This window comes from Tasmannia lanceolata, unplaced genomic scaffold (assembly GCF_043159265.1).
Source record: "Tasmannia lanceolata isolate RefF3 unplaced genomic scaffold, GAP_Taslan_0.1 ptg000035l, whole genome shotgun sequence".
Lineage (NCBI taxonomy): Eukaryota > Viridiplantae > Streptophyta > Magnoliopsida > Canellales > Winteraceae > Tasmannia > Tasmannia lanceolata.
In genome coordinates this window covers 2,972,313-3,044,401 of record NW_027518712.1, presented here as the reverse complement: position 1 = coordinate 3,044,401, position 72,089 = coordinate 2,972,313, and the positions used below count along the sequence as shown (strand labels likewise).

The following is a 72,089-nucleotide window of genomic DNA, read 5'->3' as shown; positions in this document are numbered from 1 at the left end:
ATCCAATAATCACATGTTAACTAAGACACGTACGCACCATCAATATGGTGTCTCTCCTCTTTAAAAAACTAGCATGCACTCTATGTATGGTGCACCTCCTTCTTGTATCACATACTGAGGATCCACTCCAAACCACGTGTACGATTAAATCCAGAACTCGAATTGTCCAACAATCCATAATAGTCTAGCGAGTTGTGAGTGGGATCATCGCAGGGACTCAATGCTCGATCCTGCAGGTCCTACAAAGGGCAGTGTGGGTCCTACAAAGGGCCCACTGTGATCTCATGCAATGTAGTCCAACTATGATTGCATTAGGCAAGTGGCCCCAACCAGGACATTATCCTGAAGAAGATCATTGCATCAAAATACCCAAATCGACCTAATGTGTATGTCCTTCCTCCAATCCTTCATTTACTGAGTTGAGTCCTATGGAGGGTGGACATCAATTACCCCCTGAGCCGACTCAATGGTGTACCTTTTGATCTATCAGTGTGAGCCTGCAAATGCATTTACACATTCCTTTTGAAAACAATCAATGCTTTTCAAAAAAAATTTGATAAACTATTTATCAAACTGACTGGCCAGTCATTATTTAAAGAACCTAGCTGAGATCGAAGCTGTAAATGATTTTCATATTCGAGAGAGGCAATAGACAAACCATTTTGACCGGGCCCTAAACCTCCTTATGTAATTAGAAAACCTTCCAAATAAATGATCTAGGGTCCCAAAATTCATCCTAGGGTAGGTTAGGGTCCCAGGGGAGTCCCCCTAAAATTTCATTGAAATCCGTAGAGGTTTGTCCATCGAGATGAACATAGTAGATATGTAGTATAACATAGTGTAGGAATAAGGGGAGCGATTTATCTAGTTCAGGGGTGGCCCGGGTAGTGTACTTTACAGTAGTTGGTGGTCCATGGGTAACTAAAGGGCATTGAGCTAATTTCTTTAATTCTCATTAAAATAATTTCTGAAGATCACTCATTTTTACCACAAACAACTTAAAATGCACATACAGGGAGTGTCCGAAGAAAACTAATGGGGTGGGAAAATTAACAAAAATTTCTATATAAAGGCTCAAAGGCCTCATTTCTAAGATTTTGAAGGGCTCATTTGAGAAACCCTAGCAGAGTTTTTCTCTTAAAAGAGAAAAATCCCCAAAATTCATCAAAACCCTAGCTTTTCCCTCTCTTTTCCAATCATTTTCCGGCAGATTCTCCGGCCGGATTCTCTTCTCCGATGAACCCTAGCTTAACCTCTTACACATTCAATCACTATAGATCTCTTTCATCTTTAACTTTTTAGTGGATCTTGCTGTTTTGCTTGGCTTGAAACCCTAAATCCTTTTTTTTATGGGTAAGTTAGGGTTAGGCAGACCCCTACCAGATATATAGATATGCAAAAGGCGTACAAATCATGGGGGCTTGAAAGCTAACAGTGAAGGAACAAGCTCCCAACACATATACAACCAAAGCAAGGAAAGCAAAAGCATTAAGACAATCTAGGGCATAAAGTTCCAGAGGAATCAGATACAACAATATCAAAGATATCTGGAGGGAGATCAGAGGAGAGGAAAGTTCAACTTTGAAGGGACAGTTGGTCTTGGACAAATAATCTGCGGCTGAGTTAACTTCTCTCCAAGAATGGGAGATTTTCCAGTTTTGAAATTCCCCAAGAAGGCTTTTTAGTTTTGCAAGGTTTGGGATTTGCTTCCAATGACATTTGTATTCCCCTTTAACTGTGTTAACTGAGTGTAAGGAGTCTGATTCGATCCAAATGTTTGGAAGATCTAGCTTTCTGGCCATTGCAGTACCATGTAAGATTGCTTGAAGTTCCAAATCTTGAATTGAACTTGTTAGAAGTTGTATTGCATAGCCTAAGGGCATAGTGGTCTTTGTATGTTCTCTTTATATATAAATACTAAAGTAAGGGGGAGTAAAACCCTAACTTCTTCCTTTTCTCTCTAATCTCTTCTCCTCTCAACATGGTATCAGATCGGCCATGGATCTCACAGTACTGTTCTCACAGTACTGCTCACCCTATTTCCTCTGTTATTTCATATGATTCTCTCACCCCAATGTTTCGGAGTTTTGTTTCCTCTTTGTCCTCTGTTTCTTTGCCACAGTCTTTACCAGCTGCACTTGATCATTCAGGATGGCGTGTGGCCATGGATCTTGAGATGGAGGCCCTCCAGGCCAATAAGACATGGGAGTTAGTTCCTCTTCCTCCTGGGGCTTGACCAGTTGGTTGTCGCTGGGTTTATGCCGTCAAACACTTACCTAACGGTACTATTGAGCGCCTTAAGGCGCGGTTGGTGGCAAAAGGCTATACTCAGACCTTTGGTGTTGATTATTTAGATACTTTTTCGCCGGTCGCTAAGATTTCGTCTGTTCGTGTTCTTCTATCTCTTGCAGTTACACATGACTGGCATCTGCATCAGTTAGATGTCAAGAATGCCTTTTTACATGGTGAGCTTACTGAGGAGGTGTATATGGAGCAACCTCCTGGGTATGTTTCTCAGGGGGCGATGTCCTCCTCGGTATGTCGGTTGCGGAAGTCTATATACGGTCTCAAGCAGTCTCCTAGAGCCTGGTTTGGACGATTCAGTGATGCTATCATGCACTATGGCATGAAGCAATGTGCAGTTGATCACTCCGTCTTCAGTTCTCATTCCACTACTAGTTGTATGCGATTGATAGTATATGTCGATGACATCATCATTACAGGCAGTGATTCAGAGGGGATACGCAGGTTGAAAACCTTCTTGCAGAACGAGTTTTCAACCAAAGATTTGGGTCGTCTCAGATACTTTCTTGGCATTGAGGTTGCATATTCTACTAGAGGTCTCTCCCTCTCACAGAGGAAATATGTACTAGATCTTCTTGAGGAGACAGGTCACCTTGGAGTGAAACCTGCGTCTGCTCCCATGGACCCAAATGGGAAACTTCTTCCAGAAGAAGGAGATTTATTAGATGACCCTGGCAGATATAGGAGGCTGATGGGTAAGCTCATATATCTTACAGTCACTCGTCCAGATATATCATTTGCTGTTGGCTCAGTCAGCCAACATATGAGCTCACCCCGTACTTCTCACTAGGCAACAGTGATTCAGATTCTTCGCTACTTGAAAGAAGCACCAGGGAAATGACTCGTATTCAAGAAGCATGGTCATACCCGGGTAGAAGGCTTCTGTGATTCAGACTGGGCAGGATCTCCAGCAGATAGGAGATCTACCACTGGATATTGCACTTTTGTTGGTGGCAATCTAGTGTCGTGGAAAAGTAAGAAGCAGGACATAGTCTCCAAGTCGAGTGCTGAATCAGAGTATCGTGCTATGTCTCATACCAGCAGGGAGCTTATTTGGTTACGTTCTCTCTTTTCAGAGATTGGTTTTTCTTCATCTGCTCCAGCTCAGCTGTATTGTGACAAGCAAGCTGCAATTCATATAGCTACCAATCCGGTCTTTCATGAGAGAACCAAGCATATAGAGGTTGATTGCCACTTCATTCGCCAAAGGATACAAAGAGGCGAGATTCATGTTTCTTTCACGAGATCTGCTGATCAGTTAGCAGATGTGTTCACAAAGCCCTTAAGCTATACAAAATTGAGTGACATATGTAACAAGCTTGGAATGTACAATATATACATTCCAGCTTGAGGGGGAGTGTTAGAAGGTGTATTGCATAGCCTAAGGGCATAGTGGTCTTTGTATGTTCTCTTTATATATAAATACTAAAGTAAGGGGGAGTAAAACCCTAACTTCTTCCTTTTCTCTCTAATCTCTTCTCCTCTCAACATAACTCTGACATTTGTTGATGGAGAAGGCAGCAAGGATGCTGCTGTAATAATCTCTGAGAAGACCTCCTATGGCAGCTTCATTCTGGCTTAGTGAGGCATCTGCATTCAACTTGACAAATCCTTTATCCAGAGGGATCCAGCTGCAGGTTTTAATGCTCTTCAGTATTTTGAATTGGGGAGATTCAGCTGGTTCGAGAGAAAATTATCTTTTGCACTGTCATCCCCATCCAATTTGAGGGTCAGAATTTTTTATCTGAGAGTGTGCAGAATATCCCAGAGAATACTTTACATGTGACGCTTGCGGTTTTCGAATTATCTCCTGTTTCTTTTAGCCCAGATTGAGTATATGGCAGTGCAGAATGCAATGCGGATTGCAATACCATATCTGTGACTGGTTTTAGAATTGTTCCTGATCCATTCTTCTTCTTCAAGAAGGGTTTTCTTTGGTTTTCTTCTAGTGGAGAACCTCCATAGGAGAGATTTCCAAATCCAGGAGGTGAAAGAACAGTTAAAGAACAGGTGATCTGTGTCTTCCCTTCCCGAAGACCAGAGGGGACAGGTAGTTTCCCCGGTGATTCCAAGGGAGAGGAGCTTGCATTTGGTACTAAGTTTAGAGTGAAGAGCTTGCCAGGCTGTGAGACTATGTCTAGGGGTGTGACCTTTGAACCAGATCGAGGTGTGCCAATGGACTTTGGGATGATGGGTTCTAATGCTTTGCCAGGCACTGGATAGAGTGAATAGGCCATTGGGGTTGGGTTTCCAGATAGGTTGGTTGGAATTACCAAGAGAGATAAGGGCTGAATTGAGGATTGTTTGAAGGTTTTGGATAGTGTGCTGGATTATAGGGTCCCATTTACCATTGCTAAGAAGGTTTTCTACAGAAATGGATTGGAGGAGGGAGTGCAGGTACGTACCTTGAGGGTATAGGTGGGAGATGAGGCCATCAGGGTGCCAAGGTTGCTTCCAGAAATCAATCCCCTTACCATCATCGATGATATAGCAGATGAGACGGTTGGTTTCCTCTCTGATTTTGAATATGCTTCTTACCCACCATGAGGGTCTAGTTGGCATTTTCATGGTCCAAAAATTTTTCCTCTTCAGATATTTTTGACTGAACCATTGAGACCATAAGGATTGCCTACCATTGATTATATTCCAAAGATTTTTCATTTGGCAGGCTGAGTTGATATCATGAAGCCTTCTCAAGTCCAGGCCTCCTGCTTTCGGGTGCAGATTATGGTCCAGGAAATGGAGTGAATAGTTCTCCGTTGATTGTGGCCAGCCCAGATGAATTTCCTGATGATCTGCTCAATTTTATCAAGGATGGTGGCTGGGAGGTTGAAGGAGGCAGACCAATAAAGTTGGAATGAGGTAAGCACAGACTTTGACAGTTCCACCCTCCCTGCTCTGGATAGGAATCTCAATGCCCAGCCAGAAATACGTTTCTGAAGTTTACTGATAAGCATGTTGCAACCAGATATTTTCAGTCTAGTGGAGATGAGGGGGAGGCCAAGGTATTTAATGGGGAGATGGCCTTCAGGTATGGAAAGAATGGAGGATATTGTGGGGCTAATCTGCTTTGCTTTCTCAGTGAAAACAATTTCACTTTTGTTGATGTTTACTTCCAAACCAGAACATCTGTTGAATCTTTGGATGCATCTATTTATACCAAAAGCAGATTGGGGAGAGGCTTCAGCAAACACCATCATATCATCTGCAAAAAACATATGTGCAATTTTTTCATCCCCGTGGGTGAAGGGGGAAGAGATATCACCTTGGGATATGGCTTCATTCATGGAGACAGAGAACATTTCCATACATATGCAGAAGAGCAGAGGGGAGAGAGGATCCCCTTGTCTAATTCCATTTGAGGAGGAGAAGCCTATCGGGGATCCATTAATGAGCAGGGAAAAGAGAGGTTTCTGTATACATTCTTTAACCCAGGAGCACCATTTGACATTAAAACCAATTTTTTCCATGAAAAGGATGAGGGAGTCATGCCTGATCATGTCAATAGCTTTCTTCAAGTCAAGTTTAAGGCACACTGCTGAAAGACTAGTTTGGAGGTGGAACTTATGAATCAGGTTGTGGGCAAGGAGAATGTTTTCTTGGATGATTCTCCCCTTTATGAAGGCTGATTGGTTTGGACTGATAATTTTGTTCATGATGGTTCGAAGCCTATTCGCCATGATTTTGGTTATGGTTTTGTAAAGAAAATTGCAAAGGGAGATGGGCCTAAACTTTTCAGGTGAGGAGGCATCCTTAGACTTAGGAACCAAGGATAAGAAGGTGGTGTTGATTTCAGCCAGAAGTGTTTCAGTTCGAAAGAAGTGGAGAATTGCATTAGCGAAGTCTTTGTGGATTAGATACCAAAAGGTTTGGAAAAAAAGACCATTAAATCCAACAGGCCGAGGGGCTTTGTTTCCATTACTGCTCATAACCACATCTTTGATTTCTTCTAAAGATATCTCTCTAGTTAGGTTTTCAGCTTCAGAGGGGAATAGTTTGAGCGTAGGCTCAGCGATATCATCAGGGTGGGTGCTATTTCTCTGTTGGTTTAGAAGGGATTGAAAGAAATTAAGAAAGGTAGAAGAGATCTCCTCAGGATCTGTTGTGAAGTCGCCAGAGTTGGTTTTGAGGGCATGGATATTGTTGATGTTTCTTCTGGAAGCCAGGGCAGAGTATAAGAAAGCTGAGTTGGTGTCTCCATGGTTCAGCCATTCAATTCTGGTTTTCTGCTTGAGCAAGGATTCCTCATATTTCGAGATTTTGATGAACTGTTCCTTTGCCTCGATTTCTTCTTTTCGGAGTTGCAGGTTTGTAGGATCTGAGACAATTTTGTTTTGAATGTCATCAAGGACTGATCTTGCTTCAGGCATCTGTATGTCCATTCTCCCAAATACATTAGAGTTCCAGATTTTCAGGTATCTTTTGACTTCTCTAAGTTTGAAAGCCAGCTTATACATTGGGTTTCCCTGAACAGGGCACTGCCAGGCTCTTTCCACAACTTCAATTAAAGGAACTGTCCTCCAACCACATGTTGTGAAAACAGAATGGTTTGAGGCCTCGAGGGATTGGGGAGTGGTCTGATAGGCCAGGAAGAAGGTGAGTTGCGAAGGAACTTGGAAATTGGCAGAGCCAGTCATCGTCGACAAGGGCTCTGTCAAGCCTTCTGAGTTTGAGGTTGTTACAATTAGATTTATTGGACCAAGAAAGAGTTTGTCCCAAGGTTTTGAGATCAGCAAGGAAGCAGTCATGAATGCAAGAGTTGAACTCATCCATTTCATCTTGGACTGGATCTGCCCCACCATATCTCTCATTGTGATACCGGGTAATGTTAAAATCTCCTACAGCAATCCAGGGGAGTCCTACAGCAATCCAGGGGAGGGGAGGGGCCAGGCTAATTGCTCTGAGGTCATTCCAAAGAATGCGCCTTTAAGTTCCTGAATTGTGCCCATAAACTGCTGAAATTGTTAACCTGAGGTTAGAGTGGAGATACTGGATCTCACCATGAATGAATTGGAAAGAGGAGCTGATGGGGTGGAAGGTGAGAATTTGGGGGTTCCAAAGGACCCAAATACGACCTTTGAATGTCTGATTATAATTGGTGAAGTAACCCCATCCATTGCATATATCAGAAGTGTATTCCCCAAGTCTATCCATTGTGGCCTTAGTTTCAGAGAGACAGACGAGGGAAATTTGGTTTTTCACAACTAGGTGATGGATTTCATCCCTCCGGAGCTTCGTGCAGAGCCCCCTAACATTCCAATAGGTTAGCCTTATCATTGAGAACATTTGAGGTTTGGGTTGGAGCATCAAGAGATGCAGTATTGACATTCAGTGGACCTTCTTCTTCAGTGGGTTTCTTGCTGGCTTCAAGACCTGGGGACCAATTTTTCCTAAGATTGGTAAACTAAGATGGGGAAGAGGGATCTGCTTCCTCTTCAGATCCTGACTTGGATAAGTCGGGTTCATTTTCTTCCATGACTGTTTCAGCTTCTGCCTCGACTTCTTTTTCATCAATGATGGGTTCTTCTTCTAACAAATGCTCTGCTATCAGAATTGAATAAGGGTTGTGAGTGGAGAGGGGTAAGGAGCCACAGGTATCAGCTGGGGGAGCAAAGGACTTCTCTGAACTGATTTCATGGTATCAGCTTGGGGAGCCACAGGTATTGACATTCAGAAACCCTAAATCCTAACCTTAACTTCATCTTCAACCTCTGACCTTAATGTCTGCAAAGAGAGAACCTTCGATCTGTAATCTTCTCTTCTAGAGACCTAAATTCCTTTTTTGTTAAGCTTCGAAACCCTAGCTTGAGGAAAATTTTAGAAAAATTCGAGGCATTCAGCAGCAAAACGAAGGAGTTCCTTAGATATGCTTCAAATTGCATGTTCCTTGATGTTCCCTCATAGATCGGATTATAGTTCAAAAGTTGAAAATTCAAAAGAGAATCTAAATTGCTAAGGTAAGTAGTTGATTCCTTTGTTTCTAAGTGAATTCCTTTGGTGATTTTCCTTGAGATAAGTAAGAAATGCGTAACATTTGAATTTTGATTCTATTTGAGAATAAATTGATTCAAAATTTAGGAGATTTGTGATTGTATTTTGGTCTTGTTTTGAAAGATAATACTCTAATTAATCAGGTTTTTATGTTCTGCTCATTCTTGTTCAAGTGTTTACAAATAAAAGAAGGGCGCTGATATTCCCCTCAACCATCTCAAAGCATTGAACAAACAAATGAAGATCAATGAAGGCCAAAGCTTGTGGATTAACAACTTGCAAAGGAGCTTAAACCAAATGGTAGCATCATCCTTGGAAGGTGTCAAGCAAAGAAGTCATTTTAGATCCAAAAGTGTTGAGATTTCTACCAATTGAAAGTCTTCAAATTCTCCTTTAACAGAAAAAATCTAATTTAAAAATTCGGTGGGATGAGAGAGTTTTGGTCCATTTTATAAAGAGTGTGCGAAACGTCACCCAAAATTAAAACCACCATAACTCTCTCATTTTAGGTCCAAAAGTGGTGAAATTTCTACCAATCGGAGGTCTACCTACCTTGCTTGTTCGCTAGGCAAACCGCGACGGATTTTTCTGAAATTTTAGAAGGACCTAAATGGGACCCTAACCCACCTTGAGGCACAATTTGGGACTCAAACACTTGTTCACTAGGATTTCTAATCAACCAATGCTATATATATATATATATATATATATATATATATATATATATATATATATATATATATATATATATATGAGGAATAAGATTGTGCGCTCGACCGCACTAAGCTTAGGTGCGGTCGAGGGCCCAAAACTCATGTGGGCCCACATTGTTAGGATGATCGAAAGCATTTATTTGCAAGGCCCTTAACAAATTGATTAGCATTTATGGACTAATGTGTTGCTTTGAGGTGTTGTGTTGTATACAAAAATTTCATGTCATAATCGCCATTACACAACTCATCTCAATACATGGCTTGTGTCCAGCCAAATTTTTGTAAATAGCCTTTTAAATCTTTTTTTGAATAAACAACTTTAAAATCTTATTTCAAAAAGCTCTTCCTCTAGAGTTAGGAGTTTGTTCTAGAGTTAGGTGGTTGTCCTTATGCTAAAGTAAGGAGACAATAAAATTTTGTCAGTGTGGACTAATGATAGGGTTGCAAGACTCGCATCATATCCTTAGGCACCCCCCTTGTAGGCTATTCCCTCCCCCCCCCCCCCCCCGCGCGCCTTGACGGCTGGCTAACGTATTCCCACCATTTGACCGGTCTCTCTCTCTCTCTCTCTCGACACACACACACCAGGAACAGTTGGTGGGCCCAACAGAAACCGTTGGTGGAATGGTGGGCCCATCTTTGAACAACGTAGGCCCCGCCCATACCACACCATAGGATAATCCAAACCATCCATTGGATGGGCCATCAACGTAAATAGGTTGCGTCCCAAAATATTTTTCCATAGGCGGATCCTAGCCCTCCGATCTAAATAGAAACTACATCTTATGCAACCTCTATAGATTGTAGGGTTGTGATCATTCTACGGAAATGATTTTTGGGGCACAACCTATTTACATTGTGGCCCATCAATTGGACGGTACACTTCATTTTCAAAAATATGGGTGGGGCCTAAATTGGTACGAACCACACCATAGGATGATCCAAACCATGGACGGCTTGGATCATCCTATGTTGTGGACGGTACGCTTCAATTTGAAAAATATCGGTGGGGCCTACGATTGGGCCTTAATGTTAGTGTACGACCAACTCCATAGGATTATCCAAACCATGGACGGCTTGGATCATCCTATGTTTTGGATGGGCCTTAATGTTACTGTACGACCACAGGATGATCCAAACCATTCATTTGATGCCCTTTTGGGGCACAACCCATTTACGTTATGGCCCATCAAATGGACGGCTCGGATAATCCAATGGTCTGGACAGTACACTTCATTTTCAAAAATATGGGTGGGGCCTAAATTGGGCCTTAATGTTACTGTACGAACCACACCATAGGAGGATCCAAACCATGGACGGCTTGGATCATCCTATGTTGTGGACGGTACACTTCAATTTGAAACAATATCCGTGGGGCCTACGATTGGGCCTTAATGTTGCTGTACGACCAACTCCATAAGATTATCCAAACCATGGACGGCTTGGATCGTCCTATGTTGTGGACGGGCCTTAATGTTACTTTACGACCAACTCCATAGAATGATCCAAACCATTCATTTGATGGGCCACAAAGTAAATAGGTTGTGCCCCAAAAATCATTTCCATAGGATGATCACAACCCTACAATCTATAGAGGTTGCATAAGATGTAGTTTCTACTTAGATCGGAGGGCTAGGATCAGCCTACGGAAATGATATTTTGGGACGCAACCTATTTACGTTTATGGCCCATCAAATGGACGGTTTGGATTATCCTACGGTGGTATGGGCGGGGCCTACGTTGTTTAAAGATGGGCCCACCATTCCACCAGCGGTTTCTGTTGGGCCCACCAACTGTTCCTTTTCTGTGTGTGTGTGGAGAGAGAGAGAGAGAGAGAGAGAGAGAGAGAGAGAGAGACCGGTCAAATGGTGGGAAAGTGACATATCCTAACGTTTAACGTTAGCCAGCCGTCAAGAGGGGGGGGAATAGCCTACAGGGGGGGAATATTAGCGCCCTAAAAGAAAGCTTAAGTGAGGACATGTTGATGTTTGACTGAATAATTATTTCAACATGATTTTCTTGTTGGATATTTTAATTATATAAAGCCTTAAAGGCCTTTTAACTTTTGAATCAAATTTCAACGTATAAAATGGTTTTACCTTTTTATTCATTTTGGAATATGTTTCTTCATTTCATTACTTTTGTAACATTTTGAATTCAATGCATTTAATGATTTTTTATTCCTTGCTTCATTCTTTATACGTTTTCACTTTGATTATTTTACTAATGGGAAGAGCCGTTGGGGAATGGGGATATATACACCTCTATAGTGTATACAAGGACGATCCTCTTCCTCTTGTTGGAACAACTCTCACGAAAAAGTCTCTTCTATTCATACTGTTTACTCTTTCAAAAATGTTTTGCTACATGTTTCAAGTTTTTTAAGCTTTGCAATTTTTTGGTTTATTTGGGCAAATTGTTCGGCATAAACCTTGTTCGCTAGGTCTGAGCCGGTGCGTGCACACCGTCAACGACAAAGAAAGTGGTGTTGTATCCTCCTGGAGATAGGTCGCAAGAGAACCCGATTGCATACCAAGTGTGGTGGGGACGATAATCTATCTTAAGGGTAGCGTTATTCCGTAACGTGCCTCTACCACTAAATTCTTCTCAATTTCTCACATATATGCTTTGATCTTTGGTTACGGATTTGCGGTTTACATTCGGGATCATCAAAGGTAACCCTTTCTTTATTTCATTTCAATTAAATATATCACTAGTTTTGTTGAACTAATCTATTTGACCCAAGATTATCTCCAACAATCTTAAGATAGATTATTTGATTAGTTCAACATGGCCGGTGAAGATTACACTTGTCCCGAGAAGTTTGACGGATTGAACTTCAAGCATTGGCAACAACACTTATTCTTTTGGCTTTCAACTCTTAAAATTGCCTATGTCTTGACCACACCCAAGCCTACTCCCGAAGAGCATGAGCCCGCTCAATCCGAGGTTACTCAAAAATGGGAAAATGTTGACTTTTTGTGTCGTGGTTACATACTTAGTGCTATGACCAATTCATTATATGACGTGTATTGTGGAATGAAGACCGCAAAAAGAAATGTGAAAAGCTTTAGATAAAAAGTATAAGACCGAGGATGCCGGAGTGAAAAAATATGTAGTTGGAAACTATCTTAGATTTGAGATGATAGATGGAAAATCCGTCTTAGGACAAGTTCACGAATTCCAACTCCTTTTAAATGAAATCCTAGAGGAAGGAATCAAAATGGATGACCGTTTCCATTCGGCGGCCATTATTGATAAACTTCCACCTTCATGGAAGGAATTTGGGAAAAGTCTTAAATATCGGAAAGAGGAATTATCTTTAGAAGATCTCCTAGTGACACTCCGAATTGAAGAAGAATATAGGAATCATGATCAAAATGACAAAGAATCGGAACTCCTTTCTAAGGTCAATCTTGTTGAGACTAGTGAGAAGAAAACAAATAAAAACTTTGGGTCTCATCAAAATAAGAAGAAGATGGATAACCGAAACCACTTCAAAAGTAACAAAAAGATAGACAAAAATAAGAAGGAAGTAGGTTGTTTCAATTGCGGAAAACTTGGACACTATGCTAGACAATGTCGACATAGAAAAGGGAAAGACACTTCCCAAAATGTCGGAAACTCTCAAGCGAAACCCGCTCCTCAAGCCAATATGGTGGAATCCGGAACTGTTATTCACGGAACCGAAGTGAAGAAGCTTATAACCGTAGACTCTTAAGTGAACATGGAGTTCAATGTGAGTGATTGGTGGGTAGACACTAGAGCCACTATTCATGTCTGTTGTGACAGAAGAGCGTTCGTCACCTATCATCAAGTAGATGAAAGCAAAATGCTTTTCATGGGTAACTCCTCAACGGCTAAGGTCATGGGGAAAGGGAAGGTTGATCTCAAACTCACTTCGGGCAAGGTTCTCACACTGCACCAAGTTCTCTATGTTTCAGAAGTCAGGAAGAACTTAATTTCTGGCAACTTGTTGAACAAGCACGGTTTCAAGCTCGTCTTTGAATCTAATAAGTTTATTCTCACCAAGGGTGTGATGTTTGTGGGAAAGGGTTATGCTTGTGGAGGTTTATTCAAGCTCGATGTATCCATGAATGAAATCAATAAAATTTCTGATTTTTCTGCTTATATTATTGAATCATATGATATGTGGCATGGTAGATTAGGACATGTAAATTCACAATCTATAAAAAGAATGGTGAACTTAAGTATGATTCCAAATGTTTCTATTGAACAAAAACCAAAGTGTCAAATATGTGTTCAATCAAAATTTAGCAAAAAACCATTTAAATCAATAGAAAGAAATTCAGAAATTCTAAGACTAGTACATAGTGATGTTTGCGACCTAAAGAACACTATTACTTGAGGAGGAAATAAATATTTTATTACCTTCATAGATGATAAATCAAAATTTGCAATGGTATATCTTCTTAAATCTAAAGATAAAGCTTTTGAAAAATTTATAATCTATAAAACTGAAGTGGAAAATCAGTTAGAAAAAATGATTAAAATACTTAGATCAGATCGAGGTGGTGAATATACCTCAAATGATTTTTTTGAATATTGTAGAAAATATGGAATTATTCATGAGGTGATGGCACCTTATTCTCCACAACAAAATGGAGTTGCAGAAAGAAAAAATAGAACTCTAATTGACATGGTAAATGCCATGCTAATTAGTTCAGGGCTACCACTTAACATGTGGGGGGGAGCCTTGTTATCGTCTTGTCATATACTAAACAAAATACCCTATAAAAATGAAAATGGAACTCCATTCGAGTTATGGAAAGGTAGAAAACCAAGTCTTAAATACCTTAAAGTGTGGGGATGTTTAGCTAAAGTAAGCTTACCTCCCCCTAAGAAAACGAAGTTAGGATCTAAAACAGTGGGTTATGTATTCATAGGGTATGCACAAAATAGTGCACCTTATAGATTTCTGGTGGTAAAATCTGAACATAATTCCATAGATGTAAACACTATATTAGAATCCAGAGATGCAGAATTTTTTGAGGAGGTGTTTCCTCTTAAACAAACTAGTGTGAGTCAACCTCTAATACCTGAAACAGAAGTTGCATCTAGTAGTCGTGGTATTCCTTATATAGAAAACCAAGAACCTAAAGGAAGAAAAAGATGTAGAGAAGAAGGTAACCTAGAGATAGAACGTAGAAGAAGTCTAAGAGCAAAGAAAGCTACTAACTTTGGCTCTGACTTTTATACCTTGATGATCCATCTACTTTTAAGGAAGTTATGTCTTCTTTGGATGCAAACTTTTGGAAAGAAGCTATAAATAGTGAAATAGAATTCATTATGTCAAATAACACATGGGAGTTAACGGATTTACCTCATGGGTGCAAACCAATAGGTTGTAAATGGATTTTTAAAAAGAAACTTAGAACCGATGGATCTATAGAAAAATTTAAGGCTAGATTAGTAGCCAATGATTTTAAACAGAAGGAAGGGTTATATTTTTTTAACACCTATTCTCCTGTAACTAGGATTGCAACAATAAGAATGTTGATAGCTATAGTAGCTATCTATAACTTAGAAATCCATCAAATGGATGTTAAAACCACTTTCCTAAATGGAGAATTAGAAGAAGAAATTTACATGGAACAACCTGAGGGATTTGCAGTCCCTGGTCAAGAACATAAAGTGTCTAAACTTATAAAATCTCTTTATGGTTTAAAACAAGCACCAAAACAATGGTATGAAAAATTTGATAAAGTAGTGTTATCAAATGGTTTTACCATAAATGATTCTGATAAATGTGTATACAGTAGATTTGAAGATAATTCTGGAGTTTTGATTTGCTTGTATGTCGATGATATGTTAATCATCGGTACGAGTCTAGATGTTATAAATGACACCAAGAATCTTTTGTCAAAGAACTTTGACATGAAAGATCTTGGATTGGCAGATGTAATCTTAGGGATTAAGATAATTAGAAATTCATAAGGGATTATTTTAACACAATCTCATTATGTTGAAAAGATCCTTAGAAAATTTAACAAATTTGATAGTACTCCCTTGAGTGTACCATATGATCCTAGTTCAAAACTTAAGAAAAATAAAAGAAAAAGTATATCCCGATTAGAATACTCCAGAATTATAGGTAGTTTAATGTATCTAATGAATTGCACTAGACCAGATATAGCTTACGCAGTTGGTAGGCTAAGTAGATACACTAGTAACCCTAGTCAAGAACATTGGGATGCACTTATCAGAATTTTAAGATATTTGAAAGGCACAATGGAGTTTGGACTCCACTATGGTGTTATCCCGCTGTATTAGAAGGATATAGCGATGCAAATTGGATTTCAGATTCAGAAGAAACTAAATCCACAAGTGGATATGTTTTCACTTTGGGTGGTGGTGATGTCGCTTGGAAATCTACCAAGCAAACCTGTAGAGCACGTTCCACCATGGAATCTGAATTTATTGCTTTAGATAAAGCAGGTGAAGAAGCGGAATGGATTAGGAATCTGTTAGCAGATATTCCTCTATGGTGCAAGCCAATTCCAGCTATATCTATTCATTGTGATAGCCAAGCTACAATAGCAAGGGCTAAGAGTAGAACATATAATGGTAAATCCAGACACATACGTCTGAGGCATAATAATGTGAGGCAATTGCTTTTAGATGGAGTGATTGTAATTGACTTTGTAAGGTCAGAGAGAAACTTGGCAGATCCACTGACCAAAGGACTAGCTAAAAAGCTAGTAGCTGAAACATCAAGAGGGATGGGGCTAAAGCCTATCAAATAGAATCACCAATAACAGCAACCCAACCTATATGACTGGAGATCCCAAGAACTAGGTTCAATGGGAAAAACAAGTTATTCGAGTGATCGGTGAAAGCACTGTACTTAAATTTTCAAGAGAATGAAAAACTTCTCTTAGCCTATCCCTAAGATGTAAATAGTACTAACTGTAATGATATGAAGGAAGAGCTTTACTCTGAATGGGTCTATAGCTGTTTATAAGCGGGGTGCGTGGTTACAGGTACCCTTGATGGACTCACCTATATGAGTGTGGAAGTGGGGCCGCTTCCTATGAGAATTAAGGCTTGTTCTCTAGAGCGCTCATGAAACAGGATCAGCGCATGGCCAAAATGTGCTACCCCGATAGAACACGGTTACATTGCCGATATCGTGTGTGTAATATATGAAGGTCTATTACTCAAGGTTCTTAGTTCAAGACGTAGTTCACATAGAACTTTAATAGACTCCAATATATAAACACTAAGTGGAGGTTCAAGTCCACAAGACACCTTCACCCATTGCATGATATTTCAAAGTTGCCCATATTTGATTTAATATATTTGAATTTTGATTCATGTGGGGGATTGTTGGATATTTTAATTATATAAAGCCTTAAAGGCCTTTTAACTTTTGAATCAAATTTCAACGTATAAAATGGTTTACCTTTTTATTCATTTTGGAATACGTTTCTTCATTTCATTACTTTTGTAACATTTTGAATTCAATGCATTTAATGATTTTTTATTCCTTGCTTCATTCTTTATACGTTTTCACTTTGATTATTTTATTAATGGGAAGAGACGTTGGGGAATGGGGATATATACACCTCTATAGTGTATACAAGGAACGATCCTCTTCCTCTTGTTGGAACAACTCTCACGAAAAAGTCTCTTCTATTCCTACTCTTTACTCTTTTAAAAATGTTTTGCTACATGTTTCAAGCTTTTTAAGCTTTGCAATTTGGTTTATTTGGGCAAATTGTTCGGCATAAACCTTGTTCGCTTGGTCCAAGCCGGTGCGTGCACACCGTCAACGACAAAGAAAGTGGTGTTGTATCCTGTAGATAGGTCGCAAGAGAACCTGATTGCATACTAAGTGTGGTGGAGGCGATAATCTATCTTAACGGTAGTGTTATTCCGTAATGTGCCTCTAACACTAAATTCTTCTCAATTTCTCACATATATGCTTTCAACTTTGGTTACGGATTTGGGGTTTACATTCGGGATCATCAAAGGTAACCCTTTCTTTATTTCATTTCAATTAAATATATCACTAGTTTTGTTGAACTAATCTATTTGACCCAAGATTATTTCCAACATTTCTTCGGTCTAAATTTCAAGATTTTTTTTAGTAATGGTGTCTAAACCAGGTTTTCATGATAATCATGTTAAAAGCCTCGATCGATTGTGTGAATGTAAAACATATCTGTTCCTGTTTGGATGCTGAAATTTCATTTTATTCTAAGAATTATGCATAATGTGAGTAAAAAAATAGCATGTGTAAGATGCGGGTGTCAAAAGCGATTTTGCAAATTTATATACGATTTTGGTTTTACAACTTTTTTGTCTTTGCTGGCAAAGTTATTTTGTTGAATGGTTTCAACTAATATCTTTATAAATCTCTAGGATGATTTAATTGGTTTATGAAATCAAGGTGACAGCAATGGAAATAAAAGTTGTCCTTTAGAGTGAATTTGATTTGGGCCCTTTATTGTGAGAATTTTATATTTAGGCAACACCTTCATTCAAGAATGAATTGCTAGCGGCATAACCTGAGTATATAGTTATTTAGAAGAGGAAATGGTTTGTGTACAGCTGCACAGATAAGGTATTTGTGCATGGCTGCACAAACCATAGTGGGGGGCACATTTTTTGGGGGATCTAAAGCATTCATTTGGAAGGCCCTTCCATGGATAGGGTGTGTACCAAAAATCAGCCCTATAGGATCATCCTAACCCAATCAAAGTTTGAGGGGGAAATGGACAGACACTGCCTTGTGCAGCCATGCACAGATAGCTTATATGTGCAGCTGCACACAAACCATTTCCTCTATTTAGAATATAAGTTGTTTCGAACATGTTTGTAGGTATTCATTTTAAAAAATTGATGAAATGATTTTGACTAGCAGGGGATTTAGATAATATCTTTTATCTAAATTTTTAAATATTATCTGTAAATGAAAGATATATATATATATATATATATATATATATATATATTATTGTAATTCATGTGAGAGGTAAGAGTGTATTTAGTTTTTTCTTCAACTTTTTTATTGTCTCTGGATTGTGGAAAACTTATATAAGTAGAATTTTTGCTAGTGTTGGTAACAGGCAATGCTTATATCTTTAGGATATCTTATATCTTTAGGATATCTTGCTATATTAGTCCGGTCATGAAGAGGGAAATGGCATAGAACCTGTTTGTTCTTGTCACTATACTGAACATATTAGCTGGGATTCAAAAAGAGGAAAAAAAAAACACCATGATGACCATCTTGATTGGAAGAAATGAGATGTGTAGTACGGGTTTTAAGTGTGGAAATGCTTATGTTGTTTCCCTTTTTGTGTTCTAATTCCTAGCATGCAAACAGCTTGCCATTCTCTATTATAATCAGTTACTCATGGCAGATTTACTGAAGCTATAGTAGTTCAGACGGTTGTCTTGGGGTAATTATCAAGACATGATACACATAGCAGCCCTTGTTTTGTTGTTTGAACACAAGTAATGACCATAGCAGCCCTCATTTTGTTGTTGAAACATAGTAAATATATCCATGTTGTAACAGTGATGTTTGTAAGACATCTACTCTGAGAATGTCTTTGCTGCACAGAATATATTTCGTGAAATTTGATTTCATAAAGACCAGGAGCTTATTCATATCAAAATAATTTTGCCTTTTGAGTGAAACTTATAGATCAAAAAGGGAGTTCTTCCTTTGAAGATCAAGCCTGTACGACACAGGGTTGGTTCCAGTTTACCCTGTCTTTTCACATTTGGTTTTCAATTTTTATCAAAACTACAATGCCCATTTTGTTTCATTGAATGGTCATGTTGACATTACCATGCTTTGTTTCCTCGGTTTATAAGAGTATTCTTAAGAAAAAATGGTACTGTGAGTATGTGTTTTATTAACTCTTTGAATTCTAAGGTAAAGTTGTTATTTCCCCTTTAAGACCATTCATACTTGAGGCAAATAGAGCAGCTATATTTTGTGAACTTAAAGGTGTTGTTCCTTTTTCCTTCTTCAAATTATCATAGTGATTCTTTTGGTGGTTTTGGAATGTCAAGTGACAGAAAAAATAATCCCTATCTACACCTCATCATTTCTTCCCTTCTATCTTTCATCCTTTCCAGTTACACTTTCATATAGGCTTTACTTCGTAATTTTCTTACTTATACAATTGGTTTGAGGTTATTGTATATTCATGTCATAAACTTCAGTCCCTAGTTCCCTGCTAGTAAAAGATAATGGTAATTGTGTCACTTTGAGACCTTATGTTCAAGTAATCACTTGAAGAAGGTAGCAAATGTTATTGAGGAGTTATTTTGCTATTCATGAAGACATAATTGGAATACTACAAATGAAGAATGGATCGACTGCTACAGGGTGGGCTTAATAAATTCATGAAAATAGAATATTATGGGCATCTTTGTTCATAAAAGGGGGGTCTTTGGGGTGACATTGCATAGTGATGGCGTCTGAATCCGGGTCTGCGACTGCGCGGTCGGTAGAGGGCCTCCGCGGGGTCTGCAATCACAAACAGAGGGGGTCAGGGGGTCCGGGGTGGGTCCCGAACGACCACTTCGACACCCAAGTCAGATCATTCGACCAATCAATATAAGGAACAGCGAGAGGGGGAAGGGGTTTCGATCAGGGTTACCAGGGGCAGCGTGCAGAATCTTTTCTGGGTGCGTGAGTGAGTGGGTCGGAGGGGACTAACAGGGAGAGTAGGATTGAGTCCCTAGCCTCCTCTGTTGTTGCCTCGCCTCTTTTCCTGGTGTCCGGAGTGGAGAATTGGTAAAGTCCTCTTTTCAGAGAAAGGGCCTTCCTTCCTCCCTATTCTTCCTTTTCCTCCCTTTTAAAGGGAGGCGCGCGGCCCCTTTCATCATTATGGAGAGAAAACCTTCTTTTGCAGGATTGGGCCGTCCCCCTGCTTCGCCGGCGCGCATGGCTTTGGCGGCCATTTCCTTCCATAATTTGTGATGATGAGGCTTGGGCGGCGAGAGGGTGACACGTGTCGTGATTGTGTGGTCTTTGCCGCTTTCCAACGTCTTTCTTCATGATGATTGGGCTCTGGTCGTGCATGGATAACAGGTGGCGATATCTGGGAACACAGCCGTATTTGTGTCCCATCACATAGGGTATATTATAGGTGGGCTGTTGCATATGTGGACAGCCACATAGATTAATTCTTTAGACAGTAATAATATTTGAGATAGGGTACTTAGATAAGACATCGCAAGAGTTCAAATTTTATAATACTTGCCATCTGGATGATGAAACATTTTATGCTTTAGTAAAGGTAATGAACTAGTGCATGCTTATTGGTGGATGCAACTGCTCTCACAATTTTCATACAATATATTTTATTGGTATATCACCTTCATTATGCAGGGTAAATTGATTGTGGTTTAGCTTGGACTTTATCTAATTTGTAGCGTAACTGTCTTATATATAAGTTTACTATTTATACAACTATATGTTAACAGTTGTATATAAATTGATTGCCTCTCTTTGTTCGAGTTGGTCACCCAAATGTCTTAAGAAATGCAATGATTCTGATGGTGGTAATGCAATTATCAAAATAGAGCATCGTCTATGCCATTGCTCTTAGCTAACAGTGTAGATATTTATGTTTAATGGCTGCATAAAAACAGTCCCATCTTGCTTTAACCAACAAATGTTTTAAACTTGTGATACAAGTAAAAGTCATTTCATTCTTTGGTGGTGGAAATGCTTATTGCAGCTTTGGTCTGATGCATGTTAATTGTGGTGATTTGATGTCACAGGGGTCATAATGATTTCTCACATGCAGACCCTTTGGGAACTCTAGTCATAAGACCCTTTGGGAACTCTAGTCATAATTATGCTTTGAACTCTAAAATCTCAACATCCAAAGATCCTAGGAAGAACCGCATACGGGTTTTCCATAGCCCATAATTACTTCCATAAAAAGATGGAGGGATAGAGATAGAGTGGCCTACATGAAAATCCATAGGGTTTGCCAAAAAATATCTTTCCATTGTTAGATTTTAAAAACCTTACAAAAGTTTTGAAAAATCTCTTATTTGAGCCAAAGCTCTGATACCAAGTGAGAATGCAACGATAGGCCCAAGTATGATGGTGGCAACCCAAGAGGGGGGGTGAATTGGGTTTCTCAAAAACTTTTACCCTTTCTAAAACAACTAACCAATTTTAGCCCAAGTTGAAGTTAGATGATTAGTTCACAAATTAAACCAGGAAAGGTAAATCTAAGTGCAAGAAATAAAGAGAGAGAGAATTAGAAGAAGTGCACCAAAGATTAAAATTGGTTCGGTCCTCAAACCCACGAGGCCTACTCCACTCGACCAACCAGTCACGTTGATGGCTTCCACTATTTGATCTTCTTAACTTTGGCGAAGATAGGTGCCAAATTTACAATCCGAACGCTTTAACCTTAGTGGCGAACTCCACCACGGAGAGAGGGCTCTGCTTCTCCGGACACTCACCCAAATACAAGTCTAATAAAAAGAAAATAAAAATACAAATGTCTCTTCAAAGGCAAGATCAATCTCTCAAGTACTCACAAAACAACTCTCAAAGATATACAATGAAGTCTTATGTCCAATCATTTACAAATGACCAAGTAGAGGTTCAAGGAGGGTTCTCCACACTTATATATGTTCCATTGGGGTTTAGGAGTGTTTGAGTTGAGTTTAAGAAGGTTAGAGGCCTTTATATAGGCAAGGGAGACCAAAACTAGCTGTTATAGGGCTCCCAACGGCTATTACAGAAGCTACGCACGGAATTCCGTGCTAGCCGTTAGCCCTTTTTTATTTTGGACCAGAATCCTCCATGGAATTTCATGACATCCCATAGAATTCCGAGCTCAGAACTCCGTGAGATTCCACTGAATTCCATAACTGGTTTTCCATATTACAATGGCTAACTTGTAAAATTCATATCTCCTTTGTTTCTTATCAGATTTCGATATTCTGGTGCCCCACGGATAATAGAATAAGGAGATTTATCTGTTAAAATATTTTTAAAAATATTTTAAAATGTTTATGACCAATTATGATCAGATTAAGGTCTGTGGTCACTAAGTGAACTACTAAGCAAGTGCTAATGATATCTATCTTTTGGGTGTGTTCTCTAAGGCTTGTCCCAGATATTTATCATGTTTTAGGACCTTATTTAATATCTCCTTTACCCTCTAATAGATCCTAAGCTAAGGATTGAGCTTGACATTCTAAAGACTTGAGACACACTTAAATCTTCAACAATGATCTTCCTCTTCAAATCTTCATTGTCACCATGGATCATGTCTTCCATTCTTTTGGCTTCACAAAATATTCATGAAACGCTCTAAGACTGCATCTTCCTTTGGCTTCAAATGATCTTAACGATAATTCAAGCCTTGATCCATGCTTCCTTGACTATGGTGTTTGATTCCTTGATTTTCAATACATGTACTTTGAAACATCAAACATATTAGATAAACAACATAAACCAACTTGTGTTTGGAATCATCAAAACATAGAAGATTTCCAAGGTGAGAACCATTGGGCTTACATGATTCTATCAGACAGGACCCATGGATATGTCCTTAGACTTGAGGGGTCATTTTAGTGTGTGGGTGCACGTTATGGCTTTGGTCTATCTAATCGTAGTCCCTAGTTTGAGATTCCTAGAGGATATTATTAGGTCATCAGGTAAACCCATGAGATCAATAGTGATGCTCAACAAAGAATCCTTGCCTCTGTGGACCCCAATCCGAGATCCCTGAGGGACGAGCCCCCAGCGGCCTCTAGGATCTCCACATGTGAAGGAGAGCTCTACCAATGAACTCTCGAAAGAGTGCCCCTCACAGCACGAGTGGCGATGTATGTGAGATACTTCTTGATCCGGAGACAAAAGCCTCAAAACCAAGACATACCTAAAATAACTCAGAGTTGCCATCCATGGATAGGCCATGGAACCAAAAACAAATGCTCTGTTTGTAACGGATAACTAGAGAAAACAAAGGTCCGTGCCTGGTGACGAATGAGGAAGGTCCGAAGAGCACCCCCATTCGCCCGAGTACAAGCACTCAGTCTCTTATGCCATTTTTATTAACTTTGAAGAATTTTGGGTGAAAATCATGTGAAATGGGAACAGATATCCCCGAGAAGACGTCTACCTAAGCATGCATGTCCCGGGGATAAACAAAAGAAAATAAACATCCAAGTTCTAATGAGAAATGATATCAGAATTATCTGACATTGGAATAAACACTAGAATCCATCGTCTCTCGGGGAGGCGTAGAAAATTAGAGCTAATCCAATATCAGACAAATCCTACTACCTATCTCCCTATATCATATCTAGCATCCATACCTAAAGAGATTTAGTAACAATATCATCTGTCATTAGAATGAACAACTAGAATCTGACGTCTCCTAAGTAGGCGTAGAAGACTAGTGTCGATCTGATAACAGATAACCCTGTGACCAGTCTCTATGTATCCATCTAATCCTGACTCATCACATCTAAGAAAGCGGTAAACAAACAAATGAATGGCTATAGCTAAAGGAACAAACTTGCACAGTGAGCAAATGCTAGTACATGATAGTAAAAATTAATCAGCAATAGTAAAGAGCTACAACTAGACATGTGATCAAGAGATAATGAACTGAAATCAGTAAAGAGTTATAGTTAAGCAAGTGAATGAACAGTAACTAGATAAGATGAGCACACAAACGCTATAGATGAACATGTAAGAGCTACAGCTAAGCATGTGAGTAATCAAATAAGAAAATAATATCAGTCTGAAAGAAAACACACAGTCATGATCCTATGCAAGAAACCATGATGACCACAAACACAAACCCTAAAACACTAACAACAAACCCTAAAACTCTAAGGCCCCGTTTGAATACCCCTTGGATTTGGATTTGGAGGTGAATTTGGATTTTTAAATCTAGCTTCAGCGTTTGGAAAACATTTATGACATCTGGATTTGGATTTGAGTGAAATCCACAAGATTTACAAATTCCTCATGTTATTGTAATTTTTTGGATTTATAAATCCTTTCTGCGAGAGGTTATTTATAAATCTAAATCTGACCCGTAAGGGGTTAAAATGACCAAAATATACCAAAAAAGTGTTAAATGACTTAAGTATCCACATGACATTAAAAAATGATCAAAATACATCGTATTAGGTAAAATGACTAGAAAACCCCCGAGTCAGGCAAAATGACCGAAATAACCCTTTACCAGATGACAAAATACCCCCGAGTCATGCAAAATGACTAAAATACCCTTATGACATAAAAATGATCAAAATAACCTCATACAGGGTAAAATGACTAGAATACCCCAATATCATGAAAAATTACTGAAATACCCGTCGATCAAGTAAAAATGACCCATGGCTCATAAAAATAACTAAAATGACTAAAAATACCATCATGGGATAAAAATACGCCATATTAGGCAAAATGACTAGAAATACCCTTATACCAGGTCAAAATGACAAAATACCCCCGAGTCGTGCAAAATGACTAAAATACCCTTATGACATAAAAATGATCAAAATAACCTCATATAGGATAAAATGACTAAAATACCCCAAGATCAGGGAAAATTGTCGAAATACCCATATATCAAGTTAAAATGACCTATGGCTCATGAAAAATGACTAAAACGACTAAAAATACCCTCATGAGATAAAAATGATAAAAATACGCCATATTAGGTAAAATGACTAGAATACCCCCGGGTCATGCAAAATGACCGGAATACACCTATACCGGGTGAAAATGACCAAATACCCTGAGTCATGGAAAATGACTAAAACACCCTTATGACATAAAAATGATCAAAGTACCCCCATATAGGGTAAAATGACTAGAATACCCCTGGATCATGGAAAATGGCTCAAATGCCCCTATATCAAGTATTTTAGAGCTTTCTGATTTTGTTAGATTTCAAATTCAAATCCAAAGAGCATCCAAACAAAAAAAATTAATTTAGATTTGAAATCCAAATCTATACGTGGTCATTCAAGTGGCATTATTTATAAATTTGTGAATTTTAAAATTCTTGATTTCCAATCCATGGATTTTGGAAATCCAAATTCACCTCCAAATCCAAATCCAAGGGGTATCCAAACGGGCCCTAATTATTTTCGAGCCCGAATATTTAGATGTCTGATGTTCATCCAAAGCCGCCTACGTATCCCCTCCTCTACAAGAATCAAGGCCACGTAGTTCTCGCGCCTATTCTAAACTACAATGCCTAACACATCTAGGACCACTATCATTGACTTAGACTCGACTAGTTTTTAAAGCTTCTTATGCAATTATTTAAATTGAACTTGATTGTAATTTTTAAGACACCCTATATGTCCCAACTAATGCAGGTTAGCCTTAAACTAATGCAGGTGGTTCCTATATCCTATGTGCCACTAGGCTATGTGTTCTAAGGAAAACAATGGGTTGTCTAACACACCCTAATCTAGTCATCAGTCAGCTAAGAGTATCACCAACTGACCGGACAGAGGCGTAAACAGACTCCTAGCTAGGACAGACTCCTAACTAGGACAGACTCCTAACTCTAACACACTCACATACAAAATACGCAAAGCATCAACATATCTAGGACAGACTTCTAACTCTAATACACCCCAAACATCTAGAACAGACTCCTAACTCTAGGGGAAGATCTTTTCAAAAACAGTTTACAAGGTTTGTTTGAGGAATTTTTGTATTTTGAAAGAATTTAAATGATTTATTTTTGAAGGTTTGACTGGACCTGGGATAAGGAGTTTCCTAACTGCTCTCTTAATGACTCTTGACTTTTCAAATGTTTTGAAGTTTTTGAAGTTTTCTAGTTTTTCAGATGTTTTTAAATTTTGAGATGTTTCAATGTTTTTGAATTTTAAGTTTTCTGATGTTTTTGAATTTTTAAAATGTTTTCACCCTTTTAGCCAAAGGGAACCTATATGACCACACCCCGTGATCCACAGTCTGGCGGAGTGTCAATGCTAAGGATAGAATCCCTAGAGCTAAAGGAAAACTACTATCTAAATGACAGACTCCTATATTATGTAAGGGTAGGAGAAACTCTTATCATCTATAAGGGTAGGACAGACTCCTGAGGTTTGCAAATGTTGGACAGAATCCTATACTTTGCAAGGGTTGGACAGAATCCCATGACTTTATGAAAGGTTGGACAGAATCCTAGCTCCCTATGATGGTAGGACAGACTCCTGAAACTAAAAGACTGACTCCTGACACTAGAGGACAGACTCCTATCTAGATGACAAACTCTCTCTGGCTAAGGACAGACTCCTATGCTAATGTACTGGCTCCTAAACTAGTAACTCTAAGAGAGGGGTCCTAATGAGACTGGTCAAGTCTCCTAGAACAAGAGGATAACTGGGGCAAATGAGACAAAGCATGTCTCCTATGGGGGAACAACTAACTCTAATGAGACACTGAATGTCTTCTATGGAGGGCTCCAAGTAACCTCATCATTGCCCCTGCAATGATAAAATAGGGGTAGGACAACTAAAAAACTAAGTTAGTCTTTAACTAATAGGGGATGCAACTGATGAGACTTGAGTAGTCTCCTAACACTAATGAGACAAAGCCTATCTCCAAAAGGTATGACTTTTTCTTCCTGAGACATAGCTTGTCTCCGAAAGGGGCTCTAGATGACTCCTTCATTACCCTTTGCAATGATAAGAGGTTCTAATATCTAAGGGCATCTAAAAGACTAAGCTAGTCTATTAAATAAAGAGGGGAGTGCTACTCGAAGTGAGTAAGTCCCCTAAGAATGGGCTTGGTCTAACGCCTTCATTGCCCATCCCCTAAGGATGGGCTTGGGATGACTCCTTCATCGCCCTTGCAATGAAGAAGGGGACCTAAGGTTCAAGGGTGTTTAGAAGGCTAAGAAACTTCTACCTAAAGAAACAGAAAGAAGACAGAGAGACTACCATGACAGGGTAAGTCCCTCAAAAGATGGGCTTGGGCTAATGCCTTCATCGCCCTTGCAATGAAATATATAGATATCTAAAACTCGGATAAAGCATGCAACTATCGAAGCATGACAACATTCTTGCCAACAACAAGTGAACAGGCTACTACAAACATTGCTATGTCTTCCTGATTAGAGAAAGTGTCACTGTTGGACATTACCATATTTTAACAGCAAGGAACTACTATACGCATTATTATATCTCGACAAATGGGAAAGGCTATTATAACCATCACAATCACTGTTACTGTTCAGCAAACGAATTTTAGCCACAACTAAAATAAGAAATAAAAGATCTTACAGTGACTAACTAAAAAAATGCAAGGGAATCCCATGTAGCTACTAAAAAAAGCATCAAAATATGAAAGCATAATGTCAACAATCTGCTTCTATCTTCTTTTCTTAAAAAAACAAAATTTTCTATATCTCACGTGGGTTCTTGAAAACCTTACGTTTCAAAGGTTAGCACAACTTTCGTAATAGTTTAAAAGTGAAGACAAGGTAGATTTGTGAAAATAATGATAAACCAAAGAACATGATAAATTCTTATATTTGAAATTATGGGTCTGTAACATGGACCCCTTAAAATGGAGAAAGAACCACACATGGATTCTGATTTTCCATGGATAAAATAAAGAAGGTTAAAAATGATTTTTCTTTTTCTAAAAGAAGTGGGGGAAAATGATTTGAAATTGCAAGATTTAAATGCTAAATCTATTATTGCAATTTGTTGTTCTTTAGCTCCTCATGTGTTTGAGAAAATGTAAGAATACAAATGAGATTTGGATTACTCTTGAGAATATCTATGAAAATCATGTTTGTCATTTAGCATTAGTAGATGAAAGTGCATCTCATACACATGATAAGATTGAGGTTCATTGCAAAAATTTAAAGTCTTTACAAATTGAAAATGATCACAAAACTTCAATTTTGAATCTGCTAAAAGAGATAGATTCTTTGAAAATGGAAATTGATGATTTCTCGCTCAAAAATGATGCTTTGAATCAAATGAACAAAGACTTGATTAATGTTAAATATGACTTGATTCAAAGATGCAATTCTTTTGAGAAAGAAAATGAGAAATTGTTGTTTGAAAATCAAGTTTTACAAGAAGAAAAGAAAATTTGTGAAAATCTTAAATCTTCTTTTGATTTCACATGTCCTTCTATGTGTTGTGCTAAGTGCCATTTTTGTGGTAGAGTTGGATATTTTAAAGATGATTGTAAGTTTAGAATTTTGCCTAAAAGTAAGTTAATTTTGGTTGAAAAATGTTCTTTAGGCAAATCTATACCCATTGGACCCAAGTTAGTTTGGGTTTCAAAGGCCCCAACTTAAGTTTTCTATGCTTTGCCTTAGATTAGAGGCTTGTGCTAAATTGAAAAATCATTTTATTTTGTTGCCCAAGGTTCTTGTTTGATTTGATTTGTCATTACCTTTGCAATTTGTTTTGATAATCCCTATTACATTATTTCTTGTAATTCATTTAGGGGGAGCATTGTAGGTGCTTTTATTTGAAAACAACATCTATGCTTAAACCCTCCTTGTTTTGTATTTTATTATTTAAAAAGGGGGACTTTTATATTGTTTTATGCCTTGACAATAGGAGAGTTTTATTTGCATATCTTATACCCTTATATTTTTAAAAACTCCCACGCTATATTTTTGTTGATGACAAAGGGGGAGAAGTTTTAGCTAAATTGTGCTAAAATGTGGCAATCACCTTGTGTGTTGTCATCATAAAAAAGGAGGAGATTGTAAGCCCAATGGTTACCACCTTGGAAATCTTTTATATTTTGATGATTCCAAACACAAGTTGATTTGTGTTGTTTGTGTAATGTGTTTGATGTTTCAAAGTGCAAGTATTGGAAATCAAGGAATCAAACACCAAAATCAAGGAAGCATGGATCAAGGCTTGAATTATCATGAAGATCATTTAAAGCCAAAGGAAGATGAAGTCTTTGAGCATTTCATGAATACCTTGTGAAGTCAAAAGAATGGAAGAGATGATCCACGGTGACAATAAAGACTTGAAGAGGAAGATCATTATTGAAGATTTAAGTGTGTCTCAAGTCATTAGAATGCTAAGCCCAATCCATAGCTTAGGATCTATTAGAGGGTAAATGAGATATTAAATAAGGCCCTAAAACATGATAAATTTCTGGGAATAGCCTTAGAGAACACACTCAAAAGATAGACATCATTGGCACTTGCTTAGTAGTTTACTTAGTGCCCACAGACCTTAATTTGATAATAATTGGTATTTTTAAAAATATTTTTAACAGATAGATCTCCTTATCTATTATCCGTAGAGCATAAGAACATCGAAATCCGATAAGAAATAAAGGAGATATGAATTTTACAAGTTATCCGTTGTAATCTGAAAAACCGGTTAAGGAATTCCGTGGAATCCCATGGAGTTCCGAGCTCGGAATTCCGTGGGATCTCACGGAATTCCATGGAGGCTTCTGGTCCAAAATAAAAAATGGCTAACGGTTAGCACAGAATTCCGTGCGTAGCTTCCGTAATAGCCGTTGGGAGCCCTATAACGGCTAGTTTTGGTCTCCCTTGCCTAGATAAAGGCCTCGTGGGTTTGAGGACTGAACCACTTTAAATATTTTATGTACTTCTTTTAACTCTCTTTTTATTTCTTGCACTTAGATTTATCTTTCTTGGTTTAATTTGTGAATTGATCTTCTAACTTCAACTTGGGCTAAGATTGGTTAGTTGTTTTAGGAAGGGTAAAAGTTTTTGCGAAACCCAATTCACATGTCTCTCCCTCTTGGGTTGCCACCATCATACTTGGGCCTATCATTGCATTCTCAATTCACCTTATCCAAATCCTAGTCCACAAGTTATTCTAAAAAGTGTTCCGTTCAGTACGTGATCCAATCATCGCACCTATTCCACCTGCTTAAAGTCAACTACCCTAGTGACCGAGATAGGCCACCCCAATGCATGTATGGATGCAGGTTCGATGTTGGTTGTGTACAGGTATGAGATGTTCCATCTCAACCCCAACCAGGCACATTCTAGGTTTACAAAGAACCGGAAGGTCATATTTCCCTGTCACATAATCTCTATGCGCATGACCAATCCTACGATGCTACCTAAGGACAAATGTGTGTCTAGAAGCACATCACACACTCCGAGTGTGATGATCTAGGACGGTCAGTGCGAGTGAGGTGTGTGTTGTCGGTGATGAATGTAAGGGCGTGCAAATTTTTATAAGCAATCTATAATTCAATTCGAGGGGTAGTAGATCAATTCGTGTGTCCCCTGTGTTTGGATTTCATGCAATTGGTTAGAAGAGGGGAAAGTCACTTCCTCCTTGGGCTCTAATGCATTTCTTATACAAAAATGACACGTCTACACTCGCAGAATGTGAACAACCCGCACTAAATGTCGATGCGTGTAGAGCACAAAGACGTAATCGATGCACACACATACAAACGTCTAAGGATCGAGAGATATCCAATTAACTTGCAAAACAACACAAACAAACCCCAGTGAGAGGGATAGGTAATTAAAGAGAAAGCCTCACTTGAGAAGATAAATCCATTCTCCTGTGTCTTTAATTCTTCGAGGACAAGTTATAGCTATGGTTTGAAATTTCAGGTTTCGGTCGAGACCGAAATTGAAATTGGGTAAAGTCGAAACGATACAAAATTTTAATTGAAATTTTGAAATTTCTTCCCGAAATTTCCGTCCGAAATTTAAGGAATATACCAAAAAATCAGCTTTTATCCATTATTTAATATTATTCTGAAATTTTGGCCGAAATTTTGTACAATATAAAAAAAGATTAGTTGATTTCAGCCGAAATTCCAAAATTTTGGTTTCGGTGAGGATTGAAACCGAAATATCAAACCATGGCTATAGCTACGAAAAATAAATAACAGTGTAGAAAAGAAAAGATAAATGCAAATGCTAAATAAGACCTGTTTAATGTTGGTTATGGGGCCTCTTTTTTTCTGACCCAGGCGTTCCTTCTTATAGCTTTTCATCTGTAACTGCTCACCACTGTCCCACATCATTTGAAAGGGAACTTGCAATAACCACTCATTTTAGCTGTTAACTTTCATAAGTTCCATTGTTTAAGGGTAACGCTGCCTCCACCTTCTGGAAAATGACAGCTGGCGTGGAAATTCTATGAGTCTATCAAACAAGTCACCAATTCATAAATCGGTCTCGCGTGATGGATTTCAAATTCAAAAAGGGATGTAAACAGGTACTTAAGGTTCATTAGTACGAAAATGTTGATAAATCAGAGTTGGGCACACTTATGTTTTAGAATCAGACATCATATCGTTCCTCCGCAATAATATGCTCCCGTAAACATGAATAGCCAAAATAAAGAGAAAAGTACGGAATGGAGTCATTAATTACCGAAAAATACGGATTGCAGGTACCAATTAAAGTAATCATGAAACTCGAGTGTTCTTAAAAAATGGGTGGAAAATGACCCAAATACCCTTCTGACATGATCAGAGTCTCATATGTTGCCCTTCCTGACACATTCATAGCCCAACGTCAATTATTATCTTTAAAGTAATTTTTTATTATTTCTCACTTCTCTTTTGGGTGAGAACGGCTACATTATTGAATATTTTATTATTTACACATCTCTTTTGGTTGAGAATGACAACGTTATTGAATATTTTATTATTTCTCACATCTCTTTTGGCTTAGAACGGCTACGTTATTGATTATTTTATTATTTCTCATGTCTCTTTTTGCTGAGAACGGCTACGTTATTGAATATTTTATTATTTCTCATGTCTCTTTTGGCTGAGAAAGGCTACGTTATTGAATATTTTATTATTTCTTACATATCTTTTGGCTGAGAACGGCTACGTTATTGAATACTTTATTATTTCTCACGTCTCTTTTGGCTGAGAACGGCTACGTTATGAGATAGACTGTTAAAGTTCCTTGGCCCATCATATCATAAAACACCCATCGTTCAACGCTGCCAGATTCTGGAGTACGCCGCTGAATTCTGGAGTATGCCACCGGAATATTGAGTACATCGCCGAAATATCAAAAACGCCGTCGAAATATTGAGTACGCCGCCTGAATATCTAAAGTACGTCAAATTATTTCCACTTGTTAAGGATCCAACGGTCTCTACTTATTATAGACGGCAAAGATTAAAACGAACCCAAGGCTTTTTTGGGTTCAAACGAACCAAATGATGACAGCTAAGCTCAAATGCATTAAATGCTACCCTAGTTTCTCTCAAAGATAATACTAAAATATAAAAAAAAATGATTACAAAGAGATGTGAGAAATAATAAAATATTCAAATCTAACTTTAAATATAATGATTGGATTTGGACTGTGATCAAGTCAGAAGGGTATTGCCGTATTGGGGTCTTTTTCCACCTGTTTTTGAAGAATCACCCGAGTTTCATGATTACTTTAATTGGTACCCGCAATCCGTATTTTTCGGTACTTAAAGCACTCATTCTGAACTTTTCTCCAAAATAAATCCAATTTAAGAAAGGACATTTACCCAAGAACGAAAAACAACAACAACAAAAAAAAACCATGCAGAGAGATTTCCTAGCTATTTGATATGGAAAATGATATGGAGACCGAGTGTACCACCGAGCATGGGACCTGCAATGAGAAAATGCCATGTGTACAAAAAATTTACTTATTCTTGATTTTCCTAAATCTAAGGGATTTCTCACATCACTTGGCATGTTGTGGCAAGAATCAATTTGTTCGGTCCCCTTTTAGGTCCTACTCTCGGTTTCCCTAGCATTACTCATTTGGTATTTCACTTAAAATAACGATACCATATAATGCACCTACAGAAGACTAGTCATGGTTGGACCCACCAGCGTGACCTTGGAATGATCTAAACCATTTGTTTGCCGGGACCCATTGTGCGCAGTCCACCAGCTTAATGGTTCGAGTCCTTCTATCATCTAGGCGCCTCCAAACCGGTCCGAAATGGATGGTCTTAGTGTACAATCGAGCAATTAATCAGCACAGACAGTCGGGATCATCGGATGAGTGCAAGATTTGAGGGTATGGCATGCACATCTTTAGTGGGGCCAGACATTCGGTAAACGATCTAAACCCAGTATGATATTGTCATATTCACATCATGATGACGACATAATTGGAAGCACAAATGATGACCCAAAAACTGAGTCAAAATCCAAAGTCCAATCCCCATCATAGTAAAAGAATTCTACCACGAGAAACGCTCAATATTGTTCCCTATTCTCACTCCAAACTCTCCCACACAATCAATCTATTTCACCTCCAAAACCATCCCTCCCCAGCCCCAACAAAACCCATCCCTCTCTCTCTCCCCCTCTCAGTATGTCCACCTCCCCAACCACACCAAAAACCACCACTTGGTTCGACTCCATATCTAAAGCCCAATCCGCCCTCCAATCCCTCTCTCAACTCTTGGGCCCACTCCCCGCCTCTCTCTCCTGATGGGGCACAAATACGGCTGCACTCCCAGATATCGCCACGTGTCATTCATGCACGAGCAGAGCCCAACCATCATGAAGAAGGGTGTTGGAAAACGGCAAAGACCACACATTCATGCCACGTGTCGCCCCCTCACCACCCAGGCCTCATCATCACAAATTAGGTAAGGAAATGGCCGCCAAAGCCACGCGCGCCGGCGAGGCAGAGGGACGGCCCAATCCTGCAAAGGAAGTTTTTCCCTCCATAATGATGAAAAGGGCACTCTCACCACCCAGGCCTCATCATCACAAATTAGGAAAGGAAATGGCCGCCAAAGCCACACGCGCCGGCGAGGCAGAGGGACGGCCCAATCCTGCAAAGGAAGTTTTTCCCTCCATAATGATGAAAAGGGCACTCTCACCACCCAGGCCTCATCATCACAAATTAGGGAAGGAAATGGCCATCAAAGCCACGCGCGCCGGCGAGGCAGAGGGACGGCCCAATCCTGCAAAGGAAGTTTTTCCCTCCATAATGATGAAAAGGGCCGCACACCCCCCTTTAAAAGGGGAGGGAAAGGAAGAAGAAGGGGACCCCTTTTTACCTTTTTTGCCCCCGAAAGCAGGGAATTCACCCATCCCCGACCCCGCAATACCGGAAAAAGAGGCGAGGCAACAACAGAGGAGGCCAGGAATCCCATCCTGCCCTCCCTACTAGTCCCCTCCGACTCACTCATTTATGCACCCAGAAATGTCCCCGCGCACCGGCCCTGGTAACCCTGATCAAAACCCCCTCCCTTTCTAGCTGTTCTTTATATTGACTGGTCGAAGGATCTGACTTGGGTGTCGAAGTGGTCGTCCGGGACCCACCCCGGACCCCCTGACCCCCTTTTGTTTGTGATTGCAGACCCCGCGGAGGCCCTCTACCGACCACGCGATCGCAGACCCGGATCCAGACGCCATCATATTGGCGCCATCCGTGGGACTCGTCGAGTAACTGAACGCCTTATGGCGATGAGAAACCACACCCAACAGCCAGAAACAGGGGTAATAACCAGGAGTCAGGCCCAGCGCGCACAAGCCAGCTCCTCAAGCTCCCAAGAGCGAAACTCACCGCCTTCGGACCAACCCCGACCCTCCTCCAGCACGCCGCAGATGGTCCCCACCATGGAGATGTTCAACGAACTTCGCAACGAACTACTCCAGCGTTTGCCTCTCCCGGCTTCGAAAAAGCCCGGGACGACACAGGATCGGACAGAAGCCTACGACGAAGGCAACGAGGAACAATCAGGGGAACGACATCCCCGGCGAAAGCGAGCACCGACTCGCAGAACGCCATCCCCATCAACAAATAGCCCCTTGCCCCACGCAGCCGGGGGACATCAGCAAGGCAGCAGGGGACAGGTTACTAACAGCCGCGCCCCCCCTGTCCAAGATACCCGTCTCCGGGAACCGCCCTTGGCTCGAGCAGAAGAAGTTTCAACCTCGGCGCAACCGCCCAGCTTGGATCCAATAGCGGACTTGCAAAGGCAAATCCGAGAGGTAAAACTAGAAATGAAAAAACCCTACGCCCACGGCATCCTCGATGAGTGGGAAAGGGAAACGGCATCCCCGTTCACCTCAGAGGTCTTAAAGACCCCCGCAGAAGCAGGCATAGACCTCTCCCGCTTCGGTCTATACGACGGGAGCACGGACCCCCTCGAGTTCCTCCAGACTTTCAAGAGAGTAATGACGCTTCGAGGCGCGTCGGATGGATTCATGTGCAGAGCCTTTGCATCCCTACTAAGAAAAACCGCCAACGACTGGTACATGAGATTGGAGCCCGACTCCATCGCATCCTTCCACGAATTCGGGCGAAAATCCAGCACAAGGTTCGCCAACAACCGCCTCCGCCATGATCCTGCGGACGCCCTCCTAGCCCTCCGCCAAGACAGAAACGAGACCCTAAGAGACTTCATGTTGAAGTTCAACGCCAAATTGGCCCAACTCTCCAACATGGACGTCCAGATAGCGGTCGCCACACTAAAGCATGCCACCACCGATCCGAATCTTAAGCTGCACCTCACCCTCAAGCCCCCGCGGGACCTACAGGAGCTTGAATCAAAGGCTGATAAGTTCGTCCGAGCAGAAGAAGCCTGCGCTCGAGAACAGAATCGGCCAGGCCCCGACGAGAGAAAAAGCGACGACCGAAGGGCCATAAGGCCACGAACCGATGAAAGACAGACGGGCCGTAACCCTATCCCCGTCTTCGAAAGGCTGGGAACCGCCCCGCTAAAGTTCCCCCTCTCCCACGTTCTATCAGCTATTAGGGATCAGGGCCTCCTGACCCCCCCCCCAAGAAAATGGCCACAGATCCAAAGAAGAGGTCCGCCAGGAAATTCTGCGAATTCCACGGGGACCACGGCCACGAAACTGACCACTGCTTCCACCTCCGCCTCCAGCTGGAAAGGCTGGCCGAAGAAGGACACCTAAACCAGTACCTCAGGAGTCCTGACAAAAGCCCATGCGAGGCCCAGCGCCCGCTCGACGAACCCAGAGGTAGGCATCGGTCACCAAACCGCCGCCGGTCCACAAGCCGACACCGATCCCCCAGTAGGCATCACCCACGAAGCCGACGCCGATCCCGCAGCAGACACGACACGAGCCGCCACCAGCGCCCCCGAAAGGGCGAGCCCCCCGAACAGCCACAGGCTCGCGAGCAACCGCCTACCATCATAGGAAAAATCAATATCATCGCAGGCGGGCCCGCGGCGGGAGGGCCGACAACAGCCAGTCGGCGGGCATACGCGGAACGTGTATTCTCCATGGACATACCTTCCAAGAAGGCCCGAACAAATCCGCCCCATGAAAACCAGATCATCACTTTTTCCAACAAAGACCTCGACGGACTACAAGTCCCGCATGACGATGCACTGGTCATCAGGCTAGTCGTCGCCAACTTCGATATGATATAGGAAAAATCTTGGTGGACACAGGAAGCTCCGTCAATGTGCTACACCTCGGAACTTTCGAAGAAATGAAACTGGGCAGGGAAAGGCTGGGACCCGCGGAATACTCCATCTACGGTTTCTCCGGGGCATCCGTACAGGTAGACGGCAAGATCGACTTGCCCGTGACTTTCGGGGCGTACCCCTTGCAAAAAACCATCCTGACCACCTTCCTGGTCGTAGACATACCGTTCACCTACAACGCCATCATTGGGCGCCCTGCTCTCAGAGACTTGGGAGCCGTAGTCTCCACCCCCCATCTCAAGATGAAATTCCCCACTCCGGATGGAGTAGGAGAGGTCAAGGGACAACAAATGATAGCACGCCAGTGCTACGCGGCAAGCCTGAGAGGAACCAACGCCCCAGCCGAAAACTTCACAATCGGCAGTGAAGACCCTCGGCAGCGGGCTCGCGCAATCAGAGGAGAGCCCGCCGAGGAGCTAGACTCCATCCCCCTGACCCAAGATCAGCCGGAGAGACAGGTCCGGATAAGTTCCATGTTAACAGGCCCTCTGCGAGACCAGATGATCAACTTCCTCAGAATAAACAAAGACATGTTCGCATGGTCCGCTAAGGACATGCCCGGGATACCCAAGGAAATGGCCGTCCACAAGTTGAATGTGAACCCCGCCCTTAAACCCGTCCGGCAGAAAAAGAGGAACTTCGCAGTAGAGCGCCAAACTCACATAAAGGCCGAACTGGAAAAACTGCTACAAGCCGGATTCGTCAGGGAAATCCGGTATCCCGAGTGGCTGTCGAACGTCGTGATGGTCAAGAAAGCTAGCGGAGGATGGCGGGCCTGTATAGACTTCACCGACCTCAACAGGGCCTGCCCAAAAGACCCCTATCCCCTCCCGCGCATAGACCAACTCATCGACGCCACCTCCGGACACGAACTTCTCACCTTCTTAGACGCGTTCTCAGGCTACAATCAGATCAAAATGCACGAGCCAGACATCCCGAAAACAGCGTTTATCACCGATCAGGGCGTCTACTGCTACACTGTCATGCCCTTCGGGTTAAAAAACGCAGGTGCCACCTACCAGCGGCTCGTGAATAAGCTATTCCAAACGCAAATTGGAAGGAACGTAGAGGTGTATGTCGACGATATGCTGGTAAAAAGCCTGGAAGCCGCCAGACACATCTCCGGCCTTCAGGAAACTTTCGACACCTTACGACGAGCCCGAATGAAACTGAACCCCGCGAAATGCGCCTTTGGGGTAACTTCCGGAAAGTTCTTGGGGTTCATGGTCAGCCAAAGAGGGATCGAGGCCAACCCAGAAAAAATCCAGGCCATCCTAGACATGGAACCCTCGACGACAGCAGTAGAAGTACAGAGGCTCGCAGGACGGATCACGGCCCTCGGCCGATTCATGCCCAAATCAGCAGAGAAGTGCCAACCCTTCTTCAAACAATTAAAAAACATACGGGAATTCGAATGGACCCCGGCCTGCCAAGAGGCCTTCGACTCTCTGAAGCAATACCTCCAGACACCGCCCGTACTCGCCAAACCCGAGCCGGGGGAAGAGCTATTTTTATATCTGGCCGTCAGCCCCACGGCAATAAGCGCGGTGTTGGCCAAACAAAGCGACAAAAAGGAACACTCTGTGTACTACGTGAGCAAGACTCTTCACGGTGCAGAAATCTGATACTCGAACATAGAGAAATTCGCCCTCGCAGTCGTCAATGCCGCTCGAAAGCTCCGCCCCTACTTCCAGGCCCACCCCATAGTCCTGCTAACTGACCAGCCCCTCAGGAAGATTCTCCAAAAACCAGAGACCTCGGGTAGGATGGTAAGTTGGGCCGTCGAGCTGGGCGAGTTCGACATACAAGTCCGCCCAAGGCCGGCTATCAAATCTCAAGCCCTCGCTGACTTTATAGTAGAATTCACGGCCCAGGCCGAAGAACCAGCCACAATGGGGAGCGGCGAGGACCCCACTGCGCACACGGTTTGCGAGGACGGGATGCAGGACTCCTCGGAACACAACAGCGAAACCCCTTGGATCCTGCACGTTGACGGCTCCGCCGGCAACAAAGGACACGGAGCGGGAGTGGTCCTCTACGGCCCAGAAGAGTTCACACTGGAATATGCCCTCAGGTTGAATTTCAAAGCCTCCAATAACGAGGCCGAATACGAAGCCTTGCTAGCAGGACTAAGTCTAGCCGCGGAGCTCGGCGCGGGCAAGTTGGAAGTCTATAGCGACTCACAGCTTGTCGTTAACCAAGTAAACGGAATATACGAAGCCAAGGGCTTCAGAATGAAAAAATACCTCCACAAGGTAAAAGAGAAACTGCAGGGGATGGGAGAGGTAGAGATCCTCCAGGTGCCGCGAGACATGAACAACCGAGCGGATGCATTATCAAGAATGGCCGCCGAAGAGACCCATGACTTCGGCACCGTGCTCACAGAAATCCTGCCCCACCCCAGCATCGACGAGATACAAGTTCTGGAGATTCCACCGGGGCCAAACTGGATGGACCCCATCATACGATACCTGAAAGATGGTATACTACCCGCAGATAAGCTGGAAGCCCGGCGCCTAACCGCGAGAGCCGCCCATTACGTGGTCCACGGGCACAGGCTCTACAAACGGTCATACACATGGCCGTACCTCTGATGTCTGGTACCCTCCGAATCAGACTACGCGCTACGAGAAGTACATGAAGGGATCTGCGGAGACCATGGAGGCGGCAGGACCCTAGCCCAGAAAATCGTAAGGCACGGCTACTTCTGGCCCACGGTCCTTAGGGACGCCAAGGAATTCGTCAAAAAATGCAGCCCATGCCAAAGGTACGCAACCACCCCCCACCAACCGGCTACACCGTACACCGCGATAGCAGGACCCCTGCCTTTCGCCATGTGGGGCATGGATCTACTCGGACCATTCCCCAAGGCCCCCGGGGGGCATACAATGTTATACGTCACCATCGACTACTTCACCAAGTGGGTTGAGGTCAAAGCCGTGGTGAAACCCAATTCCAAAGCGACGGAGAAGTTCTTCTATCACGACGTCGTTTGCCATTTCGGCATTCCAAAGACCCTTGTAACAGACAACGGTCCCCAGTTCGCAAGCGCCGAATTTGGCAGATTCTGTGATAGCCTAAGCATCGAACACCGTTTCGCCTCCGTAGCACACCCGCAGGCCAACGGGCAGGTCGAGGTAACCAACAGGATTTTGCTACAAAGTCTCAAGAAGAGATTGGGAGAAGCCGGAAAAAACTGGCTGGACGCACTCCCTAGCATCCTCTGGGCCTATCGAACAACACCACGGACCGCAACTGGAGAATCCCCTTTTAGCTTAACCTTTGGGACCGAAGCGGTCATTCCGCTAGAAATTGGCCTCCCCAGCTTCCGCACCGCGAATTACGACGAGCAGGGAAATTCCGAACTCCTCCGGAACAACCTCGATCTCGTGCTCGAGAAAAGAGAGCAAGCCCTCTTCCGAACCGCCACCTACCAGCAAAAGGTGGCACGATACTACAACGCCCGGGTAAAAAAGCGTTCGGTAAAACCCGGAGATCTGGTGCTACGGCGTGCAGAGGTATCAGACCCCCGCAACACGGGTAAGCTCGCACCCAAGTGGGAAGGACCGTACAAAGTCGTTCGAGCACTTCGACCCGGGGCCTACCAACTAGAACGCCTCGATGGGACCCCGGTCCCTCGCAGTTGGAGCATGGACAACCTCCGAAAGTTCTATCAGTAAAACGACAGGGTAAGTTCCGTGCCTTTCTTTTAAAAATATGACAAGTGTTTTGGTTTCCTTTTTGTGTTCTAGAAGCAAAGATGTATTGTTGTCAACAAATTAATGGAAAAGCACTTCTACAAAAGCAGCGTACATCTCCACTTTCCGGCCCACGATAAATGAGGGACCCGAAAGAAAACAGGGAGTGAGACAGAGGTAACATCGGGGCCGATCCCCCCGAGAATACCCTAAAACGCTCCCCATGAAAAAAAAAAAAAAAGACCTCCCCCTTTAAGGGCAGGCGGGACCCATTAACCCCGAACTGATCATTCGAGGGGAAGATAGTCCTCCCATAAACAGACGCCCTACGGGGTGCACTAAGAATACCCTCACCGACAAAATTCGCAAAGGCCTGAGGACCAACAGCAAGAACTCGAAAACCTCGCGGCGCATCGTATATATGCAGAGATGTCAATACGGTTACATACCAAACAAAAAAATAGGTAGTTCAAAAGTTATTACAGACCAAATAACCGGGAACATTAAAAGAAAAGAGCAAGCCCCCCGAGGCCTTCACAACATCACTGGGCCCCCTCGGAAGTCTCGGCAACTACGCGATCCACCGGGGCGGCCACCTCCTCTCCTACCGGCTCCACCACTTCCGCCGGTGCCGGCAAAGGATCAACCTCAGACTCATGCATCAGTTTATCGAGAGGGAATGAGGGATCGACCTCTTGAACGCGCCGCCGGCATTCAGCAAACGCATCAATCTCAATATCCACGCTGAACTCAGTCGCAGCCTTAAAAAACTCCGCAGAGTCGCGCTATTCCTCCCGTGCCTTCGCCAATTCCCGGGCATGAGTTCGCCGAGCCAGCGCCAATTTGTCCGACGCATGACTCCTCCCCTCCACAGTTACCCGGAGATCTTCCCAGAGTTGAGCAACAGTGTCATCAAAGGTCGCTCTCTCCGCCCGGGCTTTGTCCAATTCCTCGCGTAACTGCCGGTTTAACTCCCCCGCGGCACTTATCTCAGCCTCATCCTCAAGAAGGCACTGCACCATCCTCCTGGCATAACTTTGGGACTGCAAAAGGCAAGTTATCAGAAAACTTCCAACATGCAATCTCAAAAACAGCGAGGAGAGAAAAATACCATCAGAAAATCGGCCACCTGTTACTTACACAGGAAGTTGATTGAAAATACTAAGCCCCCAGGGCCCTACGATCGCAGCCCTTCAGCTCAGCCTCGTCACAAGGAAGGGCAGTTGTCACCCCTAGCTCCACCCCAACCCGGGGATTCGCAAGAACGCTGTCCTCAACACCAATCCTCCAGCCAGGCTTAAACAGTTCCCCTCGCACCTGGAAACTCTGCGGGGGAAGCTCCGCCCGCTCCAGAAGAAGCTTGGTCATTAACGCCCTTCCATCCGACTTGGCACGTCCTCCGCAAAGATTGAAGGACGCGCCACGCGGCTGGCGACCCTCCTGGCAGGATGCTCAGACGCCGGGGGTGAGGAACTAACCGGCCCCTTCTCTCCAACCGCTCGACCAGAGGGGCTGGAAGGCATAGATGTTGCGAGCCTCGCTTGCGACCGACCCAGCCTGGCCGCGGCCATAAAGTCAGAAGGAATTTTCTTCCGGCTCGACAAGCCCGTTGTCACCGCCGCAACCTCCTTCCCCTTACCAACGTCACCAGAAGAAGACATCTATCCTGCCAAAAACAAGAAAATAACAATCGCTCAAAGCAAAGGAAAACCAAAAAAAAAAGAGAAAAGAAAAAAAAAGAGAGAGAGGAAGAGGGGAGGGGCTCACCACGATAGCTGGCTGAACTCTCCCCCGTTCCCTCGCCCGTGCAACGGACCCTCCTCTCCACAGCTCCCACCAAGCCAAACCTCTTCAGGCTCCTCTCCCACCTAAACTTGGGAAAGAAATCCTGGTGCCTCAAGACAACGCAGCCTTCCTAACGACGCTGCCGCTTCCCAAGGACAGCCGCCGGATAAAACGGCACGTCTCCTCGCACCCCGGAGCCCTCGTAAATATCCTCATCATGACTTAGCTCGAACAAAACGTTACTCCCTTGGCCCATTCAATGGACCAAAGGAGTAAGGGGGAGTTATGATGGGGCACAAATACGGCTGCACTCCCAGATATCGCCACGTGTCATCCATGCACGAGCAGAGCCCAACCATCATGAAGAAGGGTGTTGGAAAACGGCAAAGACCACACATTCATGCCACGTGTCGCTCCCTCACCACCCAGGCCTCATCATCACAAATTAGGGAAGGAAATGGCCGCCAAAGCCACGCGCGCCGGCGAGGCAGAGGGACGGCCCAATCCTGCAAAGGAAGTTTTTCCCTCCATAATGATGGAAAAGGGCACTCTCACCACCCAGGCCTCATCATCACAAATTAGGGAAAGAAATGGCCGCCAAAGCCAAGCGCGCCGGCGAGGCAGAGGGACGGCCCAATCCTGCAAAGGAAGTTTTTCCCTTCATAATGATGAAAAGGGCCGCACACCCCCCTTTAAAAGGGGAGGGAAAGGAAGAAGGAGGGGACCTCTTTTTACCTTTTTTGCCCCCGAAAGCAGGGAATTCACCCATCCCCGACCCCGCAATACCGGAAAAAGAGGCGAGGCAACAACAGAGGAGGCCAGGAATCCCATCCTGCCCTCCCTGCTAGTCCCCTCCGACTCACTCATTTATGCACCCAGAAATGTCCCCGCGCACCGGCCCTGGTAATCCTGATCAAAACCCCCTCCCTTTCTAGCTGTTCTTTATATTGACTGGTCGAAGGATCTGACTTGGGTGTCGAAGTGGTCGTCCGGGACCCACCCCGGACCCCCTGACCCCCTTTTGTTTGTGATTGCAGACCCCGCGGAGGCCCTCTACCGACCGTGCGATCGCAGACCCGGATCCAGACGCCATCAGAGCCTGCACGCGAGGGCTCTGCACGATATAAATCCACAAGGTATTCTGGCGACTGAGAGTCTTCTCAGGCTCAGGAAAATGGCGATGGGCTCAGTTGAGGACTCTTTAGATTCCATCAATTTTCAAGAGAGTGGGACTATAGTGATTACCACTTGATCTTTACTTAAATCATTTGTAGTTGAACCTTTGAGACATGACACATATATTCAGATTTGAATCAATGGAGCTATTTGTTTTGCATATATTGTACTAGGCATGGTTTTGGTTGAGTCCGAAAGCATTTATTGCTTGTTGATCCTCTTGGCCTTTTGTTGATGAGGGATGTGTAATAACTTTCTCTGTTTTAGAAAGTAGTTCCATTAAGAATAATAAACTCAGGGCATGTTTGGATGTGCATTAGTGCTGAAAAATATTTATTTCTGATAAAAATTATGATTTTTTCTTTTGAATTTTTTCCGACTTTATGTTCACATCCTTTAGTCTTTTTGGAATTTTAAATTCTGCAATTTAGTTGATGTTGATCAGCACTTTCATAAAAAATATCTAAAGATATATGAGGGATTTTGTTACGTGCCTAGCTAATTTGCTGTAACACAAATGAACAAGAAAAAGAAAGAAAAAGAGAAGGGAAAGAGGTTGATTCCAGGCAATCAAACCTCGTAGAGGTTCAATTCGAGAGGAACCATGACTCTCCTAGAACAAAGTTTCAGTTTTTGCTGTAAAAATTCTCTCTTTCTCTGCATTTCATTGAAATACAAGAACTTAAAAACAAACACAAGGAGACTCCCATATCATCAACTCATCTACTCACTTACAAGGCACATCCCCAACAACTTAACCTACAACCCTAAACCACATACCTACAACTACATAATACTATCCATAAACATAAGAACATATCATTCCTTCCTGTAAACACATAAAATTTAAAAATATTTTCTTTAAATAAAAAATTCAAAAAGTAGCATTCTATTATTATCTTGATTTCTCTAAAATAGCATTCTATTATTATCTTTTCAAAATATCCTATGCCCAATAAATATTATCTTTCTTATCCCAGCTCTCTTTTTATCTCTTTCTTCTTATGTCTCTTATCCTAAAAGGAAAACAAATGCCACAAAATCCAAGAAAAAGAAGGCATCTTTCCCTTGATTTTGGCCAATTCCAAATGTCTCTTTTCCCCTCCTCTCATTACAAAAAGCAAAAAATTACTATCTTCGTCTCACACACCATTTTCTCTCACTTTTCTTCAAACACTTCTACTGCTCTATTCTACCTAAAAGACAAAAAGCTCTTATTCACCCATATAACCAACAGACAAAAGGAGGCCAAAGCCCGCAACTTTTATCATTTTCACCCCTTTTACACATCATTTCTTCCATCTTCCTACAAGGCAATTAGCTTTTACTTTCTTCTTTCTTGGTACAAATTTGTTTCTCTACTATTCCTCCTCTTCCTCATTACTTTTATACCGGGGCAACATCATCACATTACCTGCATCCATCCCGATCTTCAAACAGGGCCTCTTGCAGCCCACCACAATTCTCCCTTTGTTTGCGACGAATCTGTCATCAACAATTGGAAGGCGAATTGCAAAACTAGGGAAGCACCGAATCCTTTTATTTACTTATTTTATTATTATCTTTGCTTTTTATAATTTTTTATTTTATTACATTATATATTCATGCCTAACACTTAATTAAATTTCATCTATTTTATTATCTCATTTATTTTCTCTATCTATCGCTTTTACACACGAAACCTCAATTTCTATTTTTTGTGTTTCCAATTTTTGGCATGCCCGAGCTCCTCACACTCTTGATTCTCCTACTATCATTGTTTTTTTCCATTCACGTTTAATTTAATTTTAGCATGCCCTCTTGCTTATACACATTTTTACCCATTTATATATTCTCTTTTACATGCATACACACATCCATTACTTCATATACTCTTTCATTTATTCATTCTAATACAATGAAGTAAAAATTACTTTAGTCACTATTTTCACCAATCTTTGTCTGTAATACACATTGAATCAAATAAAGACATTAGATCTAGCAACATTAATATGGATGGACACTTTATCATTCCTGAAATATCACATGTGATTACCACTACCAACCCCTCAAATACTCATGAAATACCAAACACTGAACTTGAACAAATCATAAACAATACTATAGTTGAAAAACTTGCAAAGAAAAATGATGCCACTCAATTTAAATCAATACATGAACTTTGCTCACTTCCCTATTCTCCATCTATAACATCGGTCACATTCTCACCAAACTTTATGATTCCGCAATTCAAGTTATACGATGGAACAGGAAACCCATGCCACCACCTAAAGTCCTTTTTAATTAAATGCATGACTATTAAACATAACGATGGACTCTTGTTACAATTATTTCCTCAAAGTTTAACTGACATTGCTTTCAACTGGTTTATACACTTACCTAGCCAATCAATAACATCTTTCCTTCAGCTAGCTCAACTTTTTACTAATCACTTTCCATATAACATAGATAATGAAATCACACTTGATGACCTCTTAAATACAAAACAAAGACACAACGAACCATTCTCTAAATTTTATTCTAGGTGGAGAACCCTAGTGAATCAACTATCGGGCCACTATCCCGAGTCCTTCCTTGTCTCTACATTTATTCGCTCGCTTATGCCAGAATTCCTTTTTCAACTGACGATCCTTTGCCTCACCTCTTTCGATAAGATTGTCCAACATGGTATTGCAATTCAGAAAGCATTTGAGGTTAATGGAACATTTTCTTTTAAGCATAGTGTAGATCCCTCTCTTAAAATACAACCTCAATCACATGCAATTAATAACATATGATGCCAATCTTCAAACCTAACCAAATTTTAAAAGAAAAATCAAATCTTAGACCATTTACTCTTAACTACACCTATCTCTTTCATACTCTATTATCCCAAAACATGATCCAACATCCCAAACCTAAGCATAATCCACCTAAACATAAAAACTATAATGAAAATCAACATTGTCACTTCCACAAAACTCTTGGACATTTAATAGAAAATTGCACAGCATCCAAATACTATGTATAAGATTTAATCACTAAAAATAAACTCACCCTCACACACCCTCATTCCCCATCTCAAACCTCAATCACGTAACCATGTACACAAAACTCCATCCATAGTGTTACAACCGATCACCCACAATTATAACTTTCTTTCACTACTCAATCTTCTCATACACAATCCATGCCAACCACTCCACCACTAACACATAAAATTTTTCTATTCCATCTACTCCAATCTTCTTCTTCTCGTAGGTCTTCATTTAATGACATTCTTCAAAACACTTATGTTTCACCTTTAATCTCCCCATCTGATTTGCAAAATATTACACACTTTTCAATGGACTTTTCTATAAGACCTGAAATTAACAACATTCAAGTTATGCATCAACCACAAAATCACACACCTCTTTCTAGATCCTCTCCAATTTTAACATCTCCACCATCACCCTTACAAACCCCTCTCTTTCAGACTAAACAAGATCATAAAATACATCAACATAAGAAAATAAACCAAAGACATACTCCATCTTCTCACTCTAAAAACTCAAATTTTACACAAAAATACTCTCATTCTACATCTACACAAACTCACACTACATACCCAACACCCATTATCAACACTACATCTCTTAAAACTCACACTCATAATACTCACACAATTCAACAAACACCAATAAGAACGGACCATCACAACCTTACTACAAACTATCACTTCTCACATATTTTACATCCACTATATTATTCACCCAACCTTTCATACCCGTTATCTCATTTTTCATATCCTTTTATATTTTCTCACTTTAGTTGTCACACACTATATATGCCTCCGCAATCTCATATTGTCTATATTCCAATGTTACATTCAGTGCAATATTTTATATACTTTTATATAACCACAATTTATATGATCTATGCTGGGGGCAATCCTATTACCATATATTTTTCAAGTCTTTACGTATCTATCTCATCTTCTCTCATTATCTTTATACACTTTTGTTCACTACATACTTACATAATTTTCAATTAACATCCTTACTCACATGTGTATTTAATCAACTTTGCGTAATTGATTTTATAATTTGGAATTTTCTTGATTACAATTCTTCTACTTTATTAACAATTCATTCGCTAGTATTATTTTATTACCATCACAGCATTTACAAGGCAAGTCCAGTAGATCGAGCCAACATTCTTGTTGTTCTCACCTACAACACTTGCCAAATCAACTGAAGATCAAAATTCACCAGATGTTGGTTTGGTAGATGTTGTTGCCCCATATCTTTCTCATTTCTTTTTCCTTCCGTTCACATTGTCTATCATCATTCTCTTCCATTTCTATTATCTTGCACCTATCTACTTGGATACCCCACGTTTTCACCTGGGGCATCCAAGAGAGGCATCCTATAGGTGCCACGTTTCTCCAATATCATTCTATTCGAGATTTAGACCTTAGTTATTGAAGTGTTTACTTCTTTGCCACTTGTTGCACAACAAGTGACAAAGAGGGGCAAATGTAAACACATAAAATTTAAAAATATTTTCTTTAAATAAAAAATTCAAAAAGTCAATCAATATCATTTCCATATCTAAAATAGCATTCTATTATTATCTTTTCAAAATATACTATGCCCAATAAATATTATATTTCTTATTCAAGCTCTCCTTTTATCTCTTTCTTCCTACATCTCTTCTCCTGAAAGGAAAACAAATGCCACAAAATCCAACAAAAATAAGGCATTTTTCCCATGATTTTGGCCAATTCCAGAAGTCTCTTTTTCCCCTCCTCTCATTACAAAAAGCAAAAAAATACTATCTTCCTCTCACACACCATTTTCTCTCACTTTTCTTCAAACACTTCTACTACTCTCTTATACCAAAAAGACAAAAAGCTCTTATTCACCCATATAACCAACAGAGAAAAGGAGGCCAAAGCCCTCAACTTTTATCATTTTCACCCCTTTTACACATCATTTCTTCCATCTTCCTACAAGGCAATTAGGTTTTACTTTCTTGTTCCTTGGTACAAATTTGTTTCTCTACTATTCCTCCTCTTCCTCATTACTCTTATACCAGGGCAACAACATCACATCACCGGCATCCATCCCGATCTTCAAACAGGGCCTCTTGCCGCCCACCACAATTCTCCCTTTGTTTGCGACGAATCTGTCATCAACAATTGGAAGGCGAATCGCAAAACTGGGGAAGCACTGAATCCCTTTTATTTACTTATTTTATTATTATCTTTGCTTGTTTATAATTTTTTATTTTATTACATTATATATTCATGCCTAACACTTAATTAAAATTCATCTATTTTATTATCTCATTTATTTTTTCTATCTATCGCTTTTACACACGAAACCTCAACTTCTATTTTTTGTGTTTTCACTTCCTAAACCACATACCCACAACTACATAATCCACGGGGGTCCTGAATCTTAGTGTTTGTGATCTCTTGAACTCTACATTCAAAATCTGTTGTGCTCAAAGGTGGAGGAAAATATGATTTTTCATAGAGACACGTCGAAGTGATGAAATGATCAAATGGGTTGACAAAATAAAGATGATCCTTGCCTTGGTGGTTACCTAAAGTATCTTCGTCCTCATCAATTCTCGTATTTTTCTTCGCATAACATCAATATTTTCAAGATTTAACTTTTCTTCTTTACGCATTTCTTTGATCGCTTTGCTGATTTTTTTTCTATGCCTTCTGCAAATCGTCCTTGTTCTTCCATCATTTTCAAAATAAGCACTTTGATTTGCCGGAAATCATCGTGTATGGATTCCAAAGGCATGGCATAGGATCGACGGCTCTGATACCACTTGTTACATGCCTAATTGGTTGTAACACAAATAAACAAGAAAAAGATAGAAAAAGAGAAGCGAAAGTGGTTGATTCGAGGCAACAGGATCTCCTAGAGGTTCAATTCGAGAGGAACCGATACTCTCACAGAACAAAGTTTCCTTTGCTGCTGTAAAAATTCTCTCTTCTTCTCCATTTCATTGAAATACAAGAACTTAAATACAGACACAGAGACCCCACATCATCAATCCATCTACCCACTTACAAGACACATCACCAATAACTAACCCCACAACCCTAAATCACATACCCACAACTACATAATAACTACCTATAAACATAAGCACATATCATATGTCAAGTTACCCTGACACCTTCGAAGGATCCAACCTCTAATGGATAGGGGAACACAATAGTTGGATCTGACCGTGTCCATTGGATCTATGTCCTAAGATTAGAAATTATTTCGGATGATGACCCACACGGAGCCACAAAATCTATTGGAGTGCCTAGATTCGATTGGGAGGATCCAATGTACGAAAAAACCATTCATATTTAATTCATGTCTATTTACTAGGGGTATATACTTTAATAATATTTAAAAACCCTTCTCAAAACTACAACAATATTCCATTTTTGGGATCTACTAGGGCCTATCGCATAAGGAATTTCCTAGGTGGGATGTCGCATGAGAGAGCAGCCATGATCGTTACACTTTCGTGCGGGTCAGAACTTACCCGGCAAGGAATTTCTCTACTTTAGACTGTTATACTTATGGTCATTGTTCACTCACCGAAGCTTTGGTCGCCCCATATAGGCAATGATTTTTTTCTTATTCATTTAACTCATCCGAGGCGGTTGCTTTCTCATGCATAGCCCGCCCACGAAATGCCTTTTGCAATGGGCGCTAACAAATCCCTTCACTTATTTGCTTTATGTTTCGATGACGGTCTCACGAAATGCCTTGTGCGATGGGCCCTAGAAAATCCCTTCGCTTACTTGCTTTCTGTTTCAATGACTCTCTCTCTCTCTCTCTCTCTCTCTCTCTCTCTCTCTCTCTCTCTCTCTCTCTCAACCTTAAGCCATAATGCTGTACCATGTAAGTAGGACGTAGGACAATCCTATGGATGTTCCTACTTGAAATGGATCTTGACCTAGACTCACAAAGTATGTAGTAGAAAGAACTTAGAAAAAGATACAACCCATAAAACGATCTGACACATCATGCCCATGGTTTTAAATTTCAACCGAAATCCGAAATTTAGGATTTTGATGGGGACAGAAACCGAAATTTTCCGAAATTTCATTTTTCGCCATTTACGAAATTTCGGTAATTTCGGTTCTAAAGGTGCCCTTGCAAAAGCCAACAGACAAGGTTAGCCCATTTGATCTACGTAACTTACCGCAATTGGGGTGTGGGTAAAACCTATCATTCAATCAGAGGCCAATACGTGGCAGTAGAAAGCTCAAAGGCTAGAGAAGGTTAAAGGGTAATTACACAGCTTTTCTTGAGCCCATACAAAGCCTACAAATTACACCTGCCATAGAGGTAAGCATGGAAACCTAAATTTCATTAAACAAGCCCAATAAAAAAAAGTCCCTAAAATGCAACATTCCTAAAGGGTTAAGGACTCTACTCTATATAAGGGGCATGGCAATCCAAGAGGGGGGTGAATTGGGTGTTAAAAAAAATTTATTCTTGTAACGATAATTCACAAACTAAAGAGAGAACAAAAACAAACTAAAGAACCAAGAAGATAAAAACACATGCACTAGACTTTGGATTTTTTTCTGATGAAATTCCATTGAAATCTTTCTTTCGTAATTGTTTATCCTAATTCCAAACACACCCTAATCAAGCTCGGGTTGTTGTGGCAATATAGGCATCTGGCCTTACGGATCAATGGGTCCTATTTGTTAGAGTCAAGCAACGTTGCTTGAGATCTAGTTTGGAATACCTAGTTTGTTGCCTCAGCCCCTATATATAGAGATACACCGGGGTTATTGACTGGTTAATGGACTCTAGCCCATGTAGGCCCACTACACCGGTCCATTATCTTATTGGGCTTCTATTAGAAGTTTAGAACATATATAGGGTTATACTATATACCCAACACTGTTATTGTACACTTTGATTAGCTGTTTACAGTTCCTAAAGAGCAATAAACTGGGTGAAATAAAGATAGGAGTGTCATTCTCAAAACATAGGAGTGTGGATAATTGTGAGGGACTTTGGAATTCAGTTAAGCTTCCTTTTAAAGGATTGAATTGGGGATTGATATGCATGCCGCCCCCCCCCCCGGCACGCACCCCGGCGTGGATATTTTTCCCTCCTTAAACAGAAATCGTTAACTTTTATGCTTTTGGGAGTTAACGGTTGCTTCTCCACCCCTTCATAATTGTAACTTAAATTCTGGCGCCAACCAGTTGCATTGAGCAATGGCAATCAGCTATGCCGATCCTAATCTGCAATCTCTCCTTTCTTCACGAAACTTAGATTCCTGCAAATCCCTCTCCCTCCTCAAACAATCTCACGCTCGGCTGTTAAAAACACCCACTCCAAACTCCCCCAATCTCAGTCTCACCACCAAATTAGTGTCCTCTTATGGAAAATTAGGCGATTTGAACTCGGCTCTTTTAGCTTATGGTTCCTATCCTCAAAACCCAGATGTATTTCTCTTCAATTCACTCATCCAAGCTTACATTTCCAGCTCCTTTTTCCAACGTTCTCTTCGAATTTATGTTCAGATGCTCGAAAACGATGTATTTCCAAATAGATTCACCTTTCCCCTTCTCTTGAAAGCTTGCTCTTCTTCTCTTATGCTTTCACATGGAATCCAGCTCCATACCCACTCTGTAAAATTTGGTTTCAATTCAAATCCGTTTGTGACTGTTGGTTTGATAGACATGTACATGAAAAATGGCAAAATTAAGAATGCTCGCCGGCTGTTCGATGGAATGACTGAAAGAGATGTTGTCACTTGGAACGCGCTTCTTACAGGCTATTCACAGAATGGAATGCCGGAAGAGGCGCTGGGAGTGTACAACCAGATTTGCAAAGTGGGTGTGGAAGTCGACTTTGTTGCAGTTGCATCCGTGATCGCAGCGTGCTCGCAGTTGCGGTTCCTTCATCAAGGTAACTAAATTGGATCAGATTTTTTATTTTAGGAGAAATAGTTTTTATATTTCTAAGTTTATCTTGATTCTGTTCTCTACATGTCAAGGATATGTTTGCATAATGTTCTTGAACTCACAAATTTCTTTGTTTGTAGGGTTTTGTAGTTTATATTTTATAAGTTCTATATGTTTCGATTTATCATTTCTTGCATCTTGATAAAATATTATTTCAACATACTCAGATTTAGCTATCAACATATGAGCAAGCTATCAACATATGAGCAAAAACCCAATTGCATCTTAAGATTGTAATTGAGTCTGCTAATTGGGTAGTGATATGTTTTGATTTTTGTTAGTCTGTTCATTGTTTGGATCTTAACTATAATTTTACAGAAGAAAAAGAAATTAGAAGCTGAACCAATGTACAATCTACATAGTAAATGCTATGTAACATCAAAAGGCTAATTATAAAATAAGTAATACTAATTAGTAATCAAGCTAATTAGTAAGTGATCCAAAATAAGTAACATCAAAAGGCTAATTATACAATTTTGTTTGTCATCAAGTAGGCACCAAAGTCAGCCGGTTGGAAAAACCTCTTCCGGCGGATGGCCGATCTAGCCTTTTGTCGGGCCTCCAGTTTTACTTGCTTCTTTCCTTCTAGGGTTCTCTTCTAAAACCCTAAATCAGATTTTCCTTTTGCAGACCTTTAGATCCCAAGATGAAAACCTCCTCTATCTTGCACAGAGATTAAGCATAGGGAGTGATGGAGGCTGGGTGTGTGGATATTGAGAAAAGAGAGCAGATTTGAGTTTGTGAGTGAAAAGGAGAGAAGAATGTTGGGGTCTTGGATGCATGGTGGTTGCAGAGATGGTTGTGGCCGCGGCTATGGAGACCGTGGCTTGCGAAGGTCACCGGACTGCGGTCAAATGTCGGATCTCCCCTTGCTTTTTCCTTTCTTTCTCGTTTTTCTCCTCTTGAAACCTTCCTTGAAACTTTTTAGCTCTAAACCCTAACAAATCTTCCTTAGATAGATCTGGGGTCAATGTGGAGGTTGGGTCGGCTGGTGTTTATGGGAGGTGATCGGATTCCGGTGGACGGAAAGGGAGATGATTGTGTCGGTTTTAATGGAGGGGCTTGGTGGCCAGCGGTAATGGAGGCCGCCGGGTTCAGAGTTTTTTTAGGGGGAGACCATTGTGAGAACCAGAACATCGCCGAGGAGACCGGATCTGGAGGTCGTGGGGGTAGTTGGGAGGCCGAAGTTGGAAGGATGTAAAGGCCATAGAGGTCAGGGATGCTCATGGGAGGCCTGTGGGAGGCAGAGGAGGCCATGGGAGGCCCATGGGTTGCCGAATGTGGAGGCTGTGGAAGGCCGTGGAAGGCCGTGAGATGCCCATGTGATGCCGAATGGGGAGGCCATGGGAGGCCTTGAGTTGCTGGATATAAAATGGAGAGGTGGATGGAACAAACAGATTTGGTGCCAGATTTAATGGGGGTCCGCTGGAGCTTGGCGGTGGTGCGGGGTGGAGGCCGCCGGAGATCGGGTGGTGAAGTTGGCTATCGTGCGCGGTTAGGGGCGCACAATAGCTCTAGGTCTTCGAGCGGGATTTTTGAAAATCGAAATCGCTAGCTGGAATGAAGTGGAGAAGTCTGCGTGGCATGGCAGACACGTATCATGACTTGGTGGGGTCCACAAATATGGCATTTTTTGTTGGATTCGATACAAGTAGGCTATTGGGTAATGTAATGGGGAATGCAGGGGTAGCATATAACGGATATGTATGAAACTTCTACTGTATGTAGGGGGCGATAATGTTGTAGCGTGTTAGAGGACAACTTGTCCCTTATTTGGTGCTTTTTGGAATAATAAATGTCAATTTTGAAGAAAAAAAAAATCTACATAGTAATGCAGCTTGTACAGTACTTTAGCAATCAGCAAACAAAAGCTAACCCATTATTGTTGTTGGCTACAAACGTATCTATCCACATGTGCCCTAGTGCTTTTGTTGCCTGCAGGAAATCCTATATACAAGCCAACTATATTTATTATTATTGTTTCTCTTACTGTATTAAAAATAGGCTACTGATATTGGCACTACCATGTTTTGATAATTGCACTAACTCATCTTGTCTCTTATTATTTAAATAGCTGTAACGCCCCGGCTACCGTGTAAATATTGTCCTGTTCTAGGCTGCAGCCCTCCCTGGTTTTGTTTTTCCGCTTCCGATGTGGGACTATTGCAATTCACCCCCTTAAAGGGCCCAGCGTCGTCGCTGGCGGCACCGTACTAGAGGAGATACGGCTCTGATACCAAATTTTGTAACGCCCCGACCAACTGTGTAGATATTGTCCGGTTTTAGGCCGCAATTATGTCACGCCCCGACCCCACTGTGTAGATATTGTCCGGTTCTGGGTCATCTACGCTCCTCGATTTTGTTTTCCAGCAGCACTAACCGTGCCCGATCCACTCCACGGGGCCAACCCCTTGGAGATGCTGAAAACGCGTCTACATAGGGAGAGGAGAAATCCACATATATAGCCCAGTAACTTTACCTCCCTTTCCGATGTGGGATCTTTCAATCCACCCCCCTTAGGGCCCAGCGTCCTCGCTGGCACACCGTACTGGATGGGAGGTCCCGCTCTGATACCATTATGCCACGCCCCGACCCCACTGTGTAGATATTGTCCGGTTTTGGGTCATCTACCCTCCTCGGTTTTGTTTTCCAGTAGCACTAACCGTGCCCGACCCACTCCAAGGGGCCAGCCCCTTGGAGATACTGAAAACGCGTCTACATAGGGAGAGGAGAAATCCACATATATAGCCCAGTAACTTTTCCTCCCTTTTCGATGTGGGATCTCACAATAGTTGTCAAATGTTATTACAGTTCCTAAAAAACTCGCAGGAGCCCATTAAAAATGAAACGACAGGACGAGTTTGTGCAATTATTAAAACATGGTAGTGCAAATATCATTATCCTAAAAATACTAATGTTCATTAACAAATCACTAAATCTAATGATTGTTTCTTACTAGCAGCTATGCCTTTTCTTATGTTCCCATGTCAAATAATCTACATTATTTACTACGTCTTCGTTTTGAATAAGTGAATATATTAAAAACCGAAACAAACAATAAAACAGCAGCAGACCTGCTCGCTGAACAATAATAAAAAAAACAGAACAGAAACTACTTTATTTACTAGAATGGACTAGTCAAGACCATTGATTGATTTAAGACTTCTGTGAAAGTAAATTTACCTTCTTTGTAATCTACCTTATCTAAACACATAGTTATAGGATATGTTTCTGTGTGTTTGATTTGAGGGAAAATAAATAGAGCGTGCATGCAACCATTCATGATTTTGATTTCCAAACAATTGGTCTCTTTTAATCCTATTGATTTTTTTTTTTGAAAGGTAACAATTTTATTAATGAGCTATAATCGAATTACATCTAGGGGATAAGATGCCTCACTGTTGTAATAGCAATTACATCAACCCTGACAATTATGCTCTTCCCCGCCCACAATTTTCCTACATGAAAACCTTTCCTAACTACGAGAGAGGACGAGGACTAAACTCTTAACCCTTCATCTGCCTCTTCAGACCTCCTATCCATTGATTCGTCCGGCTGGATTAGGACCAACACCTCTCTTTGCGCACCTTATCCGCTTCTTGATTGGCAGAACCATGCATATGCTAAAATTTTGGGGAAACAGATGCTCTACTATATCCGTAATTTCTGAGATGACATCCGATAACTCCCATAGGCCTATTGATTTGTTGGAAGCCCATGCTATTGCATTTGTCAAGTTCCCTTTAATGATCAGATTTCTACTCCCATGATTTGCAAACCACTTAATCCCCATAGTAATGCCCGGACTTCTGCTTCATTTTTTTTTTTTTTGAAAGACAACAAAAATTTTATTCCAATAATCACTTTGTTACAAGACTCGGGGACAAGTTGTCCCCGAAGCTGATTACAATGATTACTGTGGAAAGCCCCCAGGGAGCTACATATTAAGGCCCCACACCATGATCCTGGCCCTGGAAAGTGACATTGTTTCCACTCAGAAAGGTCCCATCCTTGGCCAGCGAATCAGCCATAGAGTTTGCCAATCGGCGCTGGTGCAGTAGTTTCTTCTGCTTCATTTGATCCACAATAACCTGCTGGTCCGGAGAAGGAGAGAAGTATGGAGCCTCTAGAATCCCTGAATAAGCCACCAGTGCCCGCTTGACCTGGATTCCCTTTTGAGCTTCCGTCAATGTTCATTTTTATCCTTCCACTCGGAGGAGGGTCCCATTTTGGCACTTTGACTTGCTTCATCTTCTGTTCATGAAGGCCTTCCAATTCCTAAGGATGTCCACTATGCTGTAGCTTGGTGCATCCTTCCCCACTCTTACCCATGCTATAATGTCCACTTTCACATCAAAACTATTCTTTCCCAACTACGCTTGAGATCATTGAAAATACGTTTGTTTCTTTCCTTCGGTCCTTCCAAAGGTGCCAGTAGTCAAAGGTCACTCACTTTCCAAAATTTGAACATTATGTTAAAGATGAGTAACCCTGTGTGCCATGTCCTCATCATAGGTTTATTTGTACTCCATAGATTGGCCCACTTTTGATTGGTTCAGATTCTGTGAGCACTTTTTATTGGTTCATAGATCCCACTTTAGATTGCATACGGCCAAAAATTTGCTCTGATCGGACAATCCTAACTTCCCAATCAAGAGCCTACAGCTGGATACCCAAAGAGATAATCAGGCAGAGGTCCACATTTAATGGCCAAAAGTGCATTGGTTGGATGCCGAGACAAGAGTAATTTTTGTCCATGGACAATCCAACATTGGGCCCTCCAAGTGGACGTTCCAGATTAATCACAAGTGGGATGGCCAATAGATCAGGAGTAGACAGATATGTGACAATCCATCAAATATGTAGGTCTCTTGATGACTGCAACAAGATGCACAGCAAAACAGCAATATTTTAACTGTGTGAACTATCATTTTTAGTTTATTTTTTTATTAGTTAGCTACTTCATCTTAATCTGAAACCTTTTTTTATTTATTTGAAATTGATTATTCTGCATAATTCAAACAGGCAAATGGATTCATTCATGGGTGGTGAAGAGTGGGTTTGGAGCTGATGTTGTCATAGCCACTGCACTTTTGGAAATGTATGCAAGTTCTGGTGACTTGGGTTTTGCTCAAGTGTTTGATGAAATGAATGCCAAAGATTTGATTGCTTGGAATTGCTTGATTTCTTCTTCTGCCCAGAATGGGCTGATTGAGGATACCTTCAAACTCTTTGTTGAGATGCAGAACAATGGATTGAAGCCCAACGGGTCAAGCTTAGCTGGAATTCTACCGGCTGTTGCCCATTCTGGCTCACTGAATTTGGGAAAATCATGTCATGGTTTTATTATCCGGAATGGTTTACATTCGGACGAGTTTGTTATGACCGCTTTAATGGATGCTTATGCCAAATCTGGTGACTTGGTTGTTGCTCACAAATTATTTGACACCATCCCTAATCGAAGTGTTGTTGCTTGGAGTTCAATGATAGCGGGATATGGCGCTCATGGTTGTGGCTCAGAGGCTCTGGCGCTATTTGAGGAAATGCAAGCAACTAATATCAAACCCAATTACATTACCTATATTGGAGTTTTATCAGCTGCGGCTCACACCGGATTTGTCAACAAGGGTAGGGAATACTTCCGGCGAATGGTTGAAGATCATGGCATCATCCCACGTGAACAACACTATACGTGCATGGTTGACCTTTTAGGGCGAGCAGGGCTGTTGGATGAGGCTATGAATTTGATCAACTCAATGCCCATTAAACCATCTCCTGGCATCTGGGGAGCATTATTGGGTGGTTGCAGAATTCACGGTCATGTTGAGCTAGGTAAATATGCCGCTGACCGGCTTTTCGATATGAATTATTGGGATCCTGGATTTTATGTTTTGCTATCAAACATATATGCGGCCGCTGGAATGTGGTTTGAAGTAAGAAGAGTGAGGAGTTCGATGAGAGAGAGGGGGCTGAGGAAACCTGCAGGGTGGAGCTCCATTGAGATTGGGAACAAGGTTCATTGCTTCATTTCTGGAGATATGACCCACTTGGATTCTGGTAAGATATATCAGAAACTTGAGGATTTGATGGAGGATATTAGTAAAGTTGGCTATGTGCCTCAGACTAAGGTTGTGTTACATGATGTTGAGGATGATGTGAAGGAAAATGTGTTGAGGAATCACAGTGAGAAGTTAGCAATGGCTTATGGATTGTTAAGGACAGCCCCTGGCACACGCATTAGAATCATGAAAAACCTCCGTACATGCGAAGATTGCCATGTAGCTGCTAAATTCATATCGAAGATCACGTGTAGGGAGATTGTGTTGAGGGATGCTGTCCGATTTCATCATATTAAAGATGGTGTTTGCACATGTGGGGATTACTGGTGAGTGAATTGTTTTCCAAATGAATGATTCTATTATTTAATTTGTAGATTATTAACTAAAGGGTTACCTTTTTAATCCAGTTGGGCTGCAGTTAATGTAATTATCATTTGTTCTTTTTGCTTCCACTTATGTATCTTTTTTGTTTTTCCTAATCTCTTTGATTACACAAACCCTGAGAACCTGATTTAATTATATTTTATCTAATAAATCCAGTATAATGGAAGAAATCATTTTAATTGTCTGTTCTGTTTTGTTACAGATCTTTAGTCTATACTAGAAAAAGCATCTCCTTTTACATACAAATATTTTGGCTTATTCTGCATGTTTCAATATTCTAAAAATCTGTATATATAATACTATTTTTTTTGGTAGTAAAATTGTTAGAAAATCAATGACACTCACTTTCCAGTTACAGTTCACACCTTAATACCAAAAGAAAACTTCAATATCTTGTTATTCGTTTATCCTAATGCCTTCATCCTTTAAGCTCCTTATGCTTGGAACAGGAGATTATAAAGACTAACACAGTGCTATTCAAAATAATAATAATAATAAAGACTAACACAGTTTGTCATATCAACCTTTTGGATTTCTTCACTCTATGATGAATAGTTGCTATTGTACGAACCCCACAAGTTGAACCAAGGGATTCTTTTCTTTGCACCGTTGATTGTGGATGTGAATAACACTTATCCACTTCAATAAGGTCTGATCTATTCAGTTCTTTGTTGTAGATATCAGAGAAATATATTGGAAGCCTTTCTCTTTGAAACTATTGCTATTGGGGGGGGGGGATGAAAATGAATTCTCAAAAGGGGAGAAGGGGCTGACGAATTTTCAAGCTTGGAAAAACATTCAGCCCTTTGTGCTTTATAGAAAATAAAGTTTTGGTTGATTTGTCCTTGTATCTCTCCCAATTCATTTCCAATTGAAAAGACTGGTTGCATTGGGATTCATTGGGACTCTTGCCAAACGTCCAAGGCTGAGTGGGGCGCCCCTCACTGATTGGGAGAGTGAATTTTGAATCATTCTCCAGTCCTTTGTGGCCTTATCCAATAAGTGTTCGAGTTGGAAACTAATTGCTCTAGTCTAAAAGCTTCATTTTAACAATTCCTACCCAAAGAGGAGTTTGAGTGCTACTCAAAGTCCTTGAGCTTATGGAAAACATTTGCCCACTTGAGCTTATGGAAAACATTTTCCCAGCTCTCCCATCTGACTTGGGTGTGTGGTGAGCTCCACCAACCTTATCCAAAGTGTAGGACAGTCCAATTCCCTATTCCGTTCCAATTTCGCACCTCTTGCAAAACCAATTTGGGAATAACTATCCTCATTTGGATATCATATTATTATTCTTATTATTAATCACATTAATAATACATAATAATATATAATAAATGAATAATTAATTATCGGAATCGACTAGTGATAAGGAACTGCATGTACCTCTCCTTGATCTCCCCATATTCAGTAAAGTTCTAGAAAAGGAAAGACATACTCGGTGGCGTCTTTGGGAGGAGGAAAGAAAAACAGTTATGAGAAGCCTGGAAAATAATCGATCCAGCTCGACTCTGGGGGTAGCTGATGCACCGGGCAACTCAGGGCGGATTGAAGATTTGCGAGTTAGGGAGCCCCAAGTTTCCAAGGACTCTAGAGGTAAGACAAAGCAGGTTGATAATAGCTCTGACGATTCTAGGAGTAGGGGATCATTCTCAGAAGAATTCAATGACTTATTGTCGGTAGGGAATGCTTTTAGGATTACATATGAGGAAGATTTGGAGGCAACCAAAAAAATGTTCCTTGCAATGAAGGAAAGAGATAAGGAAGAACAAAAGGAAAGAGTTAGAGAAATTTATAAAAAAAAAAAAGTCTGGAGTAGATGTTTAAATAAGTAAGTTTGAGAGATGGGTGTGGACGTTCCCCTTGGTAAAGTGTTTGAGGAGGTAGTGCAGTATTGTTTTAGATTGGTGGCTCTGGTTGAAATCGGGGGGTGTAGGATGGTAGGGCGTAATCCTCTCAACACCACTCAAGGTATGTTGTGCATAAAATCAAAGTGATTGTTGGTCGTTATCCAAGAGTTTTCTATTTCCATTAGCCTAAGCTTGAGAGACTCGTTCTTTCGCTAAGGTTATTTAGTTTGAATGCGCTAGATCAGCTGATTCTCTTGAAATTTTATGATAAATCTTGAGCCTTAGAACTTCATATGGCTCGTCTACTGGTTCAAAATCTTGTAGCACTGGTGGTCTTCATGAACTACTTCTTATAATCTCAAGAAGTACTTACTTAGGCAAACTAGAATTTTGTGCAGTCCAAAAAGGTACAGGTGAAAGGTTTGAGGAAAGGAATGAACAACGTATAGAGGAAAGGATTTTGTGTATATTAGAATCATGTATAGGTACAGGAATATGGGCATTATAATTGAGGAAAGGAATAGTTGAGTTTTGTAATTTTTGGTTGCTTTTGAATTGGCTTCGGGTATGCCCGTGCTAATTCACCTTAATATTTTACAATTGCAGGATGGGACTCTGGTCCCGATTGCTATTTGAATATTAATGAAACTTGTCATCTTTCAAAAAAATTTAATTATCCACTCAATTAATTAATAACTTGCATCCAGTGGGAGTTATACGGCTCCAATTTTATTCTCGAAAAATTCTCTTAGAGTCTCTTGTTACTTACCTAACAAAGACATGTATATTACCTGTATCAATATAAATATATATATATATATAATATTAATAAATATCCACATTAATCTAAAGGATTATATACATACGTTCAATTACATAAAATGTGGAACCCTAATCCGTTTGGATGTTACCGGGTCATTCGAGGGATCCGACGGTCGATCCTATAGAACCCTATGGTGGGCCCCACTATGTTCTCGCTCTGTAGTTAAACTACACTATAAATTAGGTCACTGGCCTCCATCGAGACATAACCCTGAAGATGCGTTAGATCATCTTACCCCTAATCACATATTGTATGTGCAAGTCCTTTTTTCTTTACTGCATCTATTGAGTTGAGTCATACAGGGGGTGGACACCTCTTACCCCCTTGGCCCACTCTTGGTATACCATTTTGGTCAAGCGGTGTTAAGCCTCCAAATGCATTTGTAAAATCCTTTGAAAACATTTCAATGTTTCATTAAACATTCTGATAAACCTTTTATCAAGGTCGCTTGGCCAAGATATTTGATAAGCCTACTACTCTGACAAAATTGTAGATGCCAATCCCTAAATTCTAGGGCGAAGAATCTAGGGGTGCAACTCGGGTCGGGTTCAACCCGAATTTGGGTCAGGTCGGGTTAAGCTTTCCGCAAATCGGATTGGGTTAGGGTTGGGAAAAATCAACCCGAATTGAAAATCGGGTTGGGGTGTCGGGCAACCCGACCCAACCCGAACTGGAAATTTCAAATTCCCATTTAGTAGTGATGTTAATTCCAACATATACATATGATCATAGTTTATATTAATATTACTGTATTCCATCTGAAGAAGTTCTGTATGTGTTTTTCTTTTTCAACATTAAAATAGTCTCCACAGTCCACAATGGACGGTTTGGAAAATCCTATGGTGCTGGCCATACCTTACTTTAATAAAATGAGGAGTGTGATCATCAAAATATAGTAGTGCGGATAACATTTCCCTTTGTTAATTGTTAGTCCTTTGTTTTGGATTTTGAGAACTGATTGTGAGTCAAAAACTAATTATGGGTGACTCACTATTGGTTCTCAAAATCCAAAACAACCCGGCTTGAGTTGAGGTGGTCAACTGTTGGTACCATATCAAATCGGGTCAACCAGACCCGACCCAACCCGAATTGGAAATCGGGTTGGGTCCGGTTGAGGAAATTGCAAATCGGGTTGGGTCAGGTTGAACCCAGCTGGGCTGGAAATCGGGTTGGGTCGGGTTGGGTTGGAAAAATGGGTTCCTAGGGTCGGGTCGGGGGTCGGGTTGGCTCGGGTCGAGTTGGCCTCAACCCGACCCAACCCGACCCAAGTTGCACCCCTAGAAGAATCCCATGTTGAGTATCGCTATTGGTCTCGAGGGTTTTCTCTAGGATATAGCTCTATCCGAATGTGACTCTAAAACTATGAGATAGACTAAGACCCTAGAACGAGCTGACAGACTAATAAGATACCTCAAGTCTAAGAACATGTGAAGGGTTCTATCTGGAAGAATAACTTTACACTCTCTTGTCCACAAGTTGTTCTTTGTTTGATTAGGTTCAGTTGTGCGATCCAATTGATGCACCCACTCTTCTTGCTTAGGGTTCACTACCCAGATGACCGAGATAAGTCACCTCACGACACGTACATGTTGGCAAAACTGGTGCTGGTTGTATACAGAAAGAGATGTCCAGTCTCTTTCCCAACCAGGAACTATTAAGGCTTGCATAGAACCAAGATGCCATATGTCCTTGCTCCCTAGGATCTGTGAATTCTTTCAGCACGGCATTTCTACTATACTACCTAAGGACGAACATGTGTAAATAAAGAAGCACATCACACAGTCATTAATATAATTACCCATATATGTCATGAAATAAACCTTGTTGATTACTACATGTCATTCAACTGGCTTATCAGGGCATATATTCTAACAATCTCTCACTTGCCCTCAAAGCCAGTCTTGCATATATCTAAGACTCATTCCCTCTAGATGCTTGTCAAAAACCTTTTGACTAAGGTACTTGGTCAAAGGATCTGTCACGTTGACCACTGAAGCTACTTTAGCTATGATCGCATCCCCTCTTTTGATAATTTCTCGTATCACATGATATTTCTGAAAGATGTGCTTTGACTTTTGATGAGACCTTGGTTCATTTGCTTGAGTGATCGCCCCACTGTTATCACAATACAATGTAACAGGTCTCTCAACAGAGGGTACGACTCCAAGTTTGCCTATAAACTTCCGCAACCATACCGCCTCCTTCACCGCATTGACGCAATGATGTATTCCACCTCAGTCGTGGAGTCCGGCATGGTGTCTTGGTTGCAACTCCTCCATGAAACTGCTCCATTACCTAAGGTAAAGACCAAATCCTGAGGAGGATTTCATGTCGTCAATATCTGACTGAAAATCTGCATTGGTATATCCATAAACGATTAATTCATCTCCTTCATGCCATTTTCTGGCTCTGTCCCGTACATCTTGGGGAGCATCGAGACCAGGCAACTCAGGTGCCTCAGTGGTCAAGACCCAATAAACTTTCGCTGCTGTGAGAACAAAATTAAGTTCATCTTCCAGTCCACATAGTTTGGACCAGTAAGTTTATTGTCTTCAAGGATCCTAGCTAATGAATTGAAGGATGCCATATCTAATGAAAAGGAAAAGTGGCATAAAATAAGCAAAACTAACAATTTTAGATTTTCTCATGACATATAAGCATTAGATATGGGTTTTTGATCTATAATGGTATTGCCCATTGTTTGTCTCATTTATGTGCCCGTCAAACACATAAACCAAGAGAAATAACATGATTTCTCCAGTGGGCATCGGATGCTCATCAACAACAACTTTATTGAGTATGAGTGGATTCATCTAATCCATCATAGTATAATTATGATATCCGATTTGATTTTAGCCTCCAAGCATCGCAGTATCTATCCTTTGAGCATCAACAATCTTTACTTGGTTAAGCTTACACCCACTTCCTTAGAATCATTTTACAAAACATACTAGCTTTTGTTTTGGCATATGACTAATGTATTTTGCAAATATCCCTTATCCTTATAGGAATTTATTCGTTACCCTAGATAGAAAATCAAGACCGGCTTCTACTTTGACATATGACCGTCTTGTTCTCTAAACTAGCCAACCAATAGATGGCTATGGAAGGCCATGCAGATTAATCATTTCGATTTAAATCCTCATTTACAACTTAATATTTTATAAATAGGGTATCTTTTAAGTGGGAATATCTTATTTCTATGCATGTATATATAAATCAAACCATCCAATGAAAATACATACATAAGGAAAGGAAAATGCAATCAACCATCACACATCCAAACCACGAAAAGTAAAACAACCATATCCATACGCTAATTTTGGCATCTTGGATTTATAGGGATTCTCCCACTAACCTTTTAATAATTGTATAACCATTTTAAAGTTAGTTAATTGAAATTCCGAAGGGCAACACACAAGAGGGGATGAATTGGGTGTTTTAAAATTTTTCTACTTAAAATATTAGGGCTTGTGAAATTTACCTAACTAGTTCTAACCCTGGTTCAAGATTATATCCAAATAGAAAAAGGGAAAAGATAACCAATCACACCACAAGAGAGAGAAGAGGAAGCAAGGAGACCACACAATGATTTTATAGTTGTTCGGTCACAACTTGACCTACTCCACTACCCAAGTACTTGGTCTTTCCTTGGGATTTTCTTCACTATGATAAGGCTCCTCAACGCCTCCTTACAAAGCGTATACAAGCGATCACCGCCTCCACAAGGGAACACACCCTTGTGTTACAAATCCGCCTCCAAGGACGTTCTTCTTCGTTGCACTACGGCCTTGAAGCAAGAAACTCCTCTTTGCAATTTCAAATACAAATGAAAGAAGGAAGAAGGAAAATTGAATGCTCTCAAGCCTCTTGTAGGCGTATACAACTCTCAAGCTCACAATAACGTCTCAATGATTGAAACTAAATGCTTAGGGAGAACCTCTTGGCAAGAAATGAATGCAAGTTTGAATGCACAAGAGATTTGATGAATAATCTTTTTGATCTTTCAAAGAGAATAGCTCTAAGGCTTTTCAAAATGTTCAAAAGATATGAAATGAGGTTTTTCTTCATGTTTAAATACACATAGTTGGTTTAGAAAACCTCAATGGCAAAATCGTAATAAAACTGGGTAGGTGGGGTAGTTGCACCTACCATTGGCAGGCTCGAACGGCTCTTTCGCCGAACCGGCGCGGTCGACCGAGTCACCGCGGTCGCCCGCCCTTATTGGGCGCCTCATTTTTATTTTCAAAATTTTTATCGCCGTGATCGACCGGGGTCACAGCAGTCACCCTCCGAGGACAACCTGTTTCAAAATAATTTTGCTCGAAAAAGAGTTCCGTGGTCGACCGAGAGGGTCGCAGTAGCCCGCTAAGACCACCTAGATGTTTTCTAGATTTCTAGAAAACTAATCCGCGGTCGACCAGTTTGGCCCTGTCGACCAGCCTGATAAATTTCGAGATGCCCTGGAATTTCAAGTAGCATCCCGCGGTCGCCCGGTCGACCGGCCCTGCTTTAAAAACTTATTTTTAAAATATTTGTGAGAGGGACTTAGGGCCTTGGTCTCTGGGCTTTAAACATGTGTTTTCAAATACATTAATGCACTTAGAAAAATAGTTTTAAAGATGATTTGAAAGCATCAAAACATGCAAACATTAAATGCCAAGAGGACTCCTATGCATTCTAAACATATGAACCTTGAGTCTTCTTGAACTTCAATCTTCTTGGGTGCTTGCATGAGCTTCTCATTATCTTGAGATGGTCTTCGAACATGTTCTTGCACTTGTGGTCTCCTTAATTCTTCAATACACCATACGGCTTGAAAGATAGCCACCAAGACTTGACTTTCTCCAAGACTAGCTCTTGTTCTTCTTACTCCAAGTGTTGATATGAATGAAACCTATCTTAATCACAACACTAGAGCAACCATTAGCAAACTACCATCAATTTGGGTTTATTGATCATCAAAACAAGAGAGGTATGTACCCATGGGCTTACATTCTCCCCCTTTTTCTGATGACAAACATAAATTGATTATGGGGTTGAAGGCTTCCCCTTAATAAAACAATTATGTACATTGTGCCTCCCCCTCAATATATGCTTATCATAAATGAGAAAATTAAGAGATTTATGCATTCATTTAGATCATAAGACAATGAGCACAAGATAAGCATCGGTAGAGCTAACATAGTGGCTAACATGGTGACTAGGAAAATTATATGCATGGAACATACCAATGAAACAAAAGAGCACACATGCAAACATAGTCAATTTACCCTTCTTCTTCCTCTTTTGTCACATCAAAAAGAGAGGAGAAAGATAAAAACAAGTGAAAATCCCCCCTTTTTTTTGTAAAAGCTTTTGTAAAACCTTTTCTCCCCCTGTTTTGTAGAATACATGCCTATATAAATATAGTAGTAGGAATCAAGTAGACATGTTCATGGTCTTGATGAGGCAGGAAGCCTAATGATTAGATTTTTAATTAGAATGAGAGTGTACACTCTCCATCTAACAAAGTAAGAGGACTAAGAGTACCAATTGAGTAGTTTTTAAAGTTAAATTGTCATCATGACCATGCATTCAATTACACATAACCATTCAAGTATATAGAATATATGTATATGCTTATGGTTCAAAATTATTTTACCTGTTGAAGTGACCACGTATTCAAACCACTCCTAAGATCACAGAATCTCTTTTCACTTAGGGGTTTAGTGAATATGTCAGCAAGTTGAGCATCGGTGTAAATGTACTCAATTGAAATGTCACCTTTTTGTGAATGATCTCTAAGAAAATGATGCCTTATTTCTATATGCTTTGTCTTAGAGTGTTGAATATGGTTCTCGGTTAGATTGATCGCACTTGTGTTGTCACAATGGATTGGAACACAATCAAATTTGAGACTATAGTCTTCCAAGGTGTTCTTTATCCAAAGGACTTGTGCGCAACAAGCTCCTGCCGCAATATATTCGGCCTCCGTAGTGGATAAGGCAACCGAATTTCACTTCTTACTAAACTAAGAAACAAGGGATCTACCTAGGAATTGACAAGTGCCACTAGTACTTTTTCGATCCACTCTACAGCCGGTAAAGTCAGCATCCAAATACCCTACTAAACTAAAATCATTAGAATTTTCATACCATAAACCTAGACTATGAGTCCCCTTGAGATATTAAAATATTCTTTTGACACCTCGCAAATGGGATTCCTTAGGGTCTGACTGAAATCTAGCACATAAACAAACACTAAACATAATGTCCGGTCGGCTAGCAGTCAAATATAGTAGACTCCCTATCATACCCCTATATTTCTTTTGATCAATAGATGGGCCAAGATCATCTTTGCTTAGTTTGGTGGATGTACTCATAGAGTAGGCTTTGTTGGAGAGCTATCCAACCAAAACTTTTTAAGCAATTCTCTTGTATATTTTTCTTGATTAATGAATATACCATTTTGCAGTTGATGGATTTGTAGACCTATGAAATATTTGAGTTATCCCATCATGCTCATTTCAAATTCATCTTGCATGCTTTGAGCAAAATCTTTACACATACTCTCATTTGTTGATCCGAAGATGGTATCATCAACAAATACTTGTACAATGAGTATGTCATTTCCTTGACGTTTGATGAAAAAGATTTTATCCACCTTACCCATATCAAAGCCCTTGTCTAATAAGAATGAACTAAGCCTATCCATATAAGGCTTTGTCCAAGTTATAGACATGGTTAGGGAATTTGAAATCTTCAAATCCGGGAGGTTGTTCAACATAAACTTCCTCCATTATGTATCCATTTAGGAATGCACTCTTGACATCCATTTGATATAGCTTGAATCCTTTATGACAAGCAAACGCAAGAAGCATCCTAATGACCTCTAACCGGGCTACGGGTGCAAAGGTTTCGTCATAGTCGATTCCTTCTTCTTGATTGTAACATTGGGCTACCAATCGAGCTTTATTCCTTTGAATCTCCCCTTGCTCATCCAACTTATTTCTATAGACCCACCTAGTGCCAATCACGGGGTGGTCTTTAGGTCTAGGAACTAATTTTCAAACTTTGTTTCTTTCGAATTGGTTTAGTTCCTCTTGCATCGCAATAATCCAAAAATTATCTTTTTCCGCCTCATCTATACTTTTAGGCTCTATATATGATAAAATGCAGCAAAGTCATACACATTTTTATAGTGAGACCTTGTTTTAACTCCTTGAGAGGTGTCACCGATGATTTGGGTACTTGGGTGACCGGATAGAATCTGTTTCCCTTTCCCTTAATCATCCTCTTTTGGAGGACTTTCTAGCTCTAGCGTCTCTAAGGCTTCACTAATATCATCAAACGGGCACTTCATTTTCAATTTCATTTTGGTTTGTGATTTGGGAGGTAACTTCATAATCTTCATCATCATGTGATCTTTTCATTTCGCACTGAGTTCATCAAATTTCACATGGATGACTTCTTCAACACATAGCGTTCTTCTATTGAATACTCTAAAAGATTTACTTCTAGTTGAGTATCCAAGAAAAATGCCTTCATCGGATTTAGCATCAAATTTGTGAAGGTTGTCTTTTATGTTCAAGACATAACACTTACATCCAAACACCTTAAAATATTTAATATTGGGTTTTTTATCATTCCAAAGCCCATAAGGTGTTTTGTGAGTGTGAGGTTTAATCATGACTCTATTAATGACATAACAAGCCGTGTTAACGGCTTCTGCCCAGAAGATTCTAGGCACATTCTTGTCATGAAGCATAGACCTAGCCATTTCCTAAAGAACCCTATTTTTCCTTTCCACTACACCATTTTGTTGCGGGGTTCTAGGTGTTGAGAAGTTGTGATATATTTCATGTTCTTTACAGTATAAACTAAAGTGAATGTTTTCAAATTCGGTTCCATGATCACTTCTAATTTTTGAAATCTTGCAACATTTTTCAACTTGTAATCTATTGCATAAAGTACAGAATTTTTCAAACATTTCATCTTTAGATGCAAGAAAACAAACCCAAGTAATCCGAAAAAAATCATCAACAATCACATACACATATCTTCTACCATTAAGACTAAATGTTCTCATGCGACCAAACGAATCCATATGCAATAGTTGTAATGGTCTAGAAGTAGAGATGATATGCTTGGGTTTAAAAGAATCTTTATGTTGTTTACCAAGTTAGCACCCTCGATAAACAAGGTCATTTTCATATTTCAACTTGGGTAAACCTTTTACAATCTCTTTTGAAGCAAGCCTCGACATTAGATCCATATTTGCATGGCCTAACCTTTTATGCCAAATCCATGAATTGTCTTCCACAGAGGAAAGACATTTCATGTCTTGGTCATCTAACTCTTCTAGGACCAATGAATATAGACTTCCATCTCTAGCCGCTACAAATTTGATTTTACTTTCTTTTTCTTTCTTAACTATGCATTTGTTGTTTTAAAATAATACTTCACAATAAACATCGCATAGTTGGCTAATACTTAGCAAGTTTTGATGTAGGCCTTTAACAAGGAAAATATTTTTTATACTAAGGCCTTTAAATTTAATAGTACCTTCCCTGATTATTTTCCTTTTGCCATTGTCTCTGAAAGTGACATGTCCTTTGTCTCCCATGACAATGCTTGAGAATTTGGTGGGGTCTCCCATCATGTGCCTTGAGCATCCACTATCTAAGTACCATCTATCCGTTGTGGCTCTTGAGCTCAAGCACCCCTGCAAAAACAGTTTAAGTCTCGGTCTTAGGTACCCAAGCTATGTTGGGTCCTCCAATGTTAGTTTCAAAGGACTTATCCTTTCTTACTCAAACAAGTTTAGATGATTTTCTCAATCTATATGCATAATTATAATGTCAAAGTTTTCCACAGTAATAACATGTAGGAGAATAACTGTTAAAGTTCTTGTAAGGGGTTTTGGACTTGACAAACTTGGTTTCATAAGCAACTTTCTTTACCAAGACCTTGTTTCCCAATAGAAATCTTGCTTGCTAAAATTTCATCAAGCTTATCCTTTCCACATGCATGTCTAAGAACAAGTGTATCATTTTCACTTTTAAGTACTTTGTTCTCATCACATAATTTTTCAATATCAATATACAATTTTTCATTTTCTTCCTTTAAGTGATCAAATTTACACCTTAAATTTTCATATATCCTTTTAAGCAAGGTGTTTTCCATGAAAAGTTTATCATTTAGAGAAGATTTTTCATCAAGCTCATTCTTCAAGTTTCCAAAATATTTGGTTATCATTTCAAGGGATTTCTTCAATTTTTTATTTTTGGAAACTTCAAGAAGCAATGCTTTCTTGACATGTGTCAATTAGTTCATTCATGGTAGGTTGTTCATTTTCATTATCACTTTCACTACCACTACTACTATCACTATCACTATTAGGAAGAAAAGAGTCTAGAATTTGGCTTACATTGAGTTGAGATGAATCGCTTCCCATGTAACGTACAAAGTTTGATTTCTCATCTCTACTCGAGTTGTTATGTGATGTGTGACGTAAGCCATCACAGTTGGCGCTAAAACTCTTCTTCTTCTTGTCATCTTTTCCTTTCCTTTTATCCAAGTCCTTCTTCAACAATGGGCACTTGGGACGGATGTGTCCCTTTTTGCCACATTCAAAACACCGGATCGGATCATCATCATCATCATCTTTTCTTCTTCTGTCTTTATCTCTCTTTGGGGAAATGCTCCTTCTTGAGCTCCTATTTTTCCGATTGAATCTCTCAAATCTAGAGATCCTTTTGGAGAGGTGCGCCATTTCCGAGGTTAAGTTTTTCATACTTAACTCTCTCTTACTATCATCTTCTTCACTATGAACCTTGACTTTAAAAGCCGCATCCTTCTTCTTTGATTCTTCCTTCTTTACTTTCTTTTTGCTTTCCCTCTTCTTTATCTTCATCTCATGGGTGATTAGGTTCCCCATGAGGTCATCAAGTCTTAGGGTTTCTAAGTCTTTGGATTGCTCTATTGCCACCACCATTGGATACCATGAATTTAGGAAGCATCTCAAGATTCTTTGGATCAATTCATAATTTGTACAAGTTTTTCATAAGGCATTCAACTCATTAATAATATAAGTAAACCTCGTGAACATGTCGGAGATAGATTCTCCTTCATGCATTTCAAATGCCTCAAAATCACTAATTAACAAATTTACTTTACATTTCTTCACTTGAGTCGTTCCTTCGTGGGTTGTCTCAAGTGAGGTCCAAATTGCTCTTAGCCGTCTTAGAAGTTGAGACTATTGAATTCCTCGGGAGAGAGAGCACAAAATAGTAGTGTCACTCCTTTGGCATCCAATGTAGCCTTTCTCTTGTCGGCGGGACTCCATTCCTTCCTATCCGTTGTGGGTTCAACATACCCATCTTGGACTAGCTCCCAAATTTCAAAGTCCACGGATTTTAAATAAAAAGTCATTCTGATTTTCCAATATCCGTAGTTTAGTCCATTGAAATATGGAGGTCTATTTGAGGCATGACCCTCAATATACCCGGAAGGAGCTACTGGAAGAGGAAGAGGATTTGATGAGGAGGGAGGAGTTTCGGTTGCCATGGATCTTTCTCTTGTAGATTTTTTGATCAAAACTCTCTATAAGAGCCTTTAGCTCTGATACCAAGTGAAATTCCGAAGGGCAACACACAAGAGGCGGTGAATTGGGTGTTTTAAAATTTTTCTACTTAAAAGATTAGGGCTTGTGAAATTTACCTAATTAGTTATAACCCTTGTTCAAGATTATATCCAAAAAGAAAAAGGGAAGAGATTACTAATCACACCACAAGAGAGAGAAAAGGAAACAAGGAGACCACACAATGATTTTATAGTGGTTCGGTCACAACTTGACCTACTCCACTACCCAAGTACTTGGTCTTCTTTCCTTGGAATTTTCTTCACTA

At 40.7% G+C, this 72,089-nt stretch overlaps 1 protein-coding gene across 1 annotated transcript; it reads left to right on the top strand.

Annotated features, from left to right (window-relative positions):
- Nucleotides 1-51,162: 51,162 nt before the first annotated feature.
- LOC143859665 (pentatricopeptide repeat-containing protein At3g26782, mitochondrial-like) lies at nt 51,163-58,709 on the top strand. Its single transcript, XM_077370319.1, has 2 exons — nt 51,163-52,026; nt 57,108-58,709. The coding sequence occupies exons 1-2, from the start codon at nt 51,330-51,332 to the stop codon at nt 58,469-58,471; spliced, it is 2,061 nt and encodes a 686-aa protein (XP_077226434.1). The 5' UTR covers nt 51,163-51,329; the 3' UTR covers nt 58,472-58,709.
- The last annotated feature ends 13,380 nt before the right edge of the window (nt 58,710-72,089 follow it).

Coding starts and splice junctions, on each gene's coding strand:
- LOC143859665 (XM_077370319.1), top strand. CDS start 51,330: ATGGCAATCAGCTATGCCGATCCTAATCTGCAATCTCTCCTTTCTTCA. Junction 52,027..57,107: donor GTTGCGGTTCCTTCATCAAG/GTAACTAAATTG, acceptor TAATTCAAACAG/GCAAATGGATTCATTCATGG.